The sequence below is a fragment of the Scyliorhinus torazame genome, chromosome 14 (assembly GCF_047496885.1).
Source record: "Scyliorhinus torazame isolate Kashiwa2021f chromosome 14, sScyTor2.1, whole genome shotgun sequence".
Taxonomy (NCBI): domain Eukaryota; kingdom Metazoa; phylum Chordata; class Chondrichthyes; order Carcharhiniformes; family Scyliorhinidae; genus Scyliorhinus; species Scyliorhinus torazame.
Window position 1 is genome coordinate 166,088,601 of NC_092720.1, and position 72,089 is coordinate 166,160,689.

Here is a 72,089-nt window from a genome sequence, read left to right on the forward strand (position 1 = left end):
AAAGAAGTCAGAGGGTGGTGGTTGATGGGAAATGTTCAGAATGGAGTTCTGTCACAAGTGGAGTACCACAAGGATCTGTTCTGGGGCCGTTGCTGTTTGTCATTTTTATCAATGACCTAGAGGAAGGCACAGAAGGGTGGGTGAGTAAATTTGCAGACGATACTAAAGTCGGTGGTGTTGTCGATAGTGAGGAAGGAAGTAGCAGGTTACAGAGGGATATAGATAAGCTGCAGTGCTGGGCTGAGAGGTGGCAAATGGAGTTTAATGTAGAGAAGTGTGAGGTGATTCACTTTGGAAGGAAAAACAGGAATGTGGAATATGTGGCTAATGGAAAAGTTCTTGAAAGTGTGGATGAGCAGAGGGATCTAGGTGTCCATGTACATAGATCCCTGAAAGTTGCCACCCAGGTTGATAGGGTGGTGAAGAAGGCCTATGGAGTGTTGGCCTTTATTGGTAGAGGGATTGAGTTCCGGAGTCAGGAGGTCATGTTGCAGCTGTACAGAACTCTGGTACGGCCGCATTTGGAGTATTGCGTACAGTTCTGGTCACCGCATTATAGGAAGGACGTGGAGGCTTTGGAACGGGTGCAGAGGAGATTTACCAGGATGTTGCCTGGTATGGAGGGAAAATCTTATGAGGAAAGGCTGATGGACTTGAGGTTGTTTTCGTTAGAGAGAAGAAGGTTAAGAGGAGACTTAATAGAGGCATACAAAATGATCAGAGGGTTAGATAGGGTGGACAGTGAGAGCCTTCTCCCGCGGATGGAAATGGCTAGCACGAGGGGACATAGCCTTAAACTGAGGGGTAATAGATATAGGACAGAGGTCAGGGGTAGGTTCTTTACGCAAAGAGTAGTGAGGCCGTGGAATGCCCTACCTGCTACAGTAGTGAACTCGCCAACATTAAGGGCATTTAAAAGTTTATTGGATAAACATATGGATGATAATGGTATAGTGTAGGTTATATGGCTTTTGTTTCGGTGCAACATCGTGGGCCGAAGGGCCTGTACTGCGCTGTATTGTTCTATGTTCTATGTTCTATTTTAAATTCTACGATATTATGATCGCTCCTTCCGAGAGGATTCCTAACTATGAGATCATGAATCGATCCTGTCTCATTACACAGGATCAGATCTAGGACCGCTTGTTCCCTCGTAGGTTCCATTACATACTGTTCTCGGAAACTATCACGGATACATTCTATAAACTCCTCCTCAAGGATGCCTTGACCGACCTGGTTAAACCAATCGACATGTAGATTAAACTCCCCCATGAAAACTGCTGTACCATTTATCCATGCATCCGTTATATCTTTGTTTATTGCCTGCCCCACCATAATGTAATGTCCGTATTCAAAAAGGACAATCCACCCAAGCTGCACATCTTTTTGTTCATTGGATGAGACCAAGGCAGACACGGGGAGAATGTGCAAACTCCACACAGTCCTATATTTTTCTCTGTCTCTGCTCCCCTTGCGCCTCCGGGTGAAAGATTTCGCAGGTTTGGATGGTGCCTCGCGAAGGAAAATTAATGTCAGAAGTGGGATTCGAACCCACGCCTCCAGAAGAGACTGCGACCTGAACGCAGCGCCTTAGACCGCTCGGCCATCCTGACAAGTACAACCGAGTCTCGCTCTCTGCACAGATCAATTCGAATTTCAGCTTCCATGTCATTATATTCATAATTCAATGTGCTTTTCCGTTTTTCAACCTCCGCGAGAGTCGTGTATCTGAGTCCCAATCCTTCCCCAAGCCGCCGGGGGTTGAGGAGCTTCTCCTCCTGCATTGATCTGTCTGCTCAAATCAACAAAGACCAAATTCCCGCCCTACCTGTTCCTCACACGAAGATGTTGACAGAATAACATCTGGGCAAGGTGAAGTATGCAATTGGAGAGCTGCCTCCTGGCGACAAGAATATTTCTCCACAGCTGCTTTCGGAGCTGCTGAATATTTCCAGAATTTACTGTTTCTGATTTTGCGCCTTCATTACAAGATTTCAGTGACTGACAAACCAAAACTTGCCTCTACTGTGCAGCCCCAGTCACAGCTTTTCTGTGACCTTCTCACAGACACGTTCACTCTTCACCTTCCGACACACAAACTTTAAAATCGTCTGTTTCCACTCTCATATCATGCGGCATTGCCTTCACACCAGGATCTCCACCCGCCCACCAGCGGCGCAGGCAGCTGAAGCGTTGCTTCGGAATTTGCAAGGGCAATAGGAACACAGAGTCTGTGAGGTAATCATAGATTTTACAGTGCAGAAGGAGGCCATTCGGCCCATCCAGTCTGCACCGGCTCTTGGAAAGAGCACCCTATCCAAGGTCAACATCTCCACCCTATCGCCATAACCCAGTAACCCCACCCAACATTAAGTGCAATTTTGGATACTAAGGGCAATTTATCATGGCCAATCCACCTAACCTGCAATCTTTGGACTGTGGGAGGAAACCGGAGCACCCGGGGGAAACCAACGCATACACGGGGAGGATGTGCAGACTCTGCACAGACAGTGATCCAAGCCGGAATCGAACCTGGGACCCTGAAGATGTGAAGCAATTATGCTGTCCACAATGCTAAGGGCATAACCCTAATTTCATCCATTTTCGTGATGTGAGCGTCCCTGGTTAGGCCAGCATTTATTGGCCATTCCGAGTTGCCCTTCAGGCAGTGCTGGTTAGTTGCCTTCTTGAATCTCTGCACTCCTTCAGGTGTAGGTACACCCACTGTGCTGTTAGGGAGGGTGTTCCAGGTTTTGCCCCAGCGACAGTGAAGGAACGGCGATATATTTCCAAGTCAGGGTGGTGAGTGCCTTGGAGGGGAACCTCCAGATGGTGGGGTTCCCAGTTATCTACTGATCTTTTTACTTTATTTGATTTTATTTGATTTATTATCACGTGTACTGAGGTACAGTGAAAATATTGTTCTGCATACAGTTAAGACAGACCATTCCACTCAGTAGAGAAGATGTGTGAAGAAATCAGTTCAGACGATAAGATGGTCAATCAGGAGTCTGGTAACAATGGTGAAGCAGTTGTTTTTGAACCTGGGAGTGTGCGTTCTCAGACTTTTGCATCTCCTGCCCGTTGGAAGAGGTTGGAAGAGATAATAAACCGGGTGGGAGGGGTCTTTAATTCAGAAGCCCGCTTTCCCAAGGCAACGGGAGGTGCAGAGAGAGTGACTGGATGGGAGGCAGATTCGCATGATGGACTGGGCGGTGTTCATGGCTCTATAGTTTCTTACTGTCTTTGGCCGAACAGAGGCCACACCAGGCTGTGATGCAGCCAGACAGGATGCTTTCTATGGTCATGGGTTTGGAAGGTGTGTCCAACGAACATTAGTGATTTACTGCAGTGCATCCTGTTGATCGGTCGTGGAGGGGTTGAATGTTTGCAGAAGGAGCAATCAAGCTCCACACTCACTTACACTGGCATTGACCCATAATGAGCGAATCTCACAACACTCACACTGACGCACTTCCATTTACACCAACACCATTCGAAGAGTGAAAATGTGGAGATACACAAACTTCCTTCCAGAACCAGAGACTGACAAATACAGAATTAATTCCAATCTAATTCACTGTTCCGGAAACCGACTGTCGGAACAAATCGCTTGCACACGCACAATTCCACGGACACAATCAGAAAGTGACCCAACGCTCATACAGTAGCAGAAAATGCGAAACACAGTCAGAATATGACACAGATATAATGTACCAGAGACTTACAGATACAAAATGAAGCACTTATACTCACACAAAGTTGAAGAAGTGGGTCTAAGAGTAAACTCCCTCTGCACGTCTATTTCTACTGATCGGTTCAGAATGTAACCTCTTCACTCGGCAATGGCACATGAATGATTGAGCTAACATATAACTGATATTCTGAACAAAAGATTGACCGAACGCGACGAGGTGGCCGAGTGGTTAAGGCGATAGATTGCTAATCCAGTGTGCTTTGCACGCATGGGTTCGAATCCCATCTTCGTCGCTTTTTCGTCCACCGTTTTCTCAGAACTGCATCACTTTTGCCGTGACGTGGATTTGCAACCACTGATGTGACAATCCAGCCCAAGCTGTGATGCCAGATTGTATCCAGTTGTGTTGGAAGAGCGCGAATTCAGAGACTGAGTTGAACAGATTGGACACTTAGACAACTACTTTGTCTTTTGGGCAATGTCAAAGTCAAGCCACATTTCTTAGTTCAGGGGAATGACGAGTTTAAGAAATGGTGACATTAACCCCACAAAACTCTGCTGAAGCTGGGGAATGGGTGGATTCAAAAATGAATTCAGAACTTTAATGTAGCGGCGGCAATGCAGCTTCACCGAAATGATACAGGTATAGTAAGTTTCAATTATGAGGACAGCTTCGAATCATAGAATGGTGACAGCACAGGATGAGGCCATTCAGCCCACGTGTCCGTGACAGCCGGCAGTAGTTGTCTCATATGCCCGTGATAAAAACAAAAAATGCTGGAAAATCTCAACAGGTCTGGCAGGATTTGTGGAGAGGGAAACAGAGAATCGGAAGAAGGATCATACTGGACTGGAAACGACAACTCTGTTCTCTCTCCACAGATGCTGCCAGACCAGCCGAGGTTTTCCAACATTTTCTATTTTTATTGCCGGATTTTATGAAGAATCTCCATAGCGGCCTTGCCTTTGTACTCGACGCTTCTATTTATAAAGCCGGGTTCCAAATGTCTTTTGCAGTGTTCCCTGTGGAAACCAACGAACCAAAAATAACCAAATTAACCCAATGATCCTGATGAGAAAAGCAAGAGATAGCATTTTATTTCTTACGATTTAACTTTAAAAATCAAACAAAATTCAACCTCAATTAAACATGGATGTAGAAGCAAATTGCAGTTGATACAATCCACACATTGTACATTATTTTTGGTCTCGCCCTTAAGGAATGTAGTGTCTGTTCAATAAATTTGGTTACGTATTTGCAACCCTCAGATTCTCAGCTCCTCCTGAGTTCCCAGCTTCCCAGTAGTTACTAAACAATATGATGAATCTTTATTCTGCATTAACTGAATGATCGAACACATTTCTACATAGAACTCCCTGTGACCCGGTCAACATTATTTACTGTTTCACCCAGCTTGATGGCGCCAGTTTATTTCCACCAGAAACAGGAGTCTCCTGACCACATTACAGCTTTGGTCAAAACATGGGGCGAGTGTTTGCAGAGAGCGGGAATGGGAAATGATTCCGAACCTTTGAGCTAAATTGATCGGGTAGTTGGAGACTACTTTGTCAATCGAGCCGCACGGTAGCACAGTGTCAGCACTGTTGCTTCACGTCGCCAGCGGCCCCGGTTCGTTTCCAGGTTGGATCACCGTCTGTACGGAGTCTGCACGTTCTCCCCGTGTCTGGGCGGGTTTTCACCGGGTGCTGCGGTTTCCTCCCAAAGATGTGCGGGTGGATTGGCGACGCTATCTTGCCCAGTAGTGTCCAAAAGTTAGGCGAGGATACAGGGATTGGATGGTGGAGTGGGCTGAGGAAGGATGCTCTTTCAGGGTCTGGTGTCGACTCGATGGGCCGAACTGTCTCCTTCTACTGTAAATTCTATATTGAATAAATCCGACATTGACAGCATTTCCACACTCACGTTTGGTGAGCAAGACTGCCAGGTGCAGAATGTCTCTCACACTCTCACATATTACCAGGGAGTGACAGACACAGAATGAATCACACATTCACAACAGGAACTAAGAAAAGATCATCTCCACGTTTTAATTTTTCTAAATCCCGCCGTCCCAAGTTCAATGTAATGTGAATAATTCTTGTCTCTTGTGCGTCTCTCTCTGATCTGTGAATTTCGCTCTAGCAGAGTGTGCTGCCATCTACTGCCCACAACACAGAATCGCAACAGAGCGGGAGAAATTCACATGAACTGGCGGCGTTGCAGATATCATGATGGGATGTCATCGGGTGTGAGTAAATAAAAAATATTAATTCGATGTTCTTGTATTTCCCCATGGACTTGGCCACTTTGGAAATATTTATCTGAAGGAGCAGAAATGTTTTAATGAGCGGATATGTGAACATTTGTGGTTCAGGGGGAGATTTCTCATTTACCAGACTGGAGTTAGGGTTCCATTCCCAGATATTGCCCTTTCTTTTTCTGAACCCATCTCTGACATCTTGCTCACTGTGTCTAAGAGGAAGAGTAGACAGGGATTATTGGTATTACTGAGACTTGGTTGAGGGAAGGGCAAGACTGGCAACTAAATATCCCAGGGTATCGATGCTTCAGGAAGGATAGAGAGGGAGGTAAAAGGGGTGGAGGAGTTGGATTACTGGTCAGAGATTATATCACAGCTGTGATTAAGGAGGGCACGATGCAGGATTCGAGCACTGAGGCAATGTGGGTAGAGCTAAGAAATAGGAAGGGTGCGGTAACATTGTTGGGACTTTCCTACAGGCCTCCCAAAAGTGAGCGTGAAGTAGAGGTACAAATATGTAGACAGATTATAGAAAAATGTAGGAGCAATAGGGTGGTCGTGATGGGGGATTTTAACTTCCCCAACATTGAATGGGACTCTTGTAGTGTTGGGGGCGGAGATGGAGCAGAATGTGTAAGGAGCATCCAGTAGAGTTTTTTTAGAGCAGTATGTAAATAGTCGAACTCGGGAAGGGGCCATACTGGACCTGGTATTGGGGAATGATCCCGACCAGGTGGTTGAAGTTTCAGTCTGTGATTACTTTGGGAGTAGCGATCACAAATCCGTAAGTTTTAGAATACTCATGGACAAAGACGAGAGTGGTTCTAAAGAAAGAGTGCTAAACTGGGGAAAGGCCAAGTATACAAAATTCTGCAGGAGCTAGGGAATGTGGATTGAGAGAAGCTGTTTAAGGGTAAATCCACATTTGAAATGTGGCAGTATTGTAAGGAAAGGTTGATAAGAGACATGTCCCTGTGAAAATGAGGGATAGAAATGGCAAGAATAGGTAACTATGGATGACAGGTGGAATTGTGAGACTAGATAAGATGAAAATGGAAGCATACATAAGATCTCGGCGACTTAAAACCGATGAAGCTTTGGAGGAATATCGGGAAAGTAGGATAAATCTCAAACGCGCAATAAATAGCATTAATTTGTGTCCACCTTCAGACCTTGCAGTTTCCCAGCACCTTCTCCTTAGTGGTGGCCACTACACTCTCCTCTGCCCCCTGATTTTCATGAAGCTCTGGTATTCCACTGGTGTCTTACACCGTGAAGACTTAAACAAAGTAACTATTCAGTTCCCCTGCCATTCCTTTGTTTCCCATTACTACTTCTCCAGCCTCATTTTCCAGTGGTACGTTGTCTATTCCTGCCACTCTCTTACCTTGTATATATTGAAAAAAAACTCTTCCTCTTTTCTTTCATATTAATAGCTAGCTTTCACTCGTATTTTAACTTCTCCCCTCTTATTGCTATTCCAATTGTTCTCTGCTCGTCTGAAAAGGCGTCCCAATTCTCACCAACTTGGATGCCTTTTTTTTTGCTTTTATTCCTTTGAATTCCTTTGTCCTGAATTCCTTTGTTGTCCATGGATGCCTCGAAAACGACTGTATTTCTACTCTGTGCTGTTTCATCCTGTGTAGTTTCGTGCCCATTGATGCCATTGTTTGGACTGCAATCCTTCCGTGTATCACCATTGCCCGCCGTCGCCAATGCTGAGTGCCGGGTTGACAGTGGCACATTTCCTGCCTCTTCCTGCTATTCCAGGTTGCCCTACATCTACAATCCTTTTTTAAAAATAAATTTAGAGTACCAATTCATTTTTCCAATTCAGGGGCAATTTAGCGTGGCCAATCCACTTACTCGGCACATCTCTGGCGTGTGGGGGTGAAACCCATGCGAACTCGGGGAGAATGTGCAATCTACCCACATCTACAATCGTGAACTCTCCCATTCCCTTTGGGCTCTTCACCTCCTGGAACGTACACATCCTCCTGGATTCTCCACAGTGACTCCAGCTGCCCCTCAAACTTAGAAAACCTAACCTCGAGCTCAAGTAGTTCGGGCCACTGCCTACACATGTGTCCCCCAAAACACATGACGTGGCAGAGATTTTCCCTCATGGGGCAGGATCTGCACGGAGCAGTTGCCCATCATTGATCGAAAAAGGAACCTCTATTCTCTCTTTTAGAATCTAATCATTACCTTCTTTAAACTATTAATTTTATGAATGCCTCGATCTGCTCTGCACTGATACTCCTATTACACTTACACTTACTGTTCTACTGTCTGTGAGGAGTCTGCACGTTCGCCCGTGTCTGCGTGGGTTTCCTCCGGGTGCTCCGGTTTCCTCCCACTGCCCAAAGATGTCCAGGTTAGATGGATTGGCCATGCTAAATTGCCATTAGTGGCCAAAAAGATGAGGATATGTTGTTTGGTGACGGGGATAGGGTAGAAGTGAGGGCTTAAGTGGGCCAGTACAGACTCGATGGGCCGAATGGCTTCCTTCTGTATTGTATGTTCTTTGTTCCTATGGACTCACCCTGATTGAAATATTTTGTTTTCCAGCTCGAGATTAAATCAATGTCCTAATTTAGAGAGAAAACAGAGAAATATGCCCAAACCAACCAATTTCCTCCTTTCCTGTGATATCATGATTTGAGTATTTATTTTAAATTTGGCTGGTTTGTTCAGCCCCTCCCCCCACTCCTCTTTAACTCCCCTCCCCCCCCACCCACCCCCCTCCCCCACCCCCACCCACACACACACACAACTTTCTGACTCTCGTCCTCTCTCTCACTACTGCTCTTGGGCTCAGTATCATCAGCAAACTGGATATAGGCTGGCAGTCATCACATTTTAACAGAGCTCTGGGAATGGGAACAGAAATGCCAGCTGACCTGACAGAGCATCGGTTCTGTATAAATCCCTCCACTCTGAAAAACAACCGCTCACCACTACTTTATCCTTCCTACCGCTTATCCAATTTTGTATCCATGTACTCACTGTCCCTTTAATCCCACCGGCTTGAACGTTGCTAGCAAGTCTATTATTGGGGACTTTTTCAATCCACTTTTGAAGTCTAGACACCATCAACCTCACACCCCGGCTCAATGTACTCTGTAACTTCATCATAGAACTTCATTAAGTATTTCAGTTATGATTTTCGGTAACCAATCTGTAGTGTTTGTCATTTATCAATCCACGTTCTACCGCGTGACAGTGAATTTTCTCTCAGATTATTGTCTCTAAAGGTTTCCCCACCAACAGCATTAGACTAACTGCTCTGTAGTTACTGGGTTTATCCCTCTCCATTTTAAACACGGATGTCACATTAACAACCTGCAGTTCTCTGGCTTCACTCCCATATCCAAGGCGGATTGAAACATTGTGGCTGGAAGCTCCCCTATTTCCACCCTTCCTTTCCTCGGTGATCCAGAATGTGTCACATCTGGATTGGGTGACTTTTCTACTGCGAGCACTGCCAACCTTTTCATTGTCTCCTCTTTATCTATTTTCATCCTGGCCAATTCCTCCACCAGCTCCGCCTTCAGTGTGTCATTAGCAGCTTCTGGAAAAGATATAGTTCGAGTAATTGACTGGAAAAGATATAGTTCGAGTACAATAGATGGGTCGTTTTTTGTACAGTGTGTGCAGGAGGGTTTCCTGAAACAATATGTTGACAGGCCAACAAGAGGCGAGGCCATGTTGGATTTGGTTTTGGGTAATGAACCAGGCCAGGTGTTGGATTTGGAGGTAGGAGAGCACTTTGGGGACAGTGACCACAATTCGGTGACGTTTACGTTAATGATGGAAAGGGATAAGTATACACCGCAGGGCAAGAGTTATAGCTGGGGGAAGGGCAATTATGATGCCATTAGACGTGACTTGGGGGGGATAAGGTGGAGAAGTAGGCTGCAAGTGTTGGGCACACTGGATAAGTGGGGCTTGTTCAAGGATCAGCTACTGCGTGTTCTTGATAAGTATGTACCGGTCAGACAGGGAGGAAGGCGTCGAGCGAGGGAACCGTGGTTTACCAGGGAAGTGGAATCTCTTGTTAAGAGGAAGAAGGAGGCCTATGTGAAGATGAAGTGTGAAGTTTCGGTTGGGGCGATGGATAGTTACAAGGTAGCGAGGAAGGATCTAAAGAGAGAGCTAAGACGAGCAAGGAGGGGACATGAGAAGTATTTGGCAGGAAGGATCAAGGAAAACCCAAAAGCTTTCTATAGGTATGTCAGGAATAAGCGAATGACTAGGGAAAGAGTAGGACCAGTCAAGGACAGGGATGGGAAATTGTGTGTGGAGTCTGAAGAGATAGGCGAGATACTAAATGAATATTTTTCGTCAGTATTCACTCAGGAAAAAGATAATGTTGTGGAGGAGAATGCTGAGTCCCAGGCTAATAGAATAGATGGCATTGAGGTACGTAGGGAAGAGGTGTTGGCAATTCTGGACAGGCTGAAAATAGATAAGTCCCCGGGACCTGATGGGATTTATCCTAGGATTCTATGGGAGGCCAGGGAAGAGATTGCTGGACCTTTGGCTTTGATTTTTATGTCATCATTGGCTACAGGAATAGTGCCAGAGGACTGGAGGACAGCAAATGTGGTCCCTTTGTTCAAAAAGGGGAGCAGAGACAACCCCGGCAACTATAGACCGGTGAGCCTCACGTCTGTAGTGGGTAAAGTCTTGGAGGGGATTATAAGGGACAAGATTTATAATCATCTAGATAGGAATGATATGATCAGGGATCGTCAGCATGGCTTTGTGAAGGGTAGGTCATGCCTCACAAACCTTATTGAGTTCTTTGAGAAGGTGACTGAACAGGTAGACGAGGGTAGAGCAGTTGATGTGGTGTATATGGATTTCAGCAAAGCGTTTGATAAGGTTCCCCACGGTAGGCTATTGCAAAAAATACGGAGGCTGGGGATTGAGGGTGATTTAGAGATGTGGATCAGAAATTGGCTAGCTGAAAGAAGACAGAGGGTGGTGGTTGATGGGAAATGTTCAGAATGGAGTACAGTCACAAGTGGAGTACCACAAGGATCTGTTCTGGGGCCGTTGCTGTTTGTCATTTTTATCAATGACCTAGAGGAAGGCACAGAAGGGTGGGTGAGTAAATTTGCAGATGATACTAAAGTCGGTGGTGTTGTCGATAGTGTGGAAGGATGTAGCAGGTTACAGAGGGATATAGATAAGCTGCAGAGCTGGGCTGAGAGGTGGCAAATGGAGTTTAATGTAGAGAAGTGTGAGGTGATTCACTTTGGAAGGAATAACAGGAATGCGGAATATTTGGCTAATGGTAAAGTTCTTGAAAGTGTGGCTGAGCAGAGGGATCTAGGTGTCCATGTACATAGATCCCTGAAAGTTGCCACCCAGGTTGATAGGGTTGTGAAGAAGGCCTATGGAGTGTTGGCCTTTATTGGTAGAGGGATTGAGTTCCGGAGTCGAGAGGTCATGTTGCAGCTGTACAGAACTCTGGTCCGGCCGCATTTGGAGTATTGCGTACAGTTCTGGTCACCGCATTATAGGAAGGACGTGGAGGCTTTGGAGCGGGTGCAGAGGAGATTTACCAGGATGTTGCCTGGTATGGAGGGAAAATCTTATGAGGAAAGGCTGACGGACTTGAGGTTGTTTTCGTTGGAGAGAAGAAGGCTAAGAGGAGACTTAATAGAGGCATACAAAATGATCAGGGGGTTGGATAGGGTGGACAGTGAGAGCCTTCTCCCGCGGATGGATATGGCTGGCACGAGGGGACATAACTTTATACTGAGGGGTAATAGATATAGGACAGAGGTCAGAGGTAGGTTCTTTACGCAAAGAGTAGTGAGGCCGTGGAATGCCCTACCTGCTACAGTCGTGAACTCGCCAACATTGAGGGCATTTAAAAGTTTATTGGATAAACATATGGATGATAATGGCATAGTGTAGGTTAGATGGCTTTTGTTTCGGTGCAACATCGTGGGCCGAAGGGCCTGTACTGCGCTGTATTGTTCTATGTTCTATGTTCTATGTTCTGTGTTCTGCTTTGTTCTCTAAAGTATTGTGATTGAGACAAATATTGTCATTCTACTTTGGACGTCCCACAGAGCACATGATGTGGAGGCAACGGCTCTCAGCTGTCCCAATATTTCACTGAAATGAGCTGTCTATTTAAAGTTCTGTCTATTTAATGAAAGTTCCGCTCTTTGGTTCTTGTACTTTTTTTCTATTGTCCCTCGATTTAAATTGTAAAGCAGCTCCTTCCCCCTCTGTACCTAATCCCCACTAACAATAAATCCACATTTAAAACTCTTCACTCTTCAATTCACTCTCTATGTGTTTGCGCTCGTAGGTCATTCAAGTTATTATCTGTAATTTAATTGTTGCATTTCATGTATTTGAAAGTAAAGTTTGTTTTAGAATTATCAACTCATTTTCACGAATTATTGTTTATTTGAATTCAATGTCTTAAACTGTACCTTTCAACAAAAAATACCTGATTACTTATTTGTTGTGTAATGATGTGTCTATTCCACTCAGTTCAATAAACCCTGTAGGAAACAGAAGGCTTCATCCAGAGAATGTGTCTACTTGATGAACTGGAGCTCTCAGATTTTACTCATTGACCTGTCCCAAGAGTTGGCGGAGTTTTGACCTTGCTGTGTAGTCTGGTGTTGATTTACTCTGATTCTTCCCCTGATTTCTCTGTTGTCCAATGAAGTTCTCTCAGCAGAGTTCTCAATAATAACCTGACTTTTCCTCGCAGTATTTGAATCTCAATGTTTTTTTTCAACTATTTTGGCAAAGGATTTAGTTTTGCAAATATCGCTCTCGCTCTCCTCATGGCCAAGCGGGACGTTTAACTGCTGTATTTTCAAGCAGCAGACAGCTTTATTTGAAAAGCCATTGTGACAGGTTTTGGGTTTGAATTCAGTCTCAAATCTGATTATGGCTCCAGCTGTCTTGTGACCTGTCAGGACATGACCTCATAATTGCCCCAATCATGTATCTGTGGATTGGATGATTTCTTTGACACTTTCACTGGGTCTGACTTGGTAGCTTTCGCCTTTGAACCACAAGGCTTATCTTCAAATCCGCATTGCAGAATTTGTGTGTAATAAGGAAGGCTAACACTCCAGTACAGTCCTGAGGGAGAGCTGCACTATTGGAGATTTTAAGCCGAGGCCATATCCACCCTATCATTTTGTTTTAAGTGATGCCAGGATGCTGTGCAAAAGACACAGGAGCAGAGGGGTTATCACCCTGAATACTGGCTGATAGTAATCCGAGATTTGAGGCTTGAATAGGATACTTTATTTATTCCTGGAGTTATTGGAAGCTGAGTTTCGTGTGGAACGCTAGTTCAGGACTATGGTCAAGAGTCCAAGAATAATGAGCTCAACAAAAGGATGAGACCTCATTGTAACTCCCTCCTGATGTAGTTTTTCTTTATGAAGAGGGGTTGGAGGAATTCACTTTACAAGGTAACATGTACCCGGAAACTCAGTGAAAGGCTATAACCTCTGCTTGGAATCTGATCACCGCCGCAACCCCAACATTCAGCTTGTGTGGCAGACATGACAACTAACTTCCCAGCAGCGCCCCTCCCCCGCCTGCCTACCGATCCCCGCCACCCCCCCCCCCCCCCCCCCCCACCCCCACCCCCCGCGCCCCACCCCCACTCCCACTCCCCAGCACAGACAGGATAATATCCCCAAACTCGTATCCGGCTATTGCCTCATTGGTCCAACACCCTATTCTCTTCCCCAGAACTATGAGAATCTCAGCCCAAATCCTCAGACCTTTTATTCTCTCTTCAACCAACATTTTGTCCCTGATTCCTGGAAGAGGGGCTCGGCATTCCGAGTTCCTCTGCAGACACCCGGTTGCTGCTAATGGACCAAAAGAGTCCTGAAACCTGAAACAATAAACTCTCTCACAGGCCTGTGAACATGTTTCCATTAGACGGTGCAGTGAATACCTGCAGAATAAATAACAATGGAGAGAAGTGCGAGCAGTTTCAATGTCACAATTTTGTGGAAATAGAGGAATTTTTTTAAAAACGTCGAAAATACTGAACAGATCCTCTGGAAGGAGGACTCACGTCAAAGGGGAAAAGCACAAATGAAAGCTGCAAATACTTTACGGATCTGTAACATCTGTGAAACGAGAAATAGTTAACACTTCAGATCCGGACCTTTCATTGGAACGACCTGTTCTCTCTCCAAGGATGTATTTTCTGTCTTCGTTTCAGGTTTACAGCGTTTGCAGTATTTTACTTTTAGGTCAAACGACAGAGTTGTCTTTCCTCCACTGAGGGTTATTGTAGGTCTGTCTGGCTGTGAGCAGCAGATACCAGAGAACCCCACCACCTGGAGGTCCCCTTCGAAGTCCAGAAGTACCCGACTTGGAAATATATTGCTATTCCATCACTGGCGCTGGGGCAAAGTCCTGAAACTGTTCAAGAATGCAGCTCACCACAACTTTCTCAAGGGTAACTAGGGATGGACAATAAATGCTGCCGTCATCAGCGACTCCAACGCCCTGTAAATAATAAATAAACAAATTGACGACTATTAAAACCTAATTTTACCTGAGAAAGAGAGTTGATGTTCCTTATTTCACAACCAGTCCTAATTTCACATGAATTCTGCGTTCGAACTATTCCTGTTCCTTGTCTTCACTGCTAAGCGCAGGGTGAGGCGCTTGAAAGTCACTGCGCTGGCTGGGAACCGAACCGCGTCCACTGCGTGGGAAACAGCTATGCTCTCCAGTACACGACCAACGCATTCAACCCAGAGTCAAGCAATGCTGCCTTTTTAATTTGGGGCATGGTTTTGTTCAATTGGCTGGAGAGCTGGTTTGAGATGCAGAGCGAGGCCAATGGCTTGGACAGGCTGAGATTAGTCATGAAACACAATGCAACCTTGTCCCTGTTCTGGGGTGTGGTGATCCTCAGGTCAAATCACCACCACTCAGATCTTCCCCTCAAAGGCGAAAGCCGCCTGTGGTCACCTAGGGCTGCGGCGCCTTTAGCTTTACCTTTCATTTTGTGCATTGAAATTTCTTGAAAATATTTTGTAGGAATTCTTACCTTTTTATGGTATTTCACTACAATTTAATATGCTCATGAATGAACGTGCCCTTGTACTACTTCCGTTTAGCCAGGAGATGGCACCAGTCTGCAATAAATGCGTGGATGCAACTTATTTCTGATGTTCTGGGTGTCATTACATCGGACTCTAACTCTGGCCTGAGACCTCACCTTGTCCTTGTGACCTGATGTTGCCGTTTTCACACTGTTTAAGCTATCTTTATTATTGGACATCATTATCGAACTGTATTAGTTATTAATTTCACCAGGCACCAGGAGTGTCCATAGCACCGTTTATACTGAGCTTTGCTGATCTCATTATCTCTGACTGAGAACTCATTTGTTAATTTTGAAGTCCGGCTTTTATTGAAACAAATTTTCCACTGAAAACAAATCGAACGTTAGTAACACATGGTGGTGAGATTTTTTGTGAATTTTATTTGAGGAGGGCCCCCTTCTTTTCTGTCCTGACTGCGATATCTAATTAAATAATTCACCACTCTGATGGCCAGGAACTGAAGCTGGGTCAAATGCTCGGACAGTCACCGCTATACCACCATCGCTCACCGGGCTATATCACCCTCCCTGTGTTAATAGAACGAATACACAAGGAACGAAGCGGGACAATGTATTAAATCAGACACTAGATAATCTTGCTACAAATATGGCTGTCATGGACATCTAAACTTTCCTGATAGATCGTGATGAGCAGGGCCGCTCAGTCAGAAAGTAGATCTATGGGGCATTATATGTGTTCTTCTAATGGTTGCAATAATTTTTGTCTTTAAACGCAATGTTGATATTGTTTGGCTCCAATTCTAAAGTGTTATGTATGGATAGTTACCTTGTTGCACAACTCGCGTCCAGCCTGGAGATGGGAGCAATGCACAATAATTTGGATTTGCTGTTTGTGTGCGCCCATCTCGATAGGAATGGAGCTCTGCTGCCCGGGGAACTGGGTAGGCTAGAGGCACAGATACTGACCAGCTGCAGTCTCTCCAAATAGTTTCCCCCAAATCACTGAACTAAACAAAAACAAGCGCGACTGATCTTTTAAAAAACAATGACCGTCTCTCTGAAAACACAATTCCAGCACCTCTTAACGAATCGATTTGCAGTAACGAATTCACTCGGAACCATAAGACCATAAGACCATAAGACATAGGAGCGGAAGTAAGGCCATTCGGCCCATCGAGTCCACTCCGCCATTCAATCATGGCTGATTTCAACTCCATTTACCCGCTCTCTCCATAGCCCTTAATTCCTCGAGAAATCAAGAATTTATCAACTTCTGTCTTAAAGACACTCAACGTCCCGGCCTCCACCGCCCTCTGTGGCAATAAATTCCACAGACCCATCACTCTCTGGCTGAAGAAATTGCTCCTCATCTCTGTTCGAAAGTGACTCCCTTTTATTCTAAGGCTGTGCCGCCGGGTCCTAGTCTCCCCTGCTAATTGAAACAACTTCCCTACATCCACCCTATCTAAGCCATTCATTATTTTGTAAGTTTCTATTAGATCTCCCCTCAACCTCCTAAACTCCAATGAATATAATCCCAGGATCCTCAGACGTTCATCGTATGTTAGGCCTACCATTCCTGGGATCATCCATGTGAATCTCCGCTGGACCCGCTCCAGTGCCAGTATGTCCTTCCTGAGGTGTGGGGCCCAAAATTGCTCACAGTATTCTAAATGGGGCCTAACTAATGCTTTATAAAGCTTCAGAAGTACATCCCTGCTTTTATATTCCAAGCCTCTTGAGATGAATGACAACATTGCATTTGCTTTCTTAATTACGGACTCAACCTGCAAGTTTACCTTTAGAGAATCCTGGACTAGGACTCCCAAGTCCCTTTGCACTTCAACTGCTTCAATGTCGGCCGCAATTTCTTGCCAGCCCTCAGACAGTCACTGAGTGGATAGAAGTTTGCTTCACTTTTCAGGGTTCGGCTAAATAAAATAAATCACAGGCCCCTGATCAGCTTTTCTCCTGTTCTCAGACATATCCACTTTCTACAAGGGCGCACCAACTGGTTTTCAGAGTAAGAGTCAGGCTGCAGTCCTCTCGTTCTCTCTCGATCCCTTTATCTCAGAACCACCTTACAGCCAGGAATGGATCTTCAGACAGATCCAAGAGTGGAATAGTTTGTCGATTCTTCCACTGATTCAGGACGCCCATCACCAGGATGCATTCCTCCAAAAGAGTTGGGATGAGATGGGACTGTGTATCACATCAGTAGAAGCGCAGACACACTGAGTGAGGGAGAGAGCAAGAAACAAAGAAACAGAGAGAGAGAGACAAAGGAAAGGCAACAAGAACATATTTTAAAATGCATTTAATTCCTGTCACGATCTTTTACCACAGAAATACTTTCAGCTGAATGAACCCAAACCATGGTTCCACACATTCGCTGACGTTGCTGCTTTCGCTTCCAAATGCTGCAGGCAACGTTTTATCGTTTATGGATTGTTGTTTTGGATATGAACTTCTTATTCATCTTTACATATCATTTAGTTTCTAAAAATAATGTGAAATATCGAAATGAAGTCGATAAATGTTACGTTCTTCAAACCAACCAGCGAAATTTGTATGAAACCGATCTATCAGGAAAGTTTAGATGTCCATGACAGCCATACTTGTAGCAAGATTATCTAGTGTCTTATTTATACTTTGTCCTGCTTCGTTGCTTGTGTATTCGTTCTATTAATATAAAGCCTAATTGCAATTCCGATTAATTTTTCAGTCAGCGCTGCTCTGGGGAACTTCACTGATTTGACACATGGCCCCCCATTTCCCGCTCTTCTTCTTAATAAAATGAATCACTTCATTCTTCGTCTGCCACATGTCCTCCCATTCATCCAACCTGCCTTTGTCTTTTCTGAGTTCGGCTGCAGCTTCTGTCGTGCTTTCCACAGCCATAGGACACCCCAAACAATTTACAGACAATAAAATATTTTCAGCAGTAGTCACTGTGCAAATTACTGAACTTTTGGACTGCTGTTCACATTTGTGGTTTCATATTGTGGAGTTGACGTTTAGGTAAAGTTTGAAGAAATCAGCAACAGGTTGATCAAATTTTTCCAGAGTCCCCGAACATTCTTCTCTTATTTGCATTCAGAAGAAATCATAGAATTCCAGTGCAAAAGGCAGCTGGTCTGCCGAACGAGTCTGCACCAACCCTCTGAAAGAGGCCTTATGCCCCACCCTATTCCCATAACCCAGAAACCCCATCTAACCTATTGGGCACTAACGGGCAATTTAGCATGGCCAATCCACCTAACCTGATGTACTAAACAAATGACTGAGATTGAAGGCAAACAAGCCAATATAGCCTAATGGCCTACATCCTACGGTCTCAAAGAAAGAGACAGCAGAGATAGTGGATCCATGGTTACAAAATTACAAAATTTGCTGGATGTGGGAAACGTCCCAATGCGTTGGGAGAAAGCTAATAAGAACATAAGAACTAGGAGCAGGAGTAGGCCATATGGTCACTCGAGCCTTCTCCGCCATGCAATGAGATAATGGCTGATCTTTTGTGGACTCAGCTCCACTTTCCAGCCCGCACACCACAACCCTTAATCTCTTTATTCTTCAAAAAACGATCTATCATCATCTTAAAAACATTTAATGAAGGAGCCTGGACTGCTTCACTGGGCAAGGAATTCCATAGATTCACAAACCTTTGGGTGAAGAAGTTCCTCCTAAACTCAGTCCTAAATCTACATCCCCTTATTTTGAGGCTATGCCCCCTAGTTCTGCTTTCACCGACCAGTGGAAACAACCTGCCCATCCTATCTATTCCCTTCATAATTTTATATGTTTCTATAAGATCCCCCCTCATCCTTCTAAATTCCAACGATGACAGTCCAAGTCTACTCAACCTCTCCTCGTAATCCAACCCCTACGGCTCTGGGATTAACCTTGTGAATCTCCTCTGCACATCCTCCAGTGCCAGTACGTCCTTTCTCAAGTAAGGAGACCAAAACTGAACACAATACTCCAGGTGTGGCCTCACTAACGCCGTTTACAATTGCAGCATGACCTCGCTAGTCTTAAACTCCATCCCTCTAGCAATGAAGGACAACATTCAATTCGCCTGCTTAATCACCTGTTGCACCTGTAAACCAACTTTTTCCGACTCATGCACTAGCACACCCAGGTCTCTCTGCCCAGTAGCATGTTTAAATTTTTTATCACTTAAATAATAATCCCTTTTGCTGTTATTCCTACCAAAATGGGTAACCTCACATTTGTCAACATTGTATTCCATCTGCCAGACCCTAGGCCATTCATTTAGCCTATCCAAATCCCTCTGCAGACTTCCAGTATCCTCTGCACTTTTTGCTTTACCAATCATCTTAGTGTCGTCTGCAAACGTGGACACATTGCCCCTGGTCCCCAACTCCAAATCATCTATGTAAATTGTGAACAATTGTGGGCCCAACACTGATCCCTGAGGGACACCACTAGCTACTGATTGTCAACCAGAGAAACACCCATTAATCCCCACTATTTGCTTTCTATTAATTAACCAATCCTCTATCCTTGCTACTACTTTCCCCTGAATGCCATAATCCTATGTAGCAACCTTTTGTGTGGCACCTTGTCAAAGGCTTTCTGGAAATCCAGATATACCACATCCATTGGTTGTCTACCCCACTGGAAATGTCCTCAGAAAATTCCACTAAATTAGTGAAGCACGACCTGCCCTTTATGAACCCATGCTGCCCAATGGGACAATTTCTATCCAGATGCCTCGCGATTTCTTCCTTGATGATAGATTCCAGCATTTTTCCTACTACTGAAGTTACGCTCACTGGCCGATAATTACCCGCTTTCTGCCTACCTCCTTTTTTAAACAATGGTGTCACGTTAGGTAATTTCCAATCCGCCGGGACCACCCCTGAGTCTAGTGAATTTTGGTAAATTATCACTAGTGCATTTGCAATTTCCCTAGCCATCTCTTTTAGCACTCTGGGATGCATTCCATCAGGGACAGGAGACTTGTCTACATTTAGCCCCATTAGCTTGCCCATCACTACCCCCTTAGTGATAACAATCCTCTCAAGGTCCTCACTTGTCATAGCCTCATTTCTATCAGTCACTGGCATGTTATTTGTGTCTTCCACTCTGAGGACCGATCCAAAAAACGTGTTCGGTTCCTCAGCCATTTCCTCATCTCCCATTATTAAATCTACCTTCTCATCCTCTAAAGGACCAATATTTACCTTAGCCACTCTTTTGTGTTTTATATATTTGTAGAAACTTTTACTATCTGTTTTTATATTCTGAGCAAGTTTACTCTCATAATCTATCTTACTCTTCTTTATAGCTTTTTTTTGTAGCTTTCTGTTACCCCCTAAAGATTTCCCAGTCTCTAGTCTCCCACTAACATTTGCCACTTTGTATGCTTTTTCCTTCAATTTGATACTCTCCCTTATTTCCTTAGATATCCACTGTCGATTTTCCCTCTTTCTACCGTCCTTCCTTTTTGTCGGTATAAACCTTTGCTGAGCACTGTGAAAAATCGCTTGGAAGGTTCTCCACTGTTCCTCAACTGTTCCGCCATAAAGTCTTTGCTCCCAGTCTACCTTAGCTAGTTCTTCTCTCATCCCATTGTAATCTCCTTTGTTTAAGCACAAAACACTAGTGTTTGATTTTACCTTCTCACCCTCCATCTGTATTTTAAATTCCACGATATTATGATTGCTCCTTCCGAGAGGATCCCGAACTATGAGATCATGAATCAATCCTGTCTCATTACACAGGACCAGATCTAGGACCGCGTGTTCCCTCGTAGGTTCCATTACATACTGTTCTAGGAAACTATCACGGATACATTCTATAAACTCCTCCTCAAGGATACCTTGTCCGACCTGGTTAAACCAATCGACGTGTAGATTAAACTCCCCCATGAAAACTGCTGTACCATTTCTACATGCATCCGTTATCCGTACAATATCTTTGTTTATTCGATGATGGATGTTTATCCATCATCGACATGGATACCACTATTACACGTGAGAACACCACCCACCAGGTACGCGGTACATACTCGTGCGACTCGGCCAACGTTGTCTACCTCATACGCTGCAGGAAAGGATGTCCCGAAGCGTGGTACATTGGCGAGACCATGCAGACGCTGCAACAACGAATGAACGGACATCGCGCAACAATCACCAGGCAGGAATGTTCCCTTCCAGTCGGGGAACACTTCAGCAGTCAAGGGCATTCAGCCTCTGATCTCCGGGTAAACGTTCTCCAAGGCGGCCTTCAGGACCCGCGACAACGCAGAATCGCCGAGCAGAAACGTATAGCCAAGTTCCGCACACATGAGTGCGGCCTCAACCGGGACCTGGGATTCATGTCGCATTACATTCATCCCCCACCATCTGGCCTGCGAAATCCTACCAACTGTCCTGGCTTGGTACAATTCACACCTCTTTAACCTGGGGTTACCCCATCTCTGGATCTGTAAAGATTTAATCACCTGCTAATGCTCGCATTCCAAGCATTGTTTGGCATCTTTGAATTTGTCTATATATGTGTTTCTGGAACAGACCTCTTCATTCACCTGAGGAAGGAGCAGCACTCCGAAAGCGAGTGACATCGAAAAAGACCTGGTGTTGTAAGACTTCGTTCTTTGTTTATTGCCTGCCCCACCATAATGTATTCAAAAAGGACAATCCACCCAAGTTGCACATCTTTTTGTTTATTGGACGAGACCAAGGGAGACACGGGGAGAATGTGCAAACTCCACACAGTCCTGTATTTTTCTCTGTATCTGTGCCCCTTGCACCTCAGGGTGAAAGATTTCGCAGGTTTGGATTGTGCCTCGCGGAGGAAAATCAATGTCAGAAGTGGGATTCGAACCGACGCCTCCAGAAGAGACTGCGACCTGAACGCAGCGCCTTAGACCGCTCGGCTATCCTGACAACTCCAATCAGACCTCGCTCTCTGCACAGGTCAATTTGAATTTCAGCTTCCATGTCATTATATTCATAATTCAATGTGCTTTTCCGTTTTTCAACCTCCGCGAGAGTCGTGTATCTGAGTCCCATCCTTCCCCAAGCCGCCGGGGGTTGAGGAGCTTCTCATCGCTGCATTGATCTGTCTGCTCAAATCAACAAATACCAAATTCCCGCCCGACCTGTTCGAAGATGTTGAGAGAATAACATCTGGGCAAGGTGAAGTATGCAATTGGAGAGCTGCCTCCTGGCGACAAGAATATTTCTCCACAGCTGCTTTCGGAGCTGCTGAATATTTCCAGAATTTACTGTTTCTGATTTTGCGCCTTCATTACAAGATTTCATTGACTGACAAACCAAAACTTGCCTCTACTGCGCAGCTCCAGTCCTTCTCACAGACACGTCCACTCTTCACCTTCCGACACACAAACTTTAAAATCGTCTGTTTCCACTCTCATATCATGCGGCATTGCCTTCACACCAGGATCTCCACCCGCCCACCAGCGGCGCAGGTAGCTGCAGCGTTTCTTCGGAATTTGCAAGGGCAAAAGGAACACAGTGTCTGTGAGGTAATCATAGATTTTACAGTGCAGAAGGAGGCCATTCGGCCCATCGAGTCTGCACCGGCTCTTGGAAAGAGCACCCTACCCAAGGTCAACACCTCCACCCTATCACCATAACCCAGTAACCCCACCCAACATTAAGTGCAATTTTGGATACTAAGGGCAATTTATCATGGCCAATCCACCTAACCTGCACATCTTTGGACTGTGGGAGGAAACCGGAGCACCCGGGGGAAACCAACGCACACATGGGGAGGATGTGCAGACTCTGCACAGACAGTGATCCAAGCCGGAATCGAACCTGGGACCCTGAAGATGTGAAGCAATTATGCTGTCCACAATGCTAAGGGCTTAACCCTAATTTCATCCATTTTCGTGATGTGAGCGTCCCTGGTTAGACCAGCATTTATTGGCCATTCCGAGTTGCCCTTCAGGCAGTGCTGGTTCGTTGCCTTCTTGAATCTCTGCACTCCTTCAGGTGTAGGTACACCCACTGTGCTGTTAGGGAGGGTTTTCCAGGTTTTGCCCCAGCGACAATGAAGGAACGGCGATATATTTCCAAGTCAGGATGGTGAGTGCCTTGGAGGGGAACCTCCAGGTGGTGGGGTTCCCAGTTATCTACTGATCTTTTTACTTTATTTGATTTTATTTGATTTATTATCACGTGTACTGATATACAGTGAAAAATATTGTTCTGCATACAGTTAAGACAGATCATTCCACTCAGCAGAGAAGATGTGTGAAGAAATCAGTTCAGACCATTAGATGGTCAATCAGGAGTCTGGTAACAATGGTGAAGCAGTTGTTTTTGAACCTGGGAGTGTGTGTTCTCAGACTTTTGCATCTCCTGCCCGGTGGAAGAGGTTGGAAGAGATAATAAACCGGGTGAGAGGGGTCTTTAATTAAGCTGCCCGCTTTCCCAAGTCAACGGGAGGTGCAGAGAGAGTGAATGGATGGGAGACAGATTTGCATGATGGACTGGGCGGTGTTCATGGCTCTATAGTTTCTTACGGTCTTTGGCCGAACAGAGGCCACACCAGGCTGTGATGCAGCCAGACAGGATGCTTTCTATGGTCATGGGTTTGGAAGGTGTGTCCAACGAACATTAGTGATTTACTGCAGTGCATTCTGTTGGTCGGTCGTGGAGGGTTTGAATCTTTGCAGAAGGAGCAATCAAGCTCCACACTCACTTACACTGGCATTGACCCATAATGAGCGAATCCCACAACACTCACACTGACGCACTTCCATTTCCACCAACACCATTCGAAGAGTGAAAATGTGGAGATACACAAACTTCCTTCCAGAACCAGAGACTGACAAATACAGAATTAATTCCAATCTAATTCACTGTTCCGGAAACCGACTGTCGGAACAAATCGCTTGCACACGCACAATTCCACGGACACAATCAGAAAGTGACCCAACGCTCATACAGTAGCAGAAAATGCGAAACACAGTCAGAATATGACACAGATATAATGTACCAGAGACTTACAGATACAAAATGAAGCACTTACACTCACACAAAGTAGAAGAAGTGGGTCTGAGAGTAAACTCCCACTGCACGTCTATTTCTACTGATCGGTTCAGAATGTCACCACTTCACTCGGCAATGGCACATAAATGATTGAGCTGAAATATAACCGATATACTGAACGGAAATTAGCCGAACGCGACGAGGTGGCCGAGTGGTTAAGGCGATGATCCATTGTGCTTTGCACGCGTGTGTTCGAATCCCATCTTCGTCGCTTTTTCGTCCACCGTTTTCTCAGAACTGCATCACTTTTGCCGTGACGTGGATTTGCAACCACTGATGTGACAATCCAGCCCAAGCTGTGATGCCAGATTGTATCCAGTTGTGTTGGAAGAGCGCGAATTCAGAGACTGAGTTGGACACTTAGAGAGGAACTACTTTGTCTGTTGGGGAATGTCAAAGTCAAGCCACATTTCTAATTTCAGGGGAATGACGAGCTCAAGAAATTTTGACATTAACCCCATAAAACTCTGCTGAAGCTGGGGAATGGGTGGATTCAAAAAATGAATTCAGAACTTTAATGTAGCAGCGGCAATGCAGCTTCACCGGAATGATACAGGTATAGAAAGTTTCAATTATGAGGACAGCTTCGAATCATAGAATGGTGACAGCACAGGATGAGGCCATTCAGCCCACGTGTCCGTGACAGCCGGCAGTAGTTGTTTCATATTCCCAGTGATAAAAACAAAAAATGCTGGAAAATCTCAGCAGGTCTGGCAGGATTTGTGGAGAGGGAAACAGAGAATCGCAAGAAGGGTCATACTGGACTGGAAACGACAACTCTGTTTCTCTCTCCACAGATGCTGCCAGACCAGCCGGGTTTTTCCAACATTTTCTATTTTTATTGCCGGATTTTATGAAGAATCTCCATAGCGGCCTTGCCTTTGTACTCGACGCGTCTATTTATAAAGCCAGTTTCCAAATGTCTTTTGCAGTGTTCCCTGTGGAAACCAACGAACCAAAAATAACCAAATTAACCCAATGATCCTGATGAGAAAAGCAAGAGATAGCATTTTATTTCTTATGATTTAACTTTAAAAATCAAACAAAATTCAACCTCAATTAAACATGAATGAAGAAGCAAATTGCAGTTGATACAATCCACACATTGTGCATTATGTTTGGTCTCGCCTTTAAGGAATGTAGTTTCTGTTCAATAAATTTGGTTACGTATTTGCAACCCTCAGACTCTCAGTTCCTCCTGAGTTCCCAGCTTCCCAGTAGTTACTAAACAATATGATGAATCTTTATTCTGCATTAACTGAATGATCGAACACATTTCTACATAGAACTCCATGTGATCCGGTCAACATTATTTACTGTTTCACCCAGCTTGATGGCGCCAGTTTATTGCCACCAGAAACAGGAGTCTCCTGACCACATTACAGCTTTGGTCAAAACATGGGGCGAGTGTTTGCAGAGAGCGGGAATGGGAAATGATTCTGAACCTTTGAGTTAAATTGATCGGGTAGTTGGAGAGGAACTACTTTGTCAATCGAGCCGCACGGTAGCACAGTGTCAGCACTGTTGCTTCACGTCGCCAGGGGCCCGGGTTCGTTCCCAGGTTGGACCACCGTCTGTACGGAGTCTGCACGTTCTCCCCGTGTCTGGGCGGGTTTTCACCGGGTGCTGCGGTTTCCTCCCAAAGATGTGCGGGTGGATTGGCGACGCTATCTTGCCCAGTAGTGTCCAAAAGTTAGGTGAGGTTACAGGAATTGGATGGTGGAGTGGGCTGAGGAACGATGCTCTTTCAGGGTCTGGTGTAGACTCGATGGGCCGAATTGTCTCCTTCTGCTCTGTAAATTCTATATTGAATAAATCCGACATTGACAGCATATCTACACTCACGTTTGGTGAACAAGACTGCCAGGTTCAGAATGTCTCTCACACTCTCACATATTACCAGTGAGTGACAGACACAGAATGAATCACACATTCACAAACTGGAACTAAGAAAAGTTCATCTCCACATTTTTCTAGATCCCGCCGTCCCAAGTTCAATGTAATGTGAACAATTTTTGTCTCTTGTGCGTCTCTCTCTGATCTGTGAATTTCGCTCTAGCAGAGTGTGCTGCCATCTACTGCCCACAACACAGAATCGCAACAGAGCGGGAGAAATTCACATGAATTGGCGGCGTTGCAGATATCAGTGATGGGATGTCATCGGGTGTGAGCAAATAAAAAATATGAATTCGATGTTCTTGTATTTCCCCATGGACTTGGCCACTTTGGAAATATTTATCTGAAGGAGCAGAAATGTTTTAATGAGCGGATATGTGAACATTTGTGGTTCAGGGGGAGATTTCTCATTTACCAGACTGGAGTTAGGGTTCCATTCCCAGATATTGCCCTTTCTTTTTCTGAACCCATCTCTGACATCTTGCTCACTGTGTCTAAGAGGAAGAGTAGACAGGGATTATTGGTATTACTGAGACTTGGTTGAGGGAATGGCAAGACTGGCAACTAAATATCCCAGGGTATAGATGCTTCAGGAGGGATAGAGAGGGAGGTAAAAGGGGTGGAGGAGTTGGATTACTGGTCAGAGATTATATCACAGCTGTGATTAAGGAGGGCACGATGCAGGATTCGAGCACTGAGGCAATGTGGGTAGAGCTAAGAAATAGGAAGGGTGCAGTAACATTGTTGGGACTTTCCTACAGGCCTCCCAAAAGTGAGCGTGAAGTAGAGGTACAAATATGTAGACAGATTATAGAAAAATGTAGGAGCAATAGTGTGGTCGTGATGGGGGATTTTAACTTCCCCAACATTGAATGGGACTCTTGTAGTGTTGGGGGCGTAGATGGAGCAGAATGTGTAAGGAGCATCCAGAAGAGTTTTTTTTAGAGCAGCATGTCAATAGTCCAACTCGGGAAGGGGCCATACTGGACCTGGTATTGGGGAATGATCCCGACCAGGTGGTTGAAGTTTCAGTCGGTGATTACTTTGGGAGTAGCAATCACAATTCCGTAAGTTTTAGAATACTCATGGACAAAGACGAGAGTGGTTCTAAAGGAAGAGTGCTAAATTGGGGAAAGGCCAAGCATACAAAATTCGGCAGGAGCTAGGGAATGTGGATTGAGAGAAGCTGTTTAAGGATAAATCCACATTTGAAATGTGGGAGTATTGTAAGGAAAGGTTGATAAGAGTGCAGGACAGACATGTCCCTGTGAAAATGAGGGATAGAAATGGAAACATGAAGGAACTATGGATGACGGGTGGAATTGTGAGACTAGATAAGATGAAAATGGAAGCATACATAAGATCTCGGCGACTTACAACTGATGAAGCTTTGGAGGAATATCGGGAAAGTAGGATAAATCTCAAACGCGCAATAAATAGCATTAAATTGTGTCCACCTTCAGACCTTGCAGTTTCCCAGTACCTTCTCCTTAGTGGTGGCCACTACACTCTCCTCTGACCCCTGATTTTCATGAAGCTCTGGTATTCCACTGGTGTCTTACACCGTAAAGACTTTAACAAAGTAACTATTCAGTTCCCCTGCCATTCCTTTGTTTCCCATTACTACTTCTCCAGCCTCATTTTCCAGTGGTACGTTGTCTATTCCTGCCACTCTCTTACCTTGTATGTATTGAAAAAAAATCTTCCTCTTTTCTTTCATATTAATAGCTAGCTTTCACTCGTATTTCAACTTCTCCCCTCTTATTGCTTTTCCAATTGTTCTCTGCTCGTCTGAAAAGGTGTCCCAATTCTCACCAAATTGGATGCCTTTTCTTTTGCTTTTATGGTGTCCCTGAATTCCTTTGTCGTCCATGGATGCCTCGACAACGACTGCATTTCTACTCTGTGCTGTTTCATCCTGTGTAGTTACGTGCCCATTGATGCCATGGTCTGGACTGCAATCCTTCCGTGTATCACCATTGCCAGCCGTCGCCAATGCTGAGTGCCGGTTTGACAGTGGCACACTTTCTGCCTCTTTCTGCTATTCCAGGTTGCCCCACATCTACTATCCTTTTTTTAAAATAAATTTAGAGTACCAATTCGTTTTCCCAATTCCGGGGCAATTTAACATGGCCAATCCACTTACTCGGCACATCTTTGGCGTGTGGGGGTGAAACCCATGCCAACACGGGGAGAATGTGCAATCTACCCATATCTACAATCGTGAACTCTCCCATTCCCTTTGGGCTCTTCACCTCCTGGAACGTACACATCCTCCTGGATTCTCCACAGTGACTCCAGCTGCCCCTCAAACTTAGAAAACTTAACCTCGAGCTCAAGTAGTTCGGGCCACTGCCTACACATGTGTCCCCCAAAACACATGACGTGGCAGAGATTTTCCCACATGGGGCAGGATCTGCACGGAGCAGTTGCCCATCATGATCGAAAAAGGAACCTCTATTCCCTCTTTTAGAATCTAATCATTACCTTCTTTAGACTATTAATTTTATGAATGCCTCGATCTGCTCTGCACTAATACTCCTATTACACTTACACTTACTGTTCTACTGTCTGTGAGGAGTCTGCACGTTCGCCCGTGTCTGCGTGGGTTTCCTCCGGGTGCTCCGGGTTCCTCCCACAGTCCAAAGATGTCCAGGTTAGATGGATTGGCCATGCTAAATTGTCATTAGTGGCCAAAAAGATGAGAATATGTTGTTGGGTGACGGGGATAGGGTAAAAGTGAGGGCTTAAGTGGGTCAGTACAGACACGATGGGCCGAATGGCTTCCTTCTGTACTGTGTGTTCTTTGTTCCTATGGACTCACCATGATTGAAATATTTTGTTTTCCAGCTCGAGATTAAATCAATGTCCTAATTTAGAGAGAAAACAGAGAAATATGCCCAAACCAACCAGCCTTTCCTGTGATATCATGCTTTGAGTATTTATTTTAAATTTGGCTGATTTGTTCAGCCCCTCCCCCACTCCTCTCTCACTACTGCTCTTGGGCTCCGTGTCATCAGCAAACTGGATATAGGCTGGCAGTCATCACATTTTAACAGAGCTCTGGGAGTGGGAACAGAAATGCCAGCTGACCTGACAGAGCATCGGTTCTGTATAAATCCCTTCACTCTGAAAAACAACCGCTCACCACTACTTTTTCCTTCCTACCCCTTATCCAATTTTGTATCCAAGCACTCACTGCCCCTTTAATCCCATCTGCTTGAACGTTACTAGCAAGTCGATTATTGGGGACTTTTTCAATCCACTTTTGAAGTCTAGACACCATCAACCTCACACCCCGGCTCAATGTACTCTGTAACTTCATCATAGAACTTCATTAAGTATTTCAGTTATGATTTTCGGTAACCAATCTGTACTGTTTGTCATTTATCAATCCGCGTTCTACCGCGTGACAGTGAATTTTCTCTCAGATTATTGTCTCTAAAGGTTTCCCCACCAACAACATTAGACTAACTGCTCTGTAGTTACTGGGTTTATCCCTCTCCATTTGAAACACGGATGTCACATTAACAACCTGCAGTTCTCTGGCTTCACTCCCATATCCAAGGCGGATTGAAACATTGTGGCTGGAAGCTCCACTATTTCCACCCTTCCTTTCCTCGGTGATCCAGGATGTGTCACATCTGGATTGGGTGACTTTTCTACTGCGAGCTCTGCCAACCTTTTCATTGTCTCCTCTTTATCTATTTTCATCCTGATCAATTCCTCCACCAGCTCCGCCTTCAGTGTGTCATTAGCAGCTTCTGTGTTCTGCTTTGTTCTCTAAAGTATTGTGATTGAGACAAATATCGTCATTCTGCTTTGGACGTCCCACAGAGCACATGATGTGGAGGCAACGGCTCTCAGCTGTCCCAATATTTCACTGAAATGAGCTGTCTATTTAAAGTTCTGTCTATTTAATGAAAGTTCCGCTCTTTGGTTCTTGTACTTTTTTCCTATTGTCCCTCGATTTAAATTGTAAAGCAGCTCCTTCCCCCTCTGTACCTAATCCCCACTAACAATAAATCCACATTTAAAACTCTTCACTCTTCAATTCACTCTCTACGTGTTTGCGCTCGTAGGTCATTCAAGTTATTATCTGTAATTTAATTGTTGCATTTCATGTATTTGAAAGTAAAGTTTGTTTTAGAATTATCAACTCATTTTCACGAATTATTGTTTATTTGAATTCAATGTCTTAAACTGTACGTTTCAACAAAAAATACCTGATTACTTATTTGTTGTGTAATGATGTGTCTATTCCACTCAGTTCAATAAACCCTGTAGTAAACAGAAGGGTTCATCCAGAGAATGTGTCTACTTGATGAACTGGAGCTCTCAGATTTTACTCCTTGATCTTCACAAGAGTTGATGGAGTTTTGTCCTTGCCGTGCTGTCTGGTGTTGATTTACTCTGATTCTTCACCTGATTTCTCTGTTGTCCAATGACGTTCTCTCAGCAGAGTTCTCAATAATAACCTGACTTTTCCTCGCAGTATTTGAATCTCAATGTTTTTTTTCAACTATTTTGGCAAAGGATTTAGTTTTGGAAATATCGCTCTAACTCTCCTCATGGCCAAGCGGGACGTTTAACTGCTGTATTTTCAAGCAGCAGACAGCTTTATTTGAAAAGCCATTGTGACAGGTTTTGGGTTTGATACCAGTCACAAATCTGATTGTGGCTCCAGCTGTCATGTGACCTGTCAGGAGATGGCCTCATAATTGCCCCAGTCATGTATCTGTGGATTGGATGATTTCTTTGACACTTTCACCGTGGCTGACTTGGTAGCTTTCGCCTTTGAAACACAAGGTGTGTCTTCAAATCGGCATTGCAGAATTTGTGTGTAATAAGGAAGGCTAACACTCTAGTACAGTACTGAGGGAGAGCTGCACTATTGGAGATTTTAAACCAAGGCCATGTCCACCCTATCATTCTGTTTTAAGTGATGCCAGGATGCTGTGCTGAAGACACAGGAGCAGAGGGGCGATCACCCCGATTACTGGCTGATACTTATCCGAGATTTGCGGCTTGAACAGGATAATTTATTCATTCCTGGATTTATTGGAAGCTGAGTTTTGTGTGGAACTCTAGTTCAGGACTGTGGTCAAGAGTGCACGAATAATGATCTCAACAAAAGGATGAGACCTCATTGTAATTCCCTCCAGATGTAGTTTTTCTTTATGAAGAGGGGTTGGAGGAATTAACTTTAACAGGTAACATGTACCCTGAAACTCAGTGAAAGGCTATAACCTCTGCTTGGAATCTGATCACCGCCTCAACCGCAACATTCAGCTTGTGTGGCAGACATGACAACTAACTTCCCAGCAACGCCCCTCCCCCTCCCCTGCCTGCCGAACGACCCCCCCCCCCCCCCCTCCCCCGCCCCGCCCCACCCCCACTCCCCAGCACAGACTGGATAATATCCCAAAGTCGTATCCGGCGATTGCCTCATTGTTCCACCACCTTGTTCTCTTCCCCAGAACTATGAGAATCTCAGCCCAAATCCTCAGACCTTTTATTCTCTCTTCAACCAACATTTTGTCCCCTGATTCCTGGAAGAGGGGCTCGGCATTCCGAGTTCCTCTGCAGACACCCGGTTGCTGCTAATGGACCAAAAGAGCCCTGAAACCTGAAACAATAAACTCTCTCACAGGCCTGTGAACATGTCTCCATTAGACGGTTCAGTGAATACCTGCAGAATAAATAACAATGGAGAGAAGTGCGAGCAGTTTCAATGTCACAATTTTGTGGAAATAGAGGAATTTTTTAAAAAACGTCGAAAATACTGAACAGATCCTCTGGATGGAGGACTCAAGTCAAAGGGGAAAAGCACAAATGAAAGCTGCAAATACTTTACGGATCTGTAACATCTGTGAAACAAGAAATAGTTCACACTTCAGATCCGGACCTTTCATTGGAACGACCTGTTCTCTCGCCAAGGATGTATTTTCTGTCTTCGTTTCAGATTTACAGCGTTTGCAGTATTTTACTTTTAGGTCAAACGGCAGAGTTGTCTTTCCTCCACTGAGGGGTATTGTAGGTCTGTCTGGCTGTGAGCAGCAGATACCAGAGAACCCCACCACCTGGAGGTCCCTTTCGAAGTCCAGAAGTACCCAACTTGGAAATATATTGCTATTCCATCACTGGCGCTGGGGCAAAATCATGAAACTGTTCAAGAATGCAGCTCACCACAACTTTCTCAAGGATAACTAGGGATGGACAATAAATGCTGCCGTCATCAGCGACTCCAACGCCCTGTAAATAATAAATAAACAAGTAGTCGACCTTAAAACCTAATTTTACCTTCGAAAGAGAGTTGATGTCCCTTATTTCACAACCAGTCCTAATTTCACATGAATTCTGCGTTCGAACTGTTCCTTGTCTTCACTTCTAAGCGCAGGGTGAGGCGCTTGAAAGTCACTGCGCTGGCTGGGAACCGAACCGCGTCCCCTGCGTGGGAAGCAATTATGCTCTTCACAACACGACCAACGCATACAACCCAGAGTCAAGCAATGCTGCCTTTGTAATTTGGGGTATGGTTTTGTTCAATTGGCTGGAGAGCTGGTTTGAGATGCAGAGCGAGGCCAATGACTTGGACCGGCTGAGATTATTCATGAAACACAATACAACCTTGTCCCTGTTCTGGGGTGTGGTGATCCTCAGGTCAAATCACTACCCTCAAAGGGGAAATCCGCCTCTGGTCACTTAGGGCTGCATCGACTTTAGCTTTACCTTTCATTTTGTGCATTGAAATTTCTTGAAAATGTTTTGTAGGAATTCTTACCTTTTTATGTATTTCACTCCAATTTAATATGCTCATGAATGAAAGTGTCCTTGTACTACTTCCGTTTAGCCAGGAGATGGCACCAGTCTGCAATAAGTGTGAGGATGCAACTTATTTCTGATGTTCTGGGTGTCATTATGTCGGACTCTAACTCTGGCCTGAGACCTCAGCTTGTCCTTGTGTCCTGATGCTGCCGTTTTCACACTGTTTAATCTATCTTTATTATTGGACATCATTATCTTACTGTTTTGGTTGCTAATTTCATCAGGCACCAGGAGTGTCCATAGCACCGTTTATACTGAGCTTTGCTGATCTCATTGTCTCTGACTGAGAACTCATTTGTTAATTTTGAAGTCCGGCTTTTATTGAAACGAAGTCTCCACTGAAAACAAATTGAACGTTAGTAACACATGGTGGTGAGATTTTTTGTGAATTTTATTTGAGGAGGGGCCCCTTCTTTTCTGTCCTGACTGCGATATCTAATTAAATAATTCACCACTCTGATGGCCAGGAACTGAACCTGGGTCAAATGCTCGGACAGTCACCGCTATACCACCATCGCTCACCGGGCTATATCACCCCCTCTGTGTTAATAGAACGAATACACAAGCAACGAAGCGGGACAATGTATTAAATCAGACACTAGATAATCTTGCTACAAATATGGCTGTCATGGACATCTAAACTTTCCTGATAGATCGTGATGAGCAGGGCCGCTCAGTCAGAAAGTAGATCTATGGGGCATTATATGTGTTCTTCTAATGGTTGCAATAATTTTTGTCTTTAAACGCAATGTTGATATTGTTTGGCTCCAATTCTAAAGTGTTATGTATGGATAGTTACCTTGTTGCACAACTCGCGTCCAGCCTGGAGATGGGAGCAATGCACAATCATTTGGATTTGCCTCTTGTGTGCGCACATCTCGATAGGAATGGAGCTCTGCTGCCCGGGGAACTGGGTAGGCTAGAGGCACAGATACTGACCAGCTGCAGTCTCTCCAAATAGTTTCCCCAAAATCACTGAACTAAACAAAAACAAGCGCGACTGATCTTTTAAAAAACAATGACCGACTCTCTGAAAACACAATTCCAGCACCTCTTAACGAATCGATTTGTAGTAACGAATTCACTCGGAACCGCTTCAATGTCGGCCGCAATTTCTTGCCAGCCCTCAGACAGTCACTGAGTGGATAGAAGTTTGCTTCACATTTCAGGGTCTGGCTAAATAAAATAAATCACAGGCCCCTGATCAGCTTTTCTCCTGTTCTCAGACATATCCACTTTCTACAAGGGCGCACCAACTGGTTTTCAGAGTAAGAGTCAGGCTGCAGTCCTCTCGTTCTCTCTCGATCCCTTTATCTCAGAACCACCTTACAGCCAGGAATGGATCTTCAGACAGATCCAAGAGTGGAATAGTTTATCGATCCTTCCACTGATTCAGGACGCCCATCACCAGGATGCATTCCTCCAAAAGAGTTGGGATGAGATGGGACTGTGTATCCCATCAGTAGAAGCGCAGACACACTGAGTGAGGGAGAGAGCAAGAAACAAAGAAACAGAGAGAGAGAGACAAAGGAAAGGCAACAAGAACATATTTTAAAATGCATTTAATTCCTGTCACGATCTTTTACCACAGAAATACTTTCAGCTGAATGAACCCAAACCACGGTTCCACACAGTCGCTGACGTTGCTGCTTTCGCTTCCAAATGTTGCAGAAAACGTTTTATCTTTACATATCATTTAGTTTCTAAAAATAATGTTAAATATCGAACTGAACTCGATAAATGTTACGTTCTTCAAACCAACCAGCGAAATTTGTATGAAACCGATCTATCAGGAAAGTTTAGATGTCCATGACAGCCATACTTATAGCAAGATTATCTAGTGTCTTATTTATACTTTGTCCTGCTTCGTTGCTTGTGTATTCGTTCTATTAATATAAAGCTTAATTGCAATTATTTTTTCAGTCAGCCCTTCTCTGGGGAACTTCGCCGATTTGCACACAGCCCCCCCCCCCCCCCCCCCCCATTTCCCGCTCTTCTTCTTAATAAAATGAATCACTTCATTCTTCATCTGCCACATGTCCTCCCATTCATCCAACCTGCCTGTGTCTTTTCTGAGTTCGGCTGCAGCTTCTGTCGTGCTTTCCACAGCCATAGGACGCCGCAAACAATTTACAGACAATAAAATACTTTTCAGCAGTAGTCACTGCGCAAATTACTGAACTTTTGGACTGCGTGTTGGACAAGTTCAGAAATTTCCGCGTGGGAAAGGGGAACACGCCCTACACATCTGGCTCTGTGCCACAACGTGTTGCCTGTCCCGTGAAGCATTCACATTTGTGGTTTCATATTGTGGAGTCGACGTTTAGATAAAGTTTGAAGAAATCAGCAACAGGTTGATCAATTTTTTCCCAGAGCCCCCGAACATTCTTCTCTTAAGGTAACAGCAGCCACTTTCCTATTTGCATTCAGAAGAAATCATAGAATTCCCACAGTGCAAAAGGCGGCCGGTCTGCCCAACGAGTCTGCACCGACACTCTGAAAGAGGCCTTATGCCCCACCCTATTCGCATAAAGTATCCCCATCTAGATTATTGGGCACTAACGGGCAATTTAGCATGGCCAATCCACCTAACCTGATGTACTAAACAAATGACTGAGATTGAAGGCAAACAAGCCTAATGGCCTACATCCTATGGCCTCAAAGAAAGAGGCAGCAGAGATAGTGGATCCATAGTTACAAAATTTGCTGATGTGGGAAACGTTCCAATGCGTTGGGAGAAAGCTAATAAGAACATAAGGACATAAGAACTAGGAGCTGGAGTAGGCCATCTGGCACCTCGAACCTGCTCCGCCATTCAATGAGATCATGGCTGACCTTTTGTGGACTCAGCTCCACTTTATAGCCAGCACACCATAACCCTTAATCCCTTTATTCGTCAAAAAACTATCTATCTTTATCTTAAAAACATTTAATGAAGGAGCCTCTACTGCTTCACTGTGCAAGGAAGTCCTCCTAAACACAGTCCTAAATCTACTTCCTCTTATTTTGAGGCTATGCCCCCTAGTTCTGCTTTCACCCGTCAATGGAAACAACTTGCCCGCATCTATCCTATCTATTCCCTTCATCATTTTATATGTTTCTATAAGATCCCACCTCATCCTTCTAAATTCCAACGAGTACAGTCCCAGTCTACTCAACCTCTCCTCGTAATCCAACCCCTTCAGCTCTGGGATTAACCTAGTGAATCTCCTCTGCACACCCTCCAGTGCCAGTACTTCCTTTCTCAAGTAATAAGACCAAAACTGAACACAATACACCAGATGTGGCCTCACTAACACCGTATACAATTGCAGCATAACCTCCCTAGTCTTAACCTCCATCCCTCTAGCAATGAAGGACAAAATTCCATTCGCCTTCTTAATCACCTGTTGCACCTGTAAACCAACTTTTTGCGACTCATGCACTGGCACACCCAGGTCTCTCTGCACAGTAGCATGTTTTAATATTTTATCACTTAAATAATAATCCCTTTTGCTGTTATTCCTACCAAAATGGATAACCTCACATTTGTCAACATTGTATTCTATCTGCCAGACCCTAGCCCATTCACTTAACCTATCCAAATCCCTCTGCAGGCTTCCAGTATCCTCTGCACTTTTTGCTTTACCACTCATCTTAGCGTCGTCTGCAAACTTGGACACATTGCCCATGGTCCCCAACTCCAAATCATCTATGTAAATTGTGAACAGTTGTGGGCCCAACACTGATCCCTGAGGGACACCACTAGCTACTGATTGCCAACCAGAGAAACACCCATTAATCCCCACTCTTTGCTTTCTATTAATTAACCAATCCTCTATCCATGCTATTACTTTCTCCTTAATGCCATGCATCTTTATCTTATGCAGCAATCTTTTGTGTGGCACCTTGTCAACGGCTTTCTGGAGATCCAGATATACCCCATCCATTGGTCATCTACCGCACTGGTAATGTCCTCAGAAAATTCCACTAAATTAGTTAGGCACGACCTGCCCTTTATAAACCCATGTTGCCCAATGGGACAACTTCCATCCAGATGCCTCGCTATTTCTTCCTTGATGATAGATTCCAGCATTTCCGCTACTACTGAAGTTCAGCTCACTGGCCGATAATTACCCGCTTTCTGCCTACCTCCTTTTTTAAACAGTGGTGTCACGTTTGCTAATTTCCAATCCGCCAGGACCACCCCAGAGTCTAGTGAATTTTGGTAAATTATTACTAGTGCATTTCCAATTTCCCGAGCCATCTCTTTTAGCACTCTGGGATGCATTCCATCAGGGACAGGAGACTTGTCTACCTTTAGCCCCATTAGCTTGCCCATCACTACCTCCTTAGTGATAACAATCCTCTCAAGGTCCTCACTTGTCATAGCCTCATTTCTATCAGTCACTGGCATGTTATCTGTGTCTTCCACTGTGAAGACCGATCCAAAAAACCTGTTCAGTTCCTCAGCCATTTCCTCATCTCCCATTATTAAATCTCCCTTCTCATCCTCTAAAGGACCAATATTTGCCTTAGCCACTCACTATTGTTTTATATGTTTGTATAAACTTTTACTATCTGTTTTTATATTCTGAGCAAGTTTACTCTCGTAATCTATCTTACTCTTCTTTATAGCCTTTTTAGTAGCTTTCTGTTGCCCCTAAAGATTTTCCAGTACTCTGGTCTCCCACTCCTCTTTGCCACTTTGTATGCTTTTTCCTTCAATTTGATATTCTCCCTTATTTCCTTAGATATCCACGGTCGATTTTCCCTCTTTCTACCGTCCTTCCTTTTTGTCGGTATAAACCTTTGCTGAGCACTGTGAAAAATTGCTTGGAAGGTTCTCCACTGCTCCTCAACTGTTTCACCGTAAAGTCTTTGCTCCCAGTCTACCTTAGCTAGTTCTTCTCTCATCCCATTGTAATCTCCTTTGTTTAAGCACAAAACACTAGTGTTTGATTTTACCTTCTCACCCTCCATCTGTATTTTAAATTCCACCATATTGTGATTGCTCCTTCGAGAGGATCTCTAACTATGAGATCATGAATCAATCCTGTCTCATTACACAGGACCAGATCTAGGACCGCTTGTTCCCTCGTAGGTTCCATTACATACTGTTCTAGGAAGCTATCGCGGATACAATCTATAAACTCCTCCTCAAGGCTGCCTTAACTGACCTGGTTAAACCAATCGACATGTACATTACAATCCCCCATTATCACTGCTGTACCATTTTTACATGCATCCATTATATCTTTGTTTATTGCCTGCCCCACCATAATGTAATGTCCTCATTCAAAAAGGACAATCCAACCAAGCTGCACATCTTTTTGTTTATCGGACGAGACCCACACAATCCGGTATTTTTCTCTGTATCTGCTCCCCTTGGGCCTCCGGTGAAAGATTTTGCAGGTTTGGATGGTGCCTATCAGAGGAAAATCGCTGTCAGGAGTGGGATTCGAACCCACGCCTCCAGAAGATACGCTGAATGCAGCAACGCTCTCTGCACAAAACAATTGGAATTTCAGCTTCCATGTCATTATATTCATAATTCAATGTGCTTTTCCGTTTTTCAACCGCCGCGAGAGTCGTGTATCTGAGTCCCATCCTTCCCCAAGCTGCCGGGGGTTGAGGAGCTTCTCATCGCTGCACTGATCTGTCTGCTGCAATCAACAAAGACCAGATTCCCGCCCTACATGTTCCTCACACAGAGATGTTGAGAGAATAACATCTGGGCAAGGTGAAGTATCCAATTAGAGATGTGCCTCCTGGCGACAAGAATATTTCTCTACAGCTGCTTTCGGAGCTGCTGAGTATTTCCAGAATTTACTGTTTCTGATTTTGCGCCTCCATTACAGGATTACATTGACTGACAAACCAAAACTTGCCTCTACTGCGCAGCCCCAGTCACAGTTTTTCAGTGACCTTCTCACAGACACGTTCACTCTTCACCTTCCGACACACAGACTTTAAAATCGTCAGTTTCCACTCTCACATCATGCAGCATTGCCTTCACACCAGGCCCTCCACCCGCCCGCCAGCGGCGTTTCTTAGGATTTTGCAAGGGCAATAGGAACACAGTGTCTGTGAGGTAATCATAGATTATCATAGAATTTACAGTGCAGAAGGAGGCCATTCGGCCCATCGAGTCTGCACCGGCTCTTGGAAAGAGCACCCTACCTAAGGTCAATACCTCCTCCCTAACCTCATAGCCCTAAGAGCAATTTAACCAAACCTGCACATCTTTGGACTGTGGGAGAAAACCTGAGTAGCAGGAGGAAAGCCACACACACACGGGGAGGATGTGCAGACTCCGCATAGACAGTGACCCAAGCCGGAATCGAACCTGGGATCCTGGAGCTGTGAAGCAATTGTGCTATCCACAATGCTAAGGGCTTAACCCTCATCCATTTTCGTGATGTGAGCGTCCCTGGTTAGGCCAGCATTTATTGGTCATTCTGAGTTGCCCTTCAGACAGTGCTGGTTAGTTGCCTTCTTGAACCTCTGCACTCCTTCAGGTGTAGGTACACCCACTGTGCTGTTAGGGAGGGTGTTCCAGGTTTTGCCCCAGCGACAGTGAAGGAACGGCGATATATTTCCAAGTCAGGGTGGTGAGTGCCTTGGGGGGGCAACCTCCAGGTGGTAGGGTTCCCAGTTATCTTTTGCTCTTTTTAGTTTATTTGATTTTCTTTGATTTATTATCACGTGTACAGTAAAAAATATTGTTCTGCATACAGTTAAGACAGATCATTCCACTCAGCAGAGGTGATGTGTGAAGAGATCAGTTCAGACCATAAGATGGTCAATCAGGAGTCTGGTAACAATGGTGAAGTAGCTGTTTGTGAACCTGGGAGTGTGCGTTCTCAGACTTTTGCATCTCCTGCCCGGTGGAAGAGGTTGGAAGAGATAATAACCTGGGTGGGAGGGGTCTTTAATTAAGCTGCCCGCTTTCCCAAGGCAACGGGAGGTGCAGAGAGAGTGAAAGGATGGGAGACAGATTTGCATGATGGACTGGGCGGTGTTCATGGCTCTATAGTTTCTTACAGTCTTTGGCCGAACAGAGGCCACACCAGGCTGTGATGCAGCCAGACAGGATGCTTTCTATTGTCATGGGTTTGGAAGGTGTGTCTAACGAACATTAGTGATTTACTGCATTGCATCTTGTAGATGGTACACACGGTTGCCACTGTTGGTCAGTCATGGAGGGTTTGAATGTTTGCAGAAGGAGCAATCAAGCTCCACACTCACTAACACTGGTATTGACCGATAATCAGCGAATCCCACAACACTCACACTGACGCACTTCCATTTACACCAACACCATTCGAAGAGTGAAAATGTGGAGATACACAAACTTCCTTCCAGAACCAGAGACTGACAAATAACGAATTAATTCCAATCTAATTCGCCGTTCCGGAAACCGACTGTCGGAACAAATCGCTTGCACACGCACAATTCCACGGACACAATCAGAAAGTGACCCAACGCTCATACAGTAGCAGAAAATGCTAAAAACAGTCAGAATATGACACAGATATAATGTACCAGAGACATACAGATACAAAATGAAGCATTTATACTCACACAAAGTTGAAGAAGTGGGTCTGAGAGTAAACTCCCACTGCACGTCTATTTCTACTGATCGGTTCAGAATGTAACCACTTCACTCGGTAATGGCACATGAATGGTTGAGCTGAACTATAACCGATATACTGAACGAAAAATTAACTGGACACGACGAGGTGGCCGAGTGCTTAAGGCGATGGACTGCTAATCCATTGTGCTTTGCACGCGTGGGTTCGAATCCCATCTTCGTCGCTTTTTCGTCCACCGTTTTCTCAGAACTGCATCACTTTTGCCGTAAGGTGGATTTGCAACCACTGATGTGACAATCCAGCCCAAGCTGTGATGCCAGATTGTATCGAGTTGTGTTGGAAGAGCGCGAATTCAAAGACTGAGTTCAACAGATTCGATACTTCGAGAGGAACTACATTGTCTTTTGGGGAGTGTCAAAGTCAAGCCACATTTCTTTGTTCAGGGGGATGACGAGTTTAAGAAATGTTCACAACCCCACAAAACTCTGCTGAAGCTGGGGAATGAGTGGATTCAAAAAATGAATTCATAACTTTACTGTAGCGGCGGCAATGCAGATTCACCGGAATGATGCAAGTATAGAAAGTTTCAATTATGAGGACAGCTTCGAATCATAGAATGGTGACAGCACAGGATGAGGCCATTCAGCCCACGTGTCCGTGTCAGTCGGCAGTAGTTGTTTCATATTCCCGTGATAAAAACAGAAAATGCTGGAAAATCTCAGCAGGTCTGGCAGGATTTGTGGAGAGGGAAACAGAGAATCGGAAGACGGGTCATACTGGACTGGAAACAGTACGAAGTCTTACAACACCAGGTTAAAGCCCAACAGGTTTGTTTCGATGTCACTAGCTTTCGGAGCGCTGCTCCTTCCTCAGGTGAATGCAGAGGTCTCTAATGCAGAATGCAGAGGACCTCTGCATTCACCTTAGGAAGGAGCAGCGCTCCGAAAGCTAGTGACATCGAAACAAACCGGTTGGACTTTAACCTGGTGTTGTAAGACTTCGTACTGTGCTCACCCCAGTCCAACGCCGGCATCTCCACATCATGGACTGGAAACGACAACTCTGTTTCTCTCTCCACAGATGCTGCCACACCAGCCGAGTTTTTCCAACATTTTCTATTTTTATTGCCGGATTTTATGAAGAATCTCCATGGCGGCCTTGCCTTTGTACTCGACGCTTCTATTTATAAAGCCGGGTTCCAAATGTCTTTTGTCCTGTTCCCTGTGGAAACCAACGAACCAAAAATAACCAAATTAACCCAATGATCCTGATGAGAAAAGCAAGAGATAGCATTTTATTTCTTATGATTTAACTTTAAAAATCAAACAAAATTCAACCTCAATTAAACATGAATGAAGAAGCAAATTGCAGTTGATACAATCCACACATTGTGCATTATGTTTGGTCTCGCCTTTAAGGAATGTCGTTTCTGTTCAATAAATTTGGGTTACGTATTTGCAACCCTCAGACTCTCAGCTCCTCCTGAGTTCCCAGCTTCCCAATAGGCTCCTCCTGAGTTCCCAGCTTCCCAATCGGCTCCTCCTGAGTTCCCAGCTTCCCAATAGTTGCTAAACAATATGATGAATCTTTATTCTGCATTAACTGAATGATCGAACACTTTTCTACATAGAACTCCCTCTGATCCGGTCAACGTTATTTACTGTGTCACCCAGCGTGATGGCGCCAGTTTATTGCCATCAAAATCAGGAGTCTCCTGACCACATTACAGCTTTGGTCAAAACATGGGGCGAGTGTTTGCAGAGAGCGGGAATGGGAAATGAATCCGAACGTTTGAGTGAAATTGATCGGGTAATTGGAGACTACTTTGTCAATCGAGCCATACGGTAGCACAGTGTTAGCACTGTTGCTTCACGTCGCCAGGCGCCCGGCTTCGTTCCCAGGTTGGATCACTGTCTGTACGGAGTCTGCACGTCCTCCCCGTGTCTGGGTGGGTTTTCTCCGGGAGCTGCGGTTTCCTCCCAAAGATGTGCGGGTGGATTGGTGACGCTAACTTGCCCAAGTAGTGTCCAAACGTTAGGTGAGGTTACAGGGATAGGATGGTGGAGTGGGCTGAGGAAGGATGCTCCTTCAGGGTCTGGTGTAGACTCGATGGGTCGAATGGCCTCCTTCTGCTCTGTAAATTCTATATTGAATAAACCCGACATTGACAGCATATCCACACTCACATATGGTGAGCAAGACTGCCAGGTTCAGAATGTCTCTCACACTCTCACATATTACCAGTGAGTGACAGACAAAGAATGAATCCCACATTCACAAACTGGAACTAAGAAAAGATCATCTCCACATTTTAATTTTTCTAAATCCCGCCGTCACAAGTTCAATATAATGTGAATAATTCTTGTCTCTTGTGCGTCTCTCTCTGATCTGTGAATTCGCTTTACCAGAGTGTGCTGCCATCTACTGCCCACAACACAGAAGCACAAGAGAGCGGGAGAAATTCACATGAATTGGCGGCGTTGCAGATGGGATGTCATCGGGTGTTAGTAAATCAAAAATATTAATTCGATGTTCTTGTATTTCCCCATGGACTTGGTCACTTTGGAAGTATTTATCTGAAGGAGCAGAAATGTTTTAATGAGCGGATATGTGAACATTTGTGGTTCAGGGGGAGATTTCTCATTTACCAGACTGGAGTTAGGGTTCCATTCCCAGATATTGCCCTTTCTTTTTCTGAACCCATCTCTGATATCTTGCTCATTGTGACTAAGGGGAAGAGTAGACAGGGATTATTGATATTACTGAGAATTGGTTGAGGGAATGGCAAGACTGGCAACTAAATATCCCAGGGTATAGATGCTTCAGGAGGGATAGGGAGGGAGGTAAAAGGGGTGGAGGAGTTGGATTACTGGTCAGAGATTATATCACAGCTGTGATTAAGGAGGGCACGATTGAGGATTCGAGCACTGAGGCAATATGGGTAGAGCTAAGAAATAGGAAGGGTGCAGTAACATTGCTACAGGCCTCCTAAAAGCGAGCGTGAATTGAGGTACAAATATGTGGACAGATTATTGAAAAATGTAGCAGCAATAGGGTGGTCGTGATGGGAGATTTTAACTTCCCCAACATTGAATGGGACTCTTGTAGTGTTGGAGGCGTAGATGGAGCAGAATTTGTAAGGAGCATCCAGGAGAGTTATTTGGAGCAGTATGTCAATAGTCCAACTTGGGAAGGGGCCATACTGGACCTTCTGGACCGGGTAAATGGAGTTGAAATCAGCCATGATTGAATGGTGGAGTGGACTCGATGGGCTGAATGGCCCTACTTCCGCTCCTATATCTTATGGTCTTATGGACCTGGTATTGGGGAATGATCCCTGCCAGGTGGTTGAAGTTTCAGTCGGTGATTACTTTGGGAGTAGCAATCACAATTCCGTAAATTTTAGAATACTCATGGACAAAGATGAGAGTGGTCCTTAAGGAAGAATGCTAAATTGGGGAAAGGCCAAGTATAGCAAAATTCGGCAGGACCTAGGGAATGTGGATTGGGAGCAGCTGTTTAAGGGTAAATCCACATTTGAAATGTGGGAGTATTTTAAGGAAAGGTTGATTAGAGTGCAGGACAGACATGTCCCTGTGAAAATGAGGGATAGAAATGGCAAGATTAGGGAACTATGGATGACGGGTGGAATTGTGAGACTAGCTAAAATGACAAAGGAAACATACATAAGATTTAGGCGACTTAAAACTGATGAAGCCTTGGCGTAATATCGGGAAAGTAGGATAAATCTCAAACGTGCAATAAAGAGGGCTAAAAGGGGTCATGAAATATCTTTGGCTAACAGGGTGAAGGAAAATCCTAAACCCTTTTATTTGTATATAAGGAGCAAAAGGGTAACTAGAGAAAGAATTGGCCCACTCAAAGACAAAAGAGGGAATTTATGCGTGGAGTCAGAGGAAATGGGTGAGATTCTTAATGAGTACTTTGCATTGGTATTCACCAAGGAGAGGGACATGACGGATGTTGAGGCTAGGGATGGATGTTTAAATACTCTAGGTCAAGTCGGCATAAGGAAGGGGGAAGTTTTTGATATTCTAAAAGGTATTAAGATGGACAAGTCCCCAGGTATGGATGGGATCTCTCCCAGGTTACTGAGGGAAGCGAGGGACAAAGAGCTGGGGTCTTAGCAAATATCTTTGCAGCATCCTTGAGCACGCTGAGGTCCCAGTGGACTGGAGAATTGCTAATGTTGTCCCTTTGTTTAAGAAGGGTAGCAGGGATAATCCAGGGAATTATAGACCTGTGAGCTTGGCGTCAGTGAAAGGCAAACTGTTGGAGAAGATACTGAGGGATAGGATCTATTCACATTTGGAAGAAAATATACTTATCAGTGATAGGCAGCATGGTTTTGTGCGGGGAAGGTCATGTCTTACAAACCTAATAGAATTCTTTGAGGAAGTGACAAAGTTAATTGATGAGGGAAGGGCTGGAGATGTCATATACATGGACTTCAGTAAGGCGTTTGATAAAGTTTCCTATGGCAGGTTGATGGAAAAAGCAAAGTCGTATGGGGTTCAGGGTGTACTAGCTAGATGGATAAAGAACTGGCTGGGCAACAGGAGACAGAGAGTAGGGTGGAAGGGAGTGTCTCAAAATGGATAAAGGTGACTAGTGGTGTACCACAAGGATCCTTGCTCGGACCACTGTTGTTTGTGATATATATAAATGATCTGGACGAAAGTATAGGTGGTCTGATTACCAAGTTGGCAGATGATACTAAGATTGGTGGAGTTGCAGATAGCGAGGAGGACTGTCAGAGAATACAGCAAAAAAGAGATAGATTGGAGAGTTGGGCAGAGAAATGGGAGATGGAGTTCAATCCAGGCAAATGCGAGGTGATGCATTTTGGAAGATCTAATTCAAGAGCGGACTATACGGTCAATGGAAGAGTCCTGGGGAAAATTGATGCTCAGAGAGATCTGGGAATCCAGGTCCATTGTACCCTGAAGGTGGTAATGCAGGTTGATAGAGTGGTCAAGAAGGCATACAGCATGCTTGCCTTCATCGGACGGGGTTTGGGTACAAGTGTCGGCAGGTCATGTTACAGTTGTATAGGGATTTGGTTAGGCCACATTTGGAATACTGTATGCAGTTCTGGTCGCTACATTACCAGAAGGATGTGGATGCTTTAGAGAGGGCGCAGAGGAGGTTCACCAGGATGTTGCCTGGTATGTAGGGTGCTAGCTATGAAGAAAGGTTGAGTAGATTAGGATTGTTTTCGTTGGAAAGACGGAGGTTGAGGGGGGACCTGATTGAGGTCTACAAAATTATGAGAGGTATGGACAGGGTGGATAGCAACAAGCTTTTTCCAAGAGTGGGGGTGTCAATTACAAGGGGCCACGATTTCAAGGTGAGAGGGGAAAGTTTAAGGGAGATGTGCGTGGAAAGTGTTTTACGCAGAGGGTGATGGGTGCCTGGAACGCTTTGCCAGCGGAGGTGGTAGAGGCGGGCACGATAGCATTATTTAAGTTGCATCTAGACAGATACATGAAAGGGCAAGGAACAGAGGGAAGTAGATCCTTGGAAAATAGAAGACAGGTTTAGATAAAGGATCTAGATCGGCACAGGCTGGGAGGGCCGAAGGGCCTGTTCACGTGCTGTAATTTTCTTTGTTCTTTATTCTTTGTTTACACTTTTTATTGTTCCACCAATGACGATCATGTTTTCAGATGTCTGCAGAAACATACATCTGCTGTGTTGTGGGTATTATTGGTGCAAAGATCACAACTCCACTTACTGGACGGTGTTATGTTTTACAATCAAGGGTTGTGCACTCAGAGCCTGGGCGGACCAGCTGGCAGATGTGTTTGCAGACATCTTTAACCTGTCCCTGCTCCGTTTCAGGTTCCCCAAGAAGACCGCCATCATACCATTTGAGGGCAGCACGGTAGCATTGTGGATAGCACAATTGCTTCACAGCTCCAGGGTCCAAGGTTAGATTCCGGCTTGGGTCACTGTCTGTGCAGAGTCTGCACATCCTCTCCGTGTGTGCGTGGGTTTCCTCCGGGTGCTCCGGTTTCCTCCTACAGTCCAAAGATGTGCAGGTTAGGTCGATTGGCCATGCTAAATTGCCCTTAGTGTCCAGAATTACCCTTAGTGTTGGGTGGGGTTACTAGGTTATGGGGATGGGGTGGAGATGTTGACCTTGGGTAAGGTGCTCTTTCCAAGAGCCGGTGCAGACTCGATGGGCCGAATGGCCTCCTTCTGCACTGTAAATTCTATGATTCTATACCGGTGCCAAAGAAGAACCAGGCAATGTGCCTCAATGACGACCATCCGGTGGCCCTGACTTCAGTCATAATGAAGTGCTTCGAGACATTGGTCATGAAGCACATCACCTCCATACTGCCAGAACGCCTTGGTCCACTGCAATTTGCATACCGCTACAACCTGTCTACAGCAGACGCAATCTCCCAGGCCCTACATTCATCCCTAGAGCATCTCGGCAACAAGGACTCCTGCATCAGACTCCTATTTATTGATTGCAGTTCAGCCTTCAGCACCATAATCACAGCCAAGCTCACATCAAAGCTCCAAAACCTAGAACTTCGCTCCGCACTCTGCAACAGGATCCCCGACTTTCTAACCCACAGACCACAATCAGTCAGAATAAATAACAACACCTCCTCCACAATAGTCCCCAATAGCGGCGCCCTGCAAGGCTGCGTACTTAGCCCCCTACCATACTCCCTGTACACAGACGGCTGGGTGGCAAAATTTTGTTCCAACTCCATCCATAGGTTTGCTGACGATACGACCATAGTGGGCCGGATCTCGAATAAGTCAGAATACAGGAGGGAGATAGAGAGCTTAGTAGAGTGGTGCAGCGACAACAATCTCTCCCTCAATGTCATCAAAACTAAAGAGCTGGTCATTGACTTCAGAAAGAAATGTACTGTACACATCCCTGTCAGGGGGGCCCAGATGGAGATGGTTAGCAGTTTCAAATTCTGAGGGGTACACATCTCCAAAGATCTGTCCTGGTCCACCCACGTCAATGCTCCCACCAAGAAAGCACAACAGCACCTACTCTTCCTCAGGAAACTAAGGACATTTGGCATGTCCATATTAACTCTTACCAACTTTTATAGATGCACCACAGAAAACATCTTATCTGGCTGCATCACAGCCTGGTATGGCAACTGTTCGATCCAAGTCCACAAGAAACTTCAGAGAGTCGTGAACACAGCCCAGCCAATCACACAAAACTGTCTCCCATCCATTGACCCCAGCTACACCTCCCACTGCCTTTTGGAAAGCGGACAGCATAATCAAAGACCCCTCCCACCAGGCTTACTCCAACTTCTTCCATGGGGCAGGAGATACAAAAGTCTAAGAAGACGCACGAACAGATTCAAAAACAGCTTCTTCCCCGCTGTTACCATGCTCCTAAACGACCCTCTTATGGACTGAACTCATTAACACTACAACCCTGTATGCTTCACCCACATTTAGAGAGAGGTTGTTTTCTGTACACCATGCAACCAAGTGATCTATCTCCCTTCTGTAGTCTGATTCGTCGATGTTTGAGATACGACCCACCACAGTCATATCATCTGCAAACTTATAGATTAAATTGGAGTTGAATCTTGCCACCCAGTCATGTGTGCACAGAGAGTACAGTAGAGGACTGAGCACACATCCTTGCGGGGTCCCGGTGTTGAGGACTATTGTGGAGGAGGTATTGTTGAAATGAAATGAAAATCGCTTATTGTCACAAGTAGGCTTCAAATGAAGTTACTGTGAAAAGCCCCTAGTCTCCACATTCCGGCGCCTGTTCGGGGAGGCTGGTACGGGAATAATATGGACATGCCAAATGTCCTTAGTTTCCTGAGGAAGACTAGGTGCTGTTGTGCTTTCTTGGTGGGAGCGTCGACATGGGTGGACCAGGACAAATCTTTGGAGATGTGTACCCCTCAGAATTTGAAACTGTTACCTATCCTGACAGATTGCAGTCTGTTGGTGAGGAAGTCAAGGATCCAGCTGCATAGGGAGGGGTTAAGTCCAAGGTTGCAGAGTTTGGTGATAAGTCTTGTTGGGATAATGGTGTTGAAGGAGGAGCTGTTGTCTATGAACAGCAGTCTGACGTAGATGCCCTTGTTGTTGAGGTGTTCGAGTGTTGATTGTAGAGCCAGGGAGATAGCATCTGCTGTGGACCAGTTGCAGTGATAGGCGAACTGCAATGGATTGAGACCGTCCGGGAGGCTGGCTGTGATCAGTCTCATGACTAGCCGCTCAAAGCATTTCATGATAACAGACATCAGGGCCACCGGCCGGCAGTCAGTGAGGCACGTTACCTTGTCTTCTTTGGTACTGGTATTGTGGTGATCTTCTTGAAGCAGGTAGGGACCTTGGACCGGAGAGCTGAGGTGTTGAAGGTATCTGCGAATACACTCGCCAGCTGGTCAGCGCAGGCTCGGAGTACTCGCCCAAGGACTCCGTTGGGGCCCGTCGCTTTACACGAATTCACTTTCAAGAAGGCAGCTCTTACCTGTGAGGCTGTAATAGTGGGAACAGGATGAGATTGGATGTCCTGATAATTTGTTCCGATATAAAACTGTGGAAAAATATAAACTGAGCGGGCAAACCGAAAATATCCGGAACATATTATTTGCATCCTCCTTTTGAAGGGAGTAATTTCGAGAATATGCCCTCACAATGAACTTGGCCCAGATATAAAATATTAGGACCAGCGGGAATATCGCCGTGAGCCTGACGTGATTTGAGCACACAATCTTCTGATCTGGAATCAGATGCGCTACCCTGGCGCCACAAGCCCAACCATTCAGCAAAACATATTTTTCCACATAGATTGTTTTATTTACACTTTGACGATATTTTGGAAATTGAAGATGAAACGGGAATAGTAAAGGAATCAGTATATTTGCTCCCACTTTTCCTTTCCTTCCCTTTCTGAGTATTTATGTCGAATAGAAGAATAATAGGAAAAGCAAATTGATTGAGAGCAGAAACACAATATTATCCTGTGGGATAAATTTATTCGCAAATTTTCATTACATTCAGTGAGTGAAAATACTTTGCCATTTGGGTTCAAAATGAATCCTAATCAGATTGAATCCACAAATGATAGGGTTTTATTTCATTTTGTTTTTAATGTGTGAGATGCTACAAACTGTGGACCAACAGTGACCCAGGTAGAAGGGAGCAGATCCATCTTTTCTTTTCCTCCTTGCTACATTTTTCTCTCCATTTCTCTTTTCTCTCCCAGATTTCTAAAATGATGGAAATTCCAATTTGATTTCCTTTTCATTCGCGGTTTCATCAATTCCAAACCATATTGAACATTCCAATCAAATGGGTTTGTTATTTCCCATTGTTGCTCCCTGTGTTTTATTGTGCTGTATTCTCTCACTGTCTGGTTGATGATCAATGTTCCGTCTTACTGACTGTTCCGGTGAAGATCAGCTGCACCTCCCGCCTCGCCGGCTTGAGGCTGATCCTCTCTAATCATAGAAACAGACACTAGGAGTAGGAGGAGGCCATAAGGCCACAAGCCATAGGAGCATTATTAGGCCACGCGGCCCATCAAGTCTGCTCCACCATTCAATCAAAGCTGATATGTTTCTCATCCCCGTTCTCCTGTCTTCTCGCAATAACCCCGATCCCTTTGGTCATTTAGAACTATGCGGCTATGAGTTCAACAGATTCCCTAGCCTCTGGCTGCAGAAATTCCTCCTTATTTCAATTTTGAACGGTGGTCTCTTCAGTCTGAAGCTGGGGCCTTGGGTACAAGTCTTTCCTACTAGTGGAAACGTCCTCTCCATGTCCACTCTATCTCGGCCACTCAAATCCTGTAAGTTTCAAGAAGATCCCTCCTCATCCTTCCAAACCCCAACGAGTACAGACCCAGAGAACATAACCGCTCCTCATATTGCAAGCTCTTCATTCCAGTGATCATTCTTGTGCACTTCCGCTGGACCCTTTCCAAGGCCTTAACATCCTTGCTTAGATACGGGGCCCAAAGCTGCTCACAATACTCCAAATGAGGTCTTATACACCCTCAGAAGTACATCCCTGCTCTTGTATTCTGCTCTCGACATGAATGCTAACAATGCATTTCCCTTCCTAACGTCCGACTGAACCTACATGTTAACCTGTAGAGACTCTTGAACTAGGGGTCCTAAGCCCCTTTGTGCTTCTGCTTTCTTCAGCCTTTTCCCATTTAGAAAATTGTGTATGCTCCATTCTTCTTACCAAAGTGTATAACCTCACACTTTTCAACATTGTATTCCATCTGCCACTTCTTTGCCCACTCTCCTTGCCTGTCCATCTCCTTCTGTAGCCCCATGCTTCCTCAATGCTACCTGTCCTTCCGCATATCTTTGTATCATCTGCAAACTTAATGAAAGTGCCCTCAGTTCCTTCGTCCAGATCGTTGCTGTATATTATGAAAAGATGTGGTCCCAACACTGACCCCTGACCACTAGTCAATGCCTGTCATCCTGCAAAAAACTAATTCTTGCCCACTCTCTACCTTCTGCCAGTCAGCCAATCTTCTATCCATGTCAAAATCTTACCCTTCACACCTATTTTGCAGCCTCCTATCCAGCACCTTGTCAAAGGCCTTCTGGAAACCTAACTAGATCACGTCCATTGGTTCTCTTTGTCTAACTTCCTTGTGACATCCTCAATGAATTCTAACATATTTGTCTGACATGTCCTCCACTTGACGAAGCCGCGCTGACTGAGTCCTATTTTATCAAGCACTTTGAAGTACTCCGCAATCTCATCTTTAATAATGGACTCTAAAATCTTGACAATGACCAAAGCCAGGCTCACCGGCCAATAGTTTCCTGTCTTCTGCCTCCCTCCCTTCATAAACAGGAGTGTTGCATTAGCCATTTTCCAGTCCTCTGGGACCCTCCCTGTCGCGATTGATTGCTGAAAGATGACCACCAACGCCTCCACAACCTCCCCAGCTATCTCCTTTAGAACCCTGGAATGTAGTCCATCCGGTCCAGGTTATTTATCTACCTTCAGACCTTTCAGTTTCTCTAGAACATTCTCCTTAGTAATGGCCACTACACTTACCGCTGACCCCTGATTTTGCTGAAGTTCTGGTATCCCACTGGTGGCTTGTACCATGAAGCCTGATGCAAAGTAACTATTCAGTTCCTCTGTCATTTCTTTGTTTCCCATTACTACTTCTCCAGCCTTATTTTGACAATGGTACATTGTTTATTCTTGTCACTCTTCCCTTTTATGTATTGAAAAATACTCTTCCTATTTTATTTTATATTACTGGCTAGCTTACACTCATATTTCATCTTCTCCCCTCTTATTGCTTTTTCAGTTGTCCTCTGCTCGCTTTCAAAGGCAACCCAATCCTCTAGCTTCCCACTAATTCTCGCCAACTTGTACGACCTTCCTTTTGCTTTTATGCTGTCCTTGACTTCGCTTTTCAGCCATGGATGCCTCGATAACGACTGCATTTCTACTCTTTGTTGTTCCCGCCTGTGTATGGCATCAATTCTTATCCATTGATGCCATGGTCTGGACAGCAATCTTTCAGTGTATCACCATTGCCATCAGTCTCCAATGATGAGTGGTGGTTTTTTGACCGTGAATCACTTCCTGCCTCTTGCTGCTGTTTCGGATGGCCCGACATCTACTATCGTCAACTCTCCTTTGGGCTCTTCATCTCCTGGTCTGTACGATCTTCCCAGATACTTAGCAGTGACTGCAGCAGCCCCTCCAGCGTGGAAATCCTAACCTCGAGCTCAAGAAGCTCGACACTTCCTGCACTTGTGGCCCCCAGGGTACTTGAAGTGGCCGACAGATTACCACATGGGGCAGGGACTGCAAGCAAAAGGTTTCAGCTGCCCATCTATGATCTAAAAACAGACCTCTATGCCCTCTTTTAGAATCGAATTAGTACATTATTTAAACTATTAATTTTATTTAATGCCTCGAGGTCTGCTCTGCACTAATACTCTTATTACACTTACACTTACTGTTCTACTCACCCTGATTGAAATGTATAAATTTGTTTCTCGAGTTTAAATCGATGTTGTAATTTAGAGAGAGAAAAACAGAGAATTATGCGCAAACTAACCAGTTTCCTCCTTTCCTATGATATGCTTTGAGTATTTATTTAAAATAAGGCTGGTTTGCTCCAGCCCCTCCCTCCACTGCTCTTTATGACCCCCCCCCCCCCCCTCCCCCCAAACTCCCCCCGCCCCACAACGCTCTCACTCTCGTTCTCTCTCTCTGCTGCTCTCTGGCTCAGTGTCATCAGCAAACTGATTATAAGCTGGAAGTTATTAAAATTTAAAAGTGCTCTTGGAATGGGAACAGAACTTCCGGCTGACTGACAGAGCATCCCTTCACTCAGAAAAACAACCGCTCACCACTACTTTATCCTTTCTGCCCTTTATCCAATTTTGTATCCATGCTCTCACTGCCCCTTTAATCCCACCTGCTTGAATGTTACCAACATGTCTATTATGGGGGACCATTTCACACCCCTTTTGAAGTCTAGACAACATCAACCTCACTCCCCGGCTTAATGTTCTTTGTAACTTCATCACAGATTTTCATTAAGTATTTCAGTCATGATTTTCGGTAACCAATCTGTACTGTTTGCCATTTGCCAATCCACGTTCTACCAAGTGACGTTGAATTTTCTCCCAGAGTATTGTCTCTAAAGGTTTCCCCACCAACAACATTAGACTAACTGCTCTGTAGTTACTGGGTTTGTCCCTCTCCATTTTAAACACGGATGTCACATTAACAACCTGCAGTTCACTGGCTTCACTCCCATATCCAAGGCGGATTCAAATATTGTGGCTGGAATCTCCGCTATTTCCACCCTTCCTTTCCTCAGTAATCCAGGATGTGCCCTGTCCGCATTGGGTGAGTTTTCTACCGTGAGCACTGCCAACCTTTTCATTGCCTTCTCCTTATCTATTTTAATCTTGTCCAATTTCTCCACTAGCTCCTCCTTCACTGTGTAATTAGCAACATCTGCTTGATTTGTGATGACAGATATAATGTAATCAGTTAGTACCTCAGCCATGTCCTCTGTCTCCACAGGATCTCCTAATCAGTCTCCCTTTCATTAACTGTCCATATGTTGGTAAAAGTCTTCAATGTTTTTGGTTGTATTCATCTTTTCACATACTCACTGCTGAGCACATTTCTGTTTTCAGCTCTCCTCTGTACTTTCTGTGTTCTGCTTTGTTCTCTGAAGTATTATGATTTAGATGTATATCGTGATCCTACTTTGGAGTTCCCACAGAGCACAGGATGTGTCGGCAATGGCTCCCAGCTGTCCCAATATTTCACTGCAATGAGCTGTCTATTCAATTAAAGTTCTGTCTCTTTAATTAAAGTTCCGCCCTTTGTCTCTTGTATTTTTACTGTCCCTCTGATTAAATACACAGCCGCTCCTTCCCCCTCTGTACCTAACCCCCACTCTCAACAAATCCACATTTTAAACTCTTCACGCTTCAATTTACTCTCTCTGTGCTTGAGCTTGCAGGTCACTTAAGTTATTGTTTGTAATTTAATGGTTGCATTTCATGCATTTGAAAGTAAAGTTTGTTTTAGAATTATCAGTTCATTTTCGGAATTCCATGTCTCAAAATAAAAGTTTCAACACAAAATGCATGATTACTTACCTGATGTGTAATAATGAGTCTATTCCACTCAGTTGTGATCAGAATGCTTTATCCAGACAATGTGTCTACTTGATGAACTGATTTGCAGCTTGAACAGGAACAGGATATCTTAATTATCCCAGCATTTATTGGGAACTGACTGTTGTGTGGAATTTTAGTTCAATAGTGCGAGGATAATGGTCTCAACAAATGGATGACACCTCATTTCAAGTCCCTCCAGATTTAGTTTTTTCTTTATGAAGAGGGGATGGAGGAAGTAGCTTTAACAGGTAACATGTACCTTGAAACTCAGTGAAAGTATTTCACCCTCCGATCGGAATCTGGTCACGTTTCAACACCAACATCCAGCTTGTGTGGGCAGACAAGACAACTTCCTTCCCCGCAGCGACCCCCTCCCCATCAACACAGACTGGATAACATCCCAAACTCGTATCCCTCTATTGTCTCATTGTTCCACCAGCTGTTCTCTTCCCCAGAACTCTGAGAATCTCAGCCCAAATCCTCAGAACTTTTACTTTCTCTTCAACCAACATTTTGTCCCCTGATTCCTGCGAAGAGGGGCTCGGTATTCCGAGTTCCTCTGCAGACAGTAGTTTCTGCTAATGGACCAAAACAGTTCTGAAACCTGAAAGGAAGCCTCTCTCTCAGCCCTGTGAGCAAGTCTCCATTAGACGGTGCAGTTAATATCTGCAGAATAGATAACAATAGAGAGAAGTGTGAGCAGTTTCAATGTCCCAATTTTGTGAAAATGGAGGAATAAAAAAGAAACATCGAAAATACTAAACGGATCCTCCGGAATCCGATCTCAAGTCATAAACTTTCCCTTTGGAAAGCCCCACCCCACCACAGCCCACGCCTCAACCCTATCCCCATCTAACTTTTTGGACATTAAGGGGCAATTTATCATCGCCAATCCAGCACATCTTTGCACTGTCAGAGGAACCCCACGCAGACACGGGAACCTCCGCACAACCTGCCTCCAGAGCTCCCTCCCTCTGTTCCTCTCTCAATATCACCCACTGTGTCACCCTCTGTATTTCCTTTCCTTTTCCGACCACGCTCCCTCTCGCTCTCAAATATCTTTCCCTTTCTCTGGGATCTGTCTTGCCTCCAGACTCCCACTGAGCAATTTTTAAAAAAAACATCGAAAATACTGAACAGATCCTCCGGAAGCAGGGCTCAAGTCAAAGCGGAAATATCCAGTGGGTTTCCAGTCGAAAGCTTTAACCATTGGACAGTGGCAGCTGAAATTAGTCCTAGTGTTAAAATCTCTGTAGATTATCAACTGGAAAGGGGGAAATCATTTTATCCGGCAATTCTGGAACAAAGACAGATTTTGCCCTGTTATGGAGGAAGTGCTCAATCTCATAGATCAGGTCTGCGGAATGAGGCTCTCTGCTGGGATTTGAACCCAGCACTTTTTTGTAATGAACAGGTGCTTTAACGGATACGTCACAGAAAGTGAGAACGTGGGGATGAGTTCAACGCAAGGGAATGCTGGTAATACTTTATGGATTTGTAGCATGTGTGAAAAGAGAAATAGTTACCACTTCAGATCCTGACCTTTAATTGGAACGACCTGTTTCTCTCTCCACAGATGCTGCCGGATTGGCTGAATATTTCAAGCATTTTCTGTCTTTGTTTCAGATTTGCAACATCTCCAGTATTTTACTTTTGAGTCAAAGGACAATAAGTTGCCTTTCCTGCACTGAGGGTTATTGCAGGGCTCTCTGGCTGTGATTATCACTGATTATCCATCTCTGGGATCTTTATGAATCTGAGAGCTTGCCGTTATTTGGAAGTGAGCGCGAGACAATCAGACACATTGAGATGATTTCCACCTTTCAAATCTACGTCTTTTCCCGACTTTGAGCAACCTCAGTGTTTTCAGAGAAGTGAAACTTCCTTCTTTAAAGCTGATTCCAGTTACTCCCCACTTTACCATCGAAACAACTTCACAGAAGAAAACACATCACCTTCTCAAAACAACCATTCAGGACACAAGTAAAACTTTGACAGTTGCTGACCAGAGTCAGTTTACTCACCCCTCAGGCTGATTGCAAACTAAACATAGGACCTGGGATTCATGTCGCATTACATTAATACCCCACCATCTGGCCTGCGAAATCCTACCAACAATTCACACCTCTTTAACGTGGGGTTACCCCATCTCTGGATCTGTAAAGATTTAATCACCTGCTAATGCTCATATTCCAAGTATTGTCTGGCATCTTTGAATTTGTCTATATATATGTTTCTGGAACATACCTCTTCATTCACCTGAGGAAGGAGCAGCGCTCTGAAAGCTAGTGACATCGAAACAAACCTGTTGGACTTTAAACTGGTGTTGTAAGACTTCTTACTGGAAACATATACATCAGTGGGCAACTGTTCAGTCAACTTTCCAGACAGTTTCTGATAGACAATTCCAAAAAAGGGCTGGTTTAGCTCACTGGGCTAAATCGCTGGCTTTTAAAGCAGACCAAGGCAGGCCAGCAGCATGGTTCAATTCCCATACCAGACTCCCCGAACAGGCGCCGGAATGTGGCGACTAGGGGTTTTTCACAGTAACTTAATTGAAGCCTACTCATGACAATCAGCGATTTTCATTTCATTTCATGTGAATATACACCACTGAATGCTAACACCAACACGTTTATCACAGCTGTAATGAACAGCTCATATTGCAGCTTTTGTTCAGACAGTGGAGGATTATCACAGGCGCTCTGTCACACTTCAGACAGCACCATCAACACTCAGGAAGCTCGAAACTATCCAGGACATTGCAGCCCACTTGATTGCTACCCCTTCAACAAACATTCAATTCATCCACATCAGGGGAACAGTGTCAGCTGTTTGTAAGTCTACAAGATGCACTGCAATAACCCGCCATGGTTCCTCAGGCAGCACTTTCCAAACCAAAGGGGGCGGCATGGTGGGTTGCACTGCTGTCTCACAGCGCCAGAGACCAGGGCTCGATTCCGTCCTTGGGTAACTGTGTGTGTTCAGTTTGCACATTCGTCCCTTGTCTGCCTGGGCTTCCTCCAGGTGCTCGGGTTTCCTTCCACAGTCGAAAGATGTGCAGATTAGGTGGATTGGCTGTGCTAAATTGCCGTTAGGTGGGGTTAAGGTGAAAGGGTTGGGGATTGGGCCTTGCAGACTCGATGGGCTGAATTGCCTCCTTTTGCACTGTCGGGATTCTATAACCACAACGATCACAAAGGACCAAAGCAGCAGATACTTCAGAACCCCACCACCTGGAGGTCCCCTTGGAAGTCAGTCAGGACCCGACTTGGAAATATATTGCTACTCCATCACTGGCGCTGGGGCAAAATCCTGAAACTGTTCAAGAAGCAGCTCACCACAACCTTCTTAAGGATAACTAGGGCAATAAATGCTGCCGTCATCAACGACTCCAAAACCCTGTAAATAATTAATACAAAAATCATAGAATTTACAGTGCACAAAGAGACCATTAGGTCCAACGAGTCTGCACCAGCTCTTGGAAAGAGCACCCTACCCAAGCCCATACCTCCACCCTATTCCCATAACCCAGTAACCCCACCCAACACTCAGGGCAATTTTGGACACAAAGGGTAATTTAGCATGGCCAATCCACCTAACCTGCACATTCTGGGACTGTGGGAGGAAACCGGAGCACCCAGAGGAAACCCACGCACACACGGGGAGAACGAGCAGACTCCGCACAGACAGTGACCCAAGGCGGGAATTGAACCTGGAACCCTGGAGCTCTGAAGCAATTCGGCTAACTACCATGCAACCGTGCTGCCTTACACGACTATTAAAACCTAATTTTACCTTCGAAAAAAGATTGGTAATAAAGTTGTTTATTTCGCAGCAGTCTTAATTTCGCATAAATTCTGCGTTCGAATTGTTTCTGGTCTTCAGTTTGAAACTCGCGCATAAAAGTGACTGCGATGGCCGGGAGTCCAACCCGGGTCAACAGCTTGGGAAACAGCTATGCTCACCACTATACCACCAACGCATACAAATTAGCACAAAGCAATGTTTCCTTTGTAATTTGGGGAACGTTTAGCCCAGTTGGCTGCAGAGCTGGTTTGTGATACAGAGCGAGGCCAATGGCGAGGAACAACTGAGGTTATTCTCAAACCTGCCCGTCCTCAGGTTAAATCACCACCTCTCAGATCTCCTCCTCAAAAGGGTAAAGCAGCCTTTGGTCATTTGGGGCGATGGCGACTTTAACCTTTCCTTTCATTTTGTGCATTGCATTTTCTTGAAAACTGTTTTGTAAGAATCCTTACTATCTTTATGTTATTTCACTCCAATTTTAAATGCTCATGAATGAAAGTGTCCTTGCCGCACGGCTTCCGTTCAGCCAGCAGATCGCACCAGTCCGCAATAAACGTGTGAATGCAATTTATTTCTGATGTTCTGTCTGTCATTACATCGGACTCTTACTCTGGCCTGAGACCTCACCTTGTCCTTGTGTCCTGATGCTGCCGTTTTCACACTTGTTCCAGTTATTTTTTTTGATTGGGCATCATTATGCTACTGTTTTAGTCCACAACACCACTTTTACTGCACTTTGCTTATCGCATTGTGTCTGACTGAGAACTCATTTATTAATTTTGAGGTTTGGCTTTTATTAAAGCAAAGTTTCCAATGAAAACAAATGGAAGTTGTATTTTACGTTAGTAAGGCATTGATGTGAGAATACTTTGTGAATTTGCCCCCTCCTTTTCTGTCCTGACCTGCGATATCTAATTAAATAATTCACCACTCTGATGGCCACGAATTGGACCTGGGTCAAATGCTTGGACAGTCAGCACTATACCACCATCGCTCAACGGGCTATATCATCCCCTCTGTATAAATACAACGAATAGATTAGCAATGAAGCGGGACAATGTATTAAATCAGAATCGAGATAATCTTGCTCCCAATATGTCTGTAATGGACGTCTACAATATTCTGATAGATCGTGATGAGCAGGGTTGCTCAGTCAGAAAGTAGATCTATGGGCCATTATGTGTGTTTGATATAATGTTTACAATAATTTTTATCTTTAAACACCATGTTCACAGCCACAGGACGCCCCCAAAAAAGTTACAGTCAATTACGTAATTTTCAACTATAGTCACTGTTCAAATTACTGAACTTTTTGACTGCCTGTTAGACAAGTTCAGAAATTGCCTCCTGGGAAAGGGGAACACGCCCTGCTCATCTTGCTCTGTGCTGCAACGGGTAGCATGTCCGTGACATATTCAAATTTGTGGGTTAAATTTGTGGAGTTGACGTTTAGATAAAGTTTGAAGAAATCAGCAACAGGTTGATCACTTCCTTCTATAAAGGTGGCAGCAGCCACTTTCCTATTTGCATTCAGAAGAAATCATAGAATTCCCACAGTGCAGAAGGAGGCCATTCTGCCCAATGAGTCTGTACCGACCCTCTGAATCCCCGTTAACCAGTAACCCCACCTAACCTATTGGACACGAAGGGTCAATTTGGTATGTCCAATCACCTAACCTGATGTACGAAACAAATCATTGGGTTTGAAGGCAAACAAGTCCATATGGCCTGTGCAAACTCCACACAGGCCTATATGTTTATATGTATCAGCCAGAGTCGTGTATCTGAGTCCCATCCTTCCCCAAGCCGACGGGGGGGTGAGGAGCTTCTTATCACTGGCATTGATATGTGAACAAAGACCAAATTCCCTCCCTACCTGTTCCTTACACGAAGGTGTTGAGAGAATAACATCTGGGCAAGGTGAAGTATCCAATTGGAGAGCAGCATCCTGGTGACAGGAATATCTCTCAACAGCTGCTTTCGGAGCTGCTGAATATTTCCAGCATTTACTGTTCTGATTTTGCGCCTTCGTTACAAGATTTCATTGACTGACAAACCGAAACTTGCCTCTAGTGCGCAGATCCAGTCACAGTTTTTATATGATCTTCTCACAGAGACGTTCACTCTTCACTTTCCTACACACATACTTTAAAATCATCTGTTTCCAATCTCACATTGTGCCGCATTGCCATCAAATGAGGCCCTCCACCCGCCTACCAGTGACTCAGGTCGCTTAAGCGTTTCTTAGGAATTTGCAAGGGCAACAGGATCATAGTGTCTCTGAGGTAATATAAGGGCTTAGTCCTTTTTTTATTCATTTTCGGGATGTGAGCGTCGCTGGTTTGGCCAACATTTATTGTCCATCCAGGGTTGCCCTTCAGATGGTGGGTGGTGAGTTGTCTTCTTGAACCTCCGCAGTCCTTCAGGTGTCGGCACACCCACTGTGCTGTTAGGGAGGGAGTTCCAGGATTTTGCCCCAGCGACAATGAAGGAACGGCGATATATTTCCAAGTCAGGGTGGTGAGTGCCTTGGAGGGGAACCTCCAGGTGGCAGGGTTCCCAGTTATCTTCTGCTCTCTTGATTTTATTTTATTTGATTTGATTTATTATCACCTGTACTGAGGTACAGTCAAAAGTATTGTTCTGCATACAGTTAAGACAGATCACTCCATACATGAAAAAAGATAGGACAGACAATAAATACACAATATAAATACATAGACAGCAGCGTCGGAGTGCAGTACCACTCAATACAGAAGATGTGTGAAGACATCAGTTCAGACCAGAAGATGGTCAGTCAGGGGTCTGGTAACAACGGTGAAGTGGTTGTTCTTGAACCTGTTAGTGCGTGTTCTCAGATGTTTGTATCTCCTGCCCAATGGAAGAGGTAATAATCCGGATGGGAGGGGTCTTTGATGATGCTACCGACTTTCTAACTGTGCTACCCGCTATGCTACCGTGCAGCCCACATCCGGTCCTGGGCCGAACAGATGCCACACCAGGCTGTGATGCAGCCAGATAGGATGCTTTCTATGGTCGTGGGTTTGGAAGGTGGTGTCTAACGAACCTTAGTGAATGACTGCAGTGCATCTTGTAGATGGTACACACGGTTACACTGTTGGTCGGTCGTGGAGGGTTTAAATGCTTGTCCAGGAGCAATCAAGCACTCCACACTCACTTACACTAGTATTGACCGATAATGAGCGAATCTCACAATACACACACAGACGCACTTAGAGATACACCACCACCATTCGAAGAGTGAAAATCAGGAGGTACACAAACTCACCTATAATACTACAGACTGACAAATACAGGATTACTTCCAATCTAATTCACCGTTCCGGAAACCGACTGTCGAAACAAATCGTTTGTACATGCACAATTCCACGGACACAATCTGAAAGTGACCCAACCCTCATTCAGTCGCTGAAAATGTGACACAGATATATTGTACCAGAGAATGGCAGATACAGAATGATTCATTTATACTCAAACAAAACAGAAGAAGTGGGTCTGAGAGTAAACTCCCGCTGCACGTCTATTTGGACTGATAGGTTCAGAATGTGACCACTTCACTCGGTGATGGCACATGAATGATTGAGCTGAAATATAACACAGATATACTGCACTAGAACAGGTCGGGGTGAGGTGGCCGAGTGGTTAAGGTGATGAACTACTAATCTATTGTGCTCTGCACGCGTGGATTCGAATCACATCCTTGTCGATCCACCGTTTTCTCAAAAGTGAGTCACTTTTGCCATAAAGTGGTTTTGTAATCACTGACGTCGCAATCCAGTCCAAGTTGTGAAGCCAGATTGTATCGAGTTGTGTTGGAGGAGCCAGAATTCAAAGACTAAGTTGAATTCATCAGATAGTTACAGGGGAACTTCTTTGGCGATTGGAGAGTGTCAAAATCAAGCCACATTTCTTTGCTTGGGGAGTGACGAGGTTAAGAAATGTTCACATGAGCCCAACAAAAATGTTGTGGATTCAAAAAATTAATAACTTTAATGTAGCGGCGGCAATGCAGCTTCACCAGAATGATACAGGTATAGAAGTTTCAATTACGAGGACAGCTTAGAATCATAGAATGGTGACAGCACAAGATGACGCCTTCAGCCCACGTGTCCGTGTCAGTCGGCAGTAGTTGTCTCGTCTTCCCGTGATAAAAACAGAAAGTACTGGAAAATCTCAACAGGTCTGGCAGGATTTGTGGAGAGGGAAACAGAGAATCGGAAGAAGGGTCATACTGGACTCGAAACGGCAACTCTGTTTCTATGGTCACAGATGCTGCCACACCAGCTGCGTTTTTCCTACATTTTCTATTTTTATTCCAGGTTTTTATGAAGAATCTCCTTGCCTTTGTACTCAACACTTCTATTCATAAAGCCAGGTTCCAAATGACTTTTGATCTGTTCCCTGTGGAGACCAACGAACCAAAAATAACCAATTTAACCCAATGATCCTAACGAGAAAAGCAAGAGACAACATTTTATTTCTTATGATTTTACTTAACAATCAACAAAATTCAACATCAATTAAACATGAATGAAGAAGTAAATTGCAGTTGATGCAAACTGGAGCTAAGAAAAGGTCATCTGAACATTTTAGTTTTTCTAAATGCCGCCGTCCCAAGTTCAATATAATGTGAACGATTCTTGTCTCTTGTGTCTCTCTCTGATCTGTGAACTTCGCTCTACCAGAGTGTGCTGCCATCTACTGGCCACAACACAGAACCGCAACAGAGCGGGAGAAATTCACATGAATTGGCGGCGTTGCAGAAACAGGTCAATATGAGGATTCCGTGATGGGATCTGATCGGATGGGCATAGAGGTGTTAGTAGGAAATAAACAAAATTAAATCGATATTCTTGTATTTCCCTATGGAGTTGGTCAATTTGGAAGTAATTACCTTCAGGAGCAGAAATGTTTTTAAGTGAAAGCTGGATTAATAGAGGAGTGAGAATGGATTTCAATGACAACCAAATAATGTTTCATGAAGTAGACCATCGAATCCACCGATCCATTAGTTTGGGCGGGGATCTCCTGGGGACTGTAACAATTAGAGAACAATCTGGTTTCAATAAGTGCATTATGGATTGGATGAATGAAAATTTGCAAATTGTTTTCGGAAACTAACAGATGCAATCACCCACTCACAGAGAGTTACAGAAGCTGACAAATGGAACCACACACTCAAAGACAGTAACATATATTGACAGATACAATCACACATTCACAGACAGTGACAGACACTGATAGACACAGTCACACTCTCACAGACAGTAACATATATTGACAGATACAATCACACACTCACAGACAGTGACAGACACTGATAGATACAATCATACATTCACCAGAAAGTATCAGATACTGATGAATACAGTCACACACTCACGGATTGTAAGAGACTGGCAGATTCAACCACATACTCATAGACACTAACAAAGGATTGCAGGTCCAATAAAACGGTAAATGAATGCCTCGCAGATAGAATCATACAAACAAAGACAGTAACTGACTGACAGGCACAATCAAACAATCATAGACAGTAACAGAGGCTGACAGGCACATCCCTGGTGCTGTGAGGCAGCCATGCTAACCACTATGCCACCATGCCGCTGATGTCACCGTCTCAGAAAAACATTCAGGGCAAAAATACAATCTTTGAAAGATTCTGACCAGAGTCAGTCTGCTCACTCCTCAGGCAGATTTCAAACTGGACATAGACCTTAGCGGACATCTATTCAGTCATCTTGCCAGACAGTTTCTGACAGACAGCTCCAAACAAGGATGATGTGAATCTACACCACAACGCTAACACCAAAACGTTTATCACAGCTGTAATGAATAGTTCATGTTGCAGCTTTAGTTCAGACAGTGCAGGATTATCACACGAGCTCTGTCAGACTGCATGTTCCTTCCGACAGGTTTCTGACTGGACACATGGTATGAGCGGCTGTGTGAACATCAGTGGTTCAGGGGGAGATTTCTCATTTTCCAGACTGGAGTTACGGTTCCATTCCCAGACATTTCCTTTTCTCTTTCTGAATCCACCTCTGTCCTCTTGCTCATTTACACTTTTCATTGCTCCACCAATGGCAACCACCTTTGCAGCTGTCTGAGCCTTTAGCTCTGCAATTCTTTCCAGGAACATCTCCAAATACCTCTCCGCCATCCAACTGCAAAGTGAAGGAATACAATAATATGCAATAAATTATTGAACTCGAAGTTGTGCCCAGAAATCTGTAGCGCACTGACTTAAAAGGAGAGGTGGTCTTCCTCCTGTTTACGTTAATCTGCATTGGAACACTGTAGCAGACCAAGGACAGAATGGTCAGAGTGCGAGCGAAGTGGATATTTGAAATGACAAGTGACAGGAAGTTCTGAGGCAGCCTTGCAGATTGAACTAAGATTTCTCAAAGCCGTCCCCCAGTCTGCTGAAGTAGATGAGACCAAATTGTGGCAGCAAATACAGTAGATTCAACTGAAAAATAACTTGTGTATCATTGTTTCACCTGGAAAGAGCGTTTGGGGCCTTGGCTATTGAGAAGGGAGGCGGTAAAATGACACAGACCTTACAGTGCAGAAGGGGGCCATTTGTCCCATCGAGTCTGCACCGACCCTTGAAAAAACCACCCCACTTAAGCCCACACTTCCACCCAACCCCGTAACCCGTAAACCCCTCATAAACTTTTTGGACACTAGTGGGAATTTAGCATGGCCAATCCACCTAGCCTGCACACTTCGGAATGTGGGAGGAAACCGGAGCACGCGGAGGAAACCCGCGCAGACACGGGGAGGACATCGAGTCTCTGTGCAGACAGTGACCCAAGCCGGGAATCCAACCTGGGACCCTGGTGAAGCTGAGCAGTGCTCCAAAACTGAGCAGTGCTCGGAAAGCTAGTGATTCGAAACAAACCTGTTGGACTTTAACCTGCTGTTGTAAGACTTCTTACTGTGCCCATCCCAGTCCAATGCCGGCATCTCCACATCATGGCAAAAATCCAGAGGACGAAGGATCGAAACCATCCTCTACTATTTACATTCTCACTCACACCAAATGTAAACCTGTCCTGTCGCTATTACCCAGCAGCACGTTGGCATTTTCTTTTCAGCAAATTAGTGTCAAACTCTTGTTTCCAGTCTGAGCCGGAATATTGTCCCAGGAATGAAGCAGACAGCATTGCAACATTGTGAAGCTCAAAGTAACAAAACAGGGAAACTCTAATCGATTCTCCCTGAGGGAAAGAGACAGCATCTGCTGTGTTGTGGGTGTTATTGGTGCCAAATCACATCTCCACTCACTGGAAGGTGTTATGTCTTATTATCACAATTGCGTCAAACAAAGAACAAACAAAGAAATGTACAGCACAGGAACAGGCCCTTCGGCCCTCCAAGCCCGTGCCGACCATGCTGCCCGACTAAACTACAATCTTCTACACTTCCTGGGTCCGTATCCCTCTATTCCCATCCTATTCATGTATTTGTCAAGATGCCCTTTAAATGTCACTATCGTCCCTGCTTCCACCACCTCCTCCGGTAGCGACTTCCAGGCACCCACTACCCTCTGCATAAAAAACTTGCCTTGTACATCTACTCTAAACCTTGCCCCTCTCACCTTAAACCTATGCCCCCTAGTAATTGACCCCTCTACCCTGGGGAAAAGCCTCTGACTATCCACTCTGTCTATGCCCCTCATAATTTTGTAGACCTCTATCAGGTCTCCCCTCAACCTCCTTCGTTCCAGTGAGAACAAACCGAGTTTATTCAACTGCTCCTCATAGCTAATGCCCTCCATACCAGGCAACATTCTGGTAAATCTCTTCTGCACCCTCTCTAAAGCCTCCACATCCTTCTGGTAGTGTGGCGACCAGAATTGAACACTATACTCCAAGTGTGGCCTAACTAAGGTTCTATACAGCTGCAACATGACTTGCCAATTCTTATACTCAATGCCCCGGCCAATGAAGGCAAGCATGCCGTATGCCTTCTTGACTACCTTCTCCACCTGTGTTGCCCCTTTCAATGACCTGTGGACCTGTACTCCTTGGATCTCTTTGATTTTCAATACTCTTGAGGGTTCTACCATTCACTGTATATTCCCTACCTGCATTAGACCTTCCACAATGCATTACCTCACATTTGTCTGGATTAAGCTCCATCTGCCATCTCTCCGCCCAAGTCTCCAAACAATCTAAATCCTGCTGTATCCTCTGACAGTCCTCATTGCTATCCGCAATTCCACCAACCTTTGTGTCGTCTGCAAACTTACTAATCAGACCAGTTACATTTACCTCCAAATCATTTATATATACTACAAAGAGCAAAGGTCCCAGCACTGATCCCTGTGGAACACCACTGGTCACAGCCCTCCAATTAGAAAAGCATCCTTCCATTGCTACTCTCTGCCTTCTATGACCTAGCCAGTTCTGTATCTACCTTGCCAGCTCACCCCTGATCCCGTGTGACTTCACCTTTTGTACTAGTCTACCATGAGGGACCTTGTCAAAGGCCTTACTGAAGTCCATATAGACAACATCCACTGCCCTACCTGCATCAATCATCTTAGTGACCTCCTCGAAAATCTCTATCAAGTCAGTGAGACACGACCTCCCCTTCACAAAACCATGCTGCCTCTCACTAACGCGTCCATTTGCTTCCAAATGGGAGTAGATCCTGTCTCGAAGAATTCTCTCCAGTAATTTCCCTACCACTGAAGTAAGGCTCACCGGCCTGTAGTTCCCTGGATTATCCTTGTTACCCTTCTTAAACAGAGGAACAACATTGGTTATTCTCCAGTCCATCCGGGACATCACCTGAAGACAGTGAGGATCCAAAGATTTATATCAAGGCCTCAGCAATTTCCTCTCCAGCCTCCTTCAGTATTCTGGGGTAGATCCCATCAGGCTCTGGGGACTTATCTACCTTAATATTTTTTAAGACACCCAACACTTCGTCTTTTTGGATCTCAATGTGACCCAGGCTATCTACACACCCTTCTCCAGACTCAACATCTACCAATTTCTTCTCTTTGGTGAATACTGATGCAAAGTATTCATTTACTACCTCGCCCATTTCCTCTGGCTCCACACATAGATTCCCTTGCCTATCCTTCAGTGGGCCAACCCTTTCCCTGGCTACCCTCTTGCTTTTTATGTATGTGTAAAAAGCCTTGGGATTTTCCTTAACCCTATTTGCCAATGACTTTTCGTGACCCCTTCTAGCCCTCCTGACTCCTTGCTTAAGTTCCTTCCTACTTTCCTTATATTCTACGCAGGCTTCATCTGTTCCCAGCCTTTTAGCCCTGACAAATGCCTCCTTTTTCTTTTTGACGAGGCCTACAATATCTCTTGTTATCCAAGGTTCCCGAAAATTGCCGTATTTATCCTTCTTCCTCACAGGAACATGCCGGTCCTGAATTTAGTCATTTAGTAAAGTTAGAACTTGAAGTGTTGCAGTGTTTCCAACTCACTGAATTTCCAGAAGAGGAAATTTCCACAACATCCAATATACCCCACAGAGGGGCAATAAGGAAACATAAGAAATCCAGTAATAAACCACAATAGACCACCATCTTGCCCTCTCGTGCGGATCTGAACAATCGAACGAGACTATTTACAACAAGAGAAGAGGAGTTTTACCCGAGGTCCTGCTTCCAGTTTCCTCTCTGCCTTCAGCTCCCTCCCTCTGTTCCTCTCTCAGTATCACCCATTGTGTCATCTTCCGTCTTTCCCTCGCTTTCCCTCCACCACTCCCTCCCTCTTTTGAATCTCTTTCCCTTTCTCTGGGATCTGTCTTGTCTCCAGACTCCCACCGAGCCCGGTTTCGGGGACTCTCAGGGCTCTTTAAGCAGCTCCATTTACAGGAAAAATGACTTCAGTTTCCACAATAACATCCGCTCTCTCTGAAACTCCCAAACAGAAATCAGATTCACCGTTAAGGTGAAGACTGTGGACTGCGGTTCCCTCTCCGGCTGTTTATTGCAGGATAACTGGATACAGTCAGCAGAAAAGAATTTCTGGATAAAAGCAAATTACTGCGGATGCTGGAATCTGAAACCAAAGAGAAAATGCTGGAAAATCTCAGCAGGTCTGGCAACATCTGCAGGGAGAGAAAAGAGCTAACATTTCGAGTCCAGAGAACCATTTGTCAAAGCTTTCTCTTTGGAGAAATTATGTGGAGATGCCGGCGTTGGACTGGGGTGAGCACAGTAAGAAGTCTTACAACACCAGGTTAAAGTCCAACCGGTTTGTTTCGATGTCACTAGCTTTCGGAGCACTGCTCCTTCCTCATCTGAGTAAGAAGTCTTACAACACCAGGTTAAAGTCCAACAGGTTTGTTTCGATGTCACTAGCTTTCGGAGCGCTGCTCCTTCCTCACCTGAGTTAGATATAATACTTAATAGCCCTAATACATATAGCCCTAATCAGTTAGATGCTACAAACTGTGGACCAGCAGTGACCACAGTACAAGGGAGTAGATCCATCCTTTCTTTTCCTCCTTCCTACATACTTCTCTCCGTTTCTCTCACCTGAGGAAGGAGCAGCGCTCCAAAAGCTAGTGACATCGAAACAAACCTGTTGGACTTTAACCTGGTGTTGTAAGACTTCTTACTGTTCTTTGGAGAAAGACATTGCTGTTATTTGTGAACATTTCTGACTGAACTCGCTGCCATTCTGCTTGAAAAGGACGAGATTGAATCTCCTGATATTTTGTTCCGATATAAAACGATGGAAAAGTATAAACTGAGCGGGCAAGCCTGAAATCTAGGGAAAATATCATTTGCTTTTGATCGTAACCATTTCGAGAATTTGCCCACACAATGAACTTGGTCCAGATGTAAAATCCCGGAACATCACCGTGAACTTGCCGTGATTTGAATGCACAATTTTCTGATTGGGAGTCAGACGCACTATTGTTGCGCCACAAGCCCAACGGCTAATGCATAACTATTTCTCAGCATAGATTTTTCTATTTACACTTTGACTATATTTTGCATATTGAAGGACAAACTGAAATGATGAAAGGAAATAGGATATTTGCTCCCTCCTTTCCTTTCTGTGTATTTATATCGAATGGAAGAATAGCAGGAAAAACAAACAGAGAGAGAGCAGAAACACAACATTATCCTGTGGGATAAATTTATTCTTAAGTTTTCATTACATTCAGTGAGGGAGAAACACTTCGGCATTTGGGTTCAAAATGAATCCTAATCTGACTGAATCCATGATTGATAGAGTTTTATTTCCTTTTGTTTTTAATCAGTGAGGTGCTACAAACTGTGGACCAGCAGTGACCCAGTTACAAGGGAGCAGATCCATCCTTTCTTTTCCTCCTTCCTACATTCCTCTCTTTGTTTCTCTTTTCTCTCCCAGATTTCTAAAATGACGGAAATTCCAATTTGATTTCCTTTTCATTCGGGGTTTTATCAATTCCAAACGATATTGAGCATTCCAATCGAATGGATTTGTTATTTCCCATTGTTGCTCCCTGTGTTTTATTGTGCTGTATTCTCTCACTGTCTGGTTGATGATCAATGTTCCGTCTTACTGTCTGTTCTGGTGAAGATCAGCGGCACCTCCCGCCTCGCCGGCTTGAGGCTGCTCCTCTCTAATCATAGAAACAGAGACACTAGGAGCAGGAGGAGTCTATTTAGCCCTTCGAGCCTGCTCCGCCATTCATTATGACCATGGCTGATCATCCAACTCAATAAATTAATCCCCTCTTCCCCAATATGGTTACATTCCCTTCGCCCCAAGTGCTATATCTAACTGCTTCTTGTGTACATACAGTGTTTGGCCTCAACTAAATCCTGGGGGAACAAATTATATGGACTGACCACTCGCTGGGTGAACAAATGTCTCCTCATCTCTTCTCAAAACGGCCTACCCCATATCCTCAGACTGTAGCCACCGGGCTCCAGCCACCTCCACCAAAACTTCTCAATATTCCAGGTGTGACCTCACCAAGGCCCTGTGTAATCGCACAAAGACATCCCAGCTCTTGCACTGAAATCCTCTTGCGATGAAAGCCACCAAGCCATTTCCTTCTTTACCGCCTACTGCACCTGCAATCTTACCTCCAGCGACTGGTATGCGAAGATACTCAGGTCTCGTTGCACATTCCCTCTCCTAATTTATGACCTTTCAGATAATAATCTGCCTTCCTGTTTTTGCTACCAAAGTGGATAACCTCACATTTATCCAAATTGTACTCCATCTGCCATTAATTTGCCCACTCACTCAACTTGTCCAAATGTGGAGTTAAAGCAATTTTTTCTGCCAGTTGGAATTTCATAATTCTTGGAGTCTGGCCTTGCGTGGCTATTTGTGTGGAGTTTGCACATTCTCCCCGTGGGTGCCTGGTTTCCTTCCGGGTGCTCCAGTTTCCTTCCACAGTCTAAACATGCGCAGGTTTGGTGGATTGTTCATGAGCAATGTGCAGGGTTACAGGGAAATGGCGGGGAAGTGGGCCTAGGGTTGTTTGTGCTCTTTTGGAGGGTGCAGCATTGTCGCACAGTAGGTAGCACTGTTGCTTCACAGTTTCAGGGTCACAGATTCGATTCCCAGCTTGGATCATTTTCTGTGAGGAGTCTGCACGTTCTCCATGTGTCTGACAGGAAGAATTGCTCTCATTCCACATGAGTTGTGTGAGTGTGCAAATGAATGACAGATACAGCACAGTTTGGATAAATCTGAGGTTATCCACTTTGGGCAGGTTATTATTTAAATGACCATAAATTTCTGGAGGAGAATGTGCAATGTGACCTGGATGTTCTGGTACAGCAGTCGTGGAAGGTAAGTGTGCAGGTGCAGCAGGTGATGAAGAATGGAAAGGGTATGGCAGGATTCGAGTACAGGAACAGGGATGTCTTAGTGCAATTCTACAGGGCCTTGATGAGGTTGCACCTGAAATATTGTGTGAAGTTTTCGTCTCCATATCGGAGAAAGGATGTTCTTGTTGTAGAGCGAGGGCAGAAAAGGTTCAGCAGGCTGATTCCTGGGACGGCAGGACTGATGTATGAGGAGAGATTGAGTCGGTTAGGAATGTACACGCTGGTGTTCAGAAGAATGAACATGAGAACATAAGAACTAGGAGCAGGAGTAGGCCATCTGCCCCTTGAGCCTGCTCCACCATTCAATAAGATCATTGCTGATCTTTTTGTGGACTCAGCTCCACTTACCCGCCCGCTCACCAAAACCTTTAATTCCTTTACTGTTCAAAAACCTATCTGCCTTAAAAAAACATTCAACAACGTAGCCTGAACTGCTTCATTGGGCAGGGAATTGCACAGATTCACAGCCCTTTGGGTGGAGACGTTCCTCCTCAACTCTGTCTTAAATCTGCTCCCCTTTATTTTGAGGCTATGCCCCAGTTCTAAGTTTCACCAGCCAGTGGAAACAACCTCCCTGCTTCTAACTTATCTACTACCTTCATAATGTTAGATGTTTCTATGAGATACCCCACTCATTCTTCTAAATTCCAATGGATATATTCCCAGTCTGCTCAGTCTTTCCTCAAAAGCCAATCCTCGCAACTCCCGAATCAACCTAGTGAGGGGGGATCACATGGAGAGCTATTGAATTCCAAAGGAGCAGATGAAAGAAGAATGTTCCCGATGGTGAGGGGGAAGGGGGGACGGGGTGTCAGAACCAGGGGTCACAGTCTGAGGATACGGGGAGACAGTTTTGGACAAAGATAAGGGTCATTTTCTTCATCCAGAGAGTGGTGAACCTGTGGAATTTGCTCCCACCTGAAATAATTGCAGCCAGTTAGATATAGCACTTCGGGCGAACGGGTCAAAAGATATGGGGGGAAGGTAGGATCTGGCTATTGAGTTGGACGATGAGTCATGATCATAATGAATGGCGGAGCAGGCTCGAAGAGCCGAATGGCCTCCACCTGGCCCTAGTGTCTCTGTTTCCATGATTAGAGAGGAGCAGCCTCAAGCCGGCGAGGCGGGAGGTGCCGCTGATCTTCACCAGAACAGACAGTAAGACGGAACATTGATCATCAACCAGACAGTGAGAGAATGAAACACAATAAAACACAGGGAGCAACAATGGGAAATAACAAACCCATTCGATTGGAATGTTCAATATCGTTTGGAATTGATAAAATCCCGAATGAAAAGAAAATTAAATTGGAATTTCCGCCATTTCAGAAATCTGGG

General features: G+C 44.7%; 4 non-coding genes across 4 annotated transcripts; 2 read left to right on the plus strand and 2 right to left on the minus strand.

The window, feature by feature from the left end:
* Positions 1-1,530: 1,530 nt before the first annotated feature.
* trnal-cag (transfer RNA leucine (anticodon CAG)) lies at positions 1,531-1,613 on the minus strand. Its single transcript has one exon. It is a non-coding gene; the product is annotated as a tRNA-Leu (tRNA).
* A 2,295-nt stretch (positions 1,614-3,908) lies between these two features.
* trnas-gcu (transfer RNA serine (anticodon GCU)) lies at positions 3,909-3,990 on the plus strand. Its single transcript has one exon. It is a non-coding gene; the product is annotated as a tRNA-Ser (tRNA).
* A 17,902-nt stretch (positions 3,991-21,892) lies between these two features.
* On the minus strand, positions 21,893-21,975 carry trnal-cag (transfer RNA leucine (anticodon CAG)). Its single transcript has one exon. It is a non-coding gene; the product is annotated as a tRNA-Leu (tRNA).
* Positions 21,976-40,553: 18,578 nt separating this feature from the next.
* Positions 40,554-40,635, plus strand: trnas-gcu (transfer RNA serine (anticodon GCU)). Its single transcript has one exon. It is a non-coding gene; the product is annotated as a tRNA-Ser (tRNA).
* Positions 40,636-72,089: the final 31,454 nt, after the last annotated feature.